The 72,089-nt window shown below is 45.3% G+C and overlaps 1 protein-coding gene across 1 annotated transcript; it reads right to left on the minus strand.

The window, feature by feature from the left end:
- Positions 1-3,403: 3,403 nt before the first annotated feature.
- Positions 3,404-44,388, minus strand: RXYLT1 (ribitol xylosyltransferase 1). Its single transcript, XM_073620146.1, has 7 exons — positions 44,091-44,388; positions 40,402-40,763; positions 31,724-31,894; positions 24,967-25,069; positions 10,184-10,498; positions 9,925-10,095; positions 3,404-6,477 (listed from the first exon to the last, which is right to left on the minus strand). The coding sequence occupies exons 2-7, from the start codon at positions 40,544-40,546 to the stop codon at positions 6,063-6,065; spliced, it is 1,320 nt and encodes a 439-aa protein (XP_073476247.1). The 5' UTR covers positions 40,547-40,763; positions 44,091-44,388; the 3' UTR covers positions 3,404-6,062.
- Positions 44,389-72,089: the final 27,701 nt, after the last annotated feature.

Below are 72,089 nucleotides of genomic sequence, written 5' to 3' on the forward strand. Positions count from 1 at the left end.
ATTTTATAATATTGCCACATGTCATGTTTTTTGCTGTTTAGTAAATACATATATTTTTTTTATATCCATGTGTATTTCCTTGGTCTCACCATACGCGCCTCAAAGTCCCACCCTTTCCTCATTTTTTGTATTCATATAAGGATAGAGGTACACCTATACGTATGTCTCATTTAAAGTCCCAATTTATGCCCCCCTTCTTTATGCATATATGTGCCGTTAAGGAGTAAAAATTAAAATAAATATGTCACATTCCTTTTATATCCACAACTTGTTGTTTACACTAATGTCCCATGAGCTGTAGATATAATTATAAGCAGGGGTTCCCCCGAGACCTGAAAGTTATTTCAAGGATTCCACTGTGTTGAAAAAGCTGAGTAAGGCTGCTTCAAGTTCAAGGTAATGTAGCTGTTCAGAAGAGACCATTAAAGTGGTCTGCAGTAATTAAATGTTAAAAACACCCTAAAAAGATTTTGTGAACATATGCATTGATTAATATATTTCACATCCACTTCTGCTAAAAAATGGCATGTAGTCAGTTCTTCCTGTGCCAGGCTTTTGGACCCGTTCCCTCTTGGACTGCAGCGTTCTTACCGGCATGTTTGGGGCTAGTTACCATGATTTCTCCCTGCACAGTGCATCAGAGCCAAGGGTACTCCAAAATCAATGTAAATCTCTCACACTATGCATAGTAAAGGGTTCTTGGAACGAGTTTTTATTTCCTGATATGAAGGTCTGCACAAAGGCGGTAATGCAAATCAGTCTTTGCTGCCATCTGTAAAGCAAAACCTACAATAAAACTGTCCACTTGCTGTGTAATAAGAAATGTTATGGCCCCAAATCAGCACCAATGTTATTTGTTCTTTTACATGTGCTCACCCCTCAGCAATAGAACAAAAAGTCCACACTAGCCGAATTCCTTTCATTCTGCTGTACCAAGCTGAACTTTGGCATGTGTTTTTACAAATAAATACAGGCAACATATTTTTTTAAAAATGTGCAAAAATCACTAAGATCAGGAAAGCTCCAGCTTATGTCTGTGGGTGCCATCACAAAGATTTTTTTTACTTGCCTTTGGGTATCAGTAATAGAAAACAGTAATCATGAAGTGTGTGTGCAATGTGTTATTTTACAATGGCCTGGTTCTAGTTTGCTGTTTAAATGATGAGACTCTTCTGGCTTTATTAGAATTTTTAGGAAAGGCCATGTATTCTGGTATACATATGGCCTTTGATGTTCAGACATATTGTAAATGACTTGTGAAATGTTATAAAAGGGGGATTTCTCATGCACAATAGATTTAGTATGCTGTTGTGTCTCTGCCTTTGGGCTAGATTACAAGCTTGTAGAGCAATCATACCTGCAAAACTAGATTGTACTGCCAAGTGTTACAGCCAGGCTCAGAATCAAGATGTCCTCTAAAGATTAATAAAGCCAACTTGTTAAATTCAGACATCCCAACCTGTAAAAACTAATTTCAGGGAGGTGGCGCTTCACGCCCGCAACAAAATATTTTTGAAATCACCTTTTTAATATTTTTCCACAGTGCTTCTGGGGAAGGGGGTGGGTGGTATGTGGCAGTGGACGGTGTCAATAGTTTTCTTTATTTTTAATAATTGATTTTTTTACAATTTAATTTGTTTCTTAAATTTTTTTTCACAATGCTTTTTAGGGGAAGGGGGGTTGGGACAGTGTCCAAAATGGCTGCCAGTCGGAGCCCTAATTACAAGGACAGATTATTTAGTGTTGATGGGGATGCTAGGAGCAGAAGCTGTCTGCAGGGACAGAGTCAGTCTCCACAGCTGTTCCCGGCAGATCGGGAGGCACTTGCGGGTGTGTGGGAGGAATTATGTCCCACTCCTCTTTGCAGATCCTCTCCAAGTCATTAAGGTTTTGAGGCTGACGTTTGGTAACTTAAACCCTTAGCTCACTCCTTTGTTGCCTTGGCTGTGTGTTTTGGGTCATTGTCATGCTGGAATACACATCCACAACCCTTTTTCAATGCCCTGGCTGAGGGAAGGAGGTTCTTATCCAAGATTTGATGGTACATGGCCCCATACATCGTCGCCTTGATGTGGTGAAGTTGTCCCGTCCACCTAGCAGAAAAACACCCCCAATGCATAATGTTTCAACCTACATGTGGGGATGGTGTTTTTGGGGTCATAGGCAGCATTCCTCCTCCTCCAAACAGGGCGTGTTGAGTTGATGCCAAAGAGCTCCATTTTGGTCTCATCTGACTACAACACTTTCAACCAGTTCTCCTCTGAATCATTCAGATGTTCATTAGCAAACTTTAGATGGGCCTATACATGTGCTTTCTTGAGCAGGGGGACCTTGCGGTCACTGCAGGATTTCAGTCCTTCACGGCATAGTGTGTTACTAATTGTTTTCTTGGTGACTATGGTCCCAGCTGCCTTGAAATCATTGACAAGATTCTCCCGTGTAGTTCTGGGCTGATTCCTCACCGTTCTCATGATCATTGAAAACTCCATGAGGCGAGATCTTGCATGGAGCTCCAGGCCGAGGGAGATTAACAGTTTTTTTGTGTTTCTTCCATTTGCGAATAATCACACCAACTGTTGTCACCCTCTTACCAAGCTGCTTGGCGATAGTCTCGTAGCCCATTGTAGCCTCGTGAAGGTCTATAATCTTGTCCCTTCGACAGCTCTTTGGTCTTGGCCATGGTGGAGAGATTGAAATCTGATTGATTGCTCCTGTGGACAGGTGTCTTATACAGGTAACAAGCTGAGATTAGGAGCACTCCCTTTAAGAGAGAGAGTGCTCCTAATCTCAGCTCGTTACCTGTATAGAAGACACCTCGGAGCCAAAAATCTTGCCAATTGATAGGGGATCAAATACTTATTTCACGCATTAAAATGAAAATCAATTTACAGCTTTTCTGAAATGCGTTTTTCTGGATGTTTTTGTTATTTTGTCTCTCACTGTTAAGTGCTTGCCACCATTGCACAACGATATACGTCGGCACAATGGCACAGCTGTGCAAAAAGTAAAAAATATTGCTTTTTTTTTCAAAATTGTCGCTCTTTTGTTTATATTGCAAAAAATAAAAACCGCAGAGGTGACCAAAAGAAAGCTCTATTTGTGGGGGGAAAAAAAGGATGTCAATTTTGTTTGGGTGCAACGGCACATGACCACGCAATTGTCAGTTAAAGCGACGCAGTGCCATATCGCAAAAAGTGCTCTGGTCAGGAAGGGGGTAAATTCTTCCAGGGCTGAAGTGGTTATAATAAACCTACCATTAAAATTATAGACTGATCATTTCTTTGTCAGTGGGCAATCATACAAAATCAGCAGGGGATCAAATACTGTTTTTTCCCTCCCACCAGCCATGATTTGCGTGTAATAGCACAGAAACCCAGTGATGACATCAAAAAGAAAAAAAGTATGTAATAAAAACAAAAAGGTTTTAATCAGAATTATTATTAGCATGTTGAAGATGGGAAGGGATGAACTAGTGAAGGCAAAATAGAGAAACAGATTTAACATCAGCTTTAGCTTGTAGATTTAGCTGAAATCGGTGTCGACTTACCAAAGGAGTATAAACTCTTCACTTACAATACTCATCACGTGCAAAGGAAGATTTAAAAAGCTAGAGTTTTGTTTGCACATTATTGGATAATTGAAGTTAACACATCTTCAGCAAATGTATTTTATACAGTAAATGCTCAGTGAAGTCTCTTTTCAATTTACCAACCCCAGTAAGCGGCAGTATAATGCAGTTAAAGTGTTTGTTACTCCAACATTTCATATTCCCAATATGTGTCTGTTTTACCATGTACTTGTGTTAAAAAGTATCCTGTTCTCTTTGTAGGGCTTCCTTCATGCGAAATACCTGGTGATCCTGCCAGCCCCCCTGCTTTCTTATTTCAAACTGACCACGCTAGTCATAAAAGCACATCCTTCCCAATATGGTCAATTTTTGGCTGTGCTGGCAGCCTGCTTGTCCACCAGTGGTCAGACTTGTGCTGACACGCACAATCCCCCGACTCCTCTTCCTCTCCCCACCTCCTCTCACCCCTCCATTCACACCCGAGTGTAGCATTTTCAGGCAGAAAGTCGCGTGATTTTGTACAGGGCAAAAGGTCACCAATGTAAAAAGCAGAAAAACGCTTGTAATCTGCCTAAAAAAGAAAAAAACAACTTGTTTGAGCTTCAGACGTTTTGGAGTGGAGCTGTGAACCATCTCCATAGAGAATACTGTATTTATTGGCGTATAACACTCACAGGCGTAGAACACGCACATTCATTTTAAGAGGGAAGTTTCAGGAAAAAAACAAAAAATTTAAATAAGGAACTTTGGAGCAAAATAAGGGTCAGTGCCCATCTGCAGCCTCATCAATCCACATCAATGCAGCCTCACGATTGCCTTCAATGCAGCAGCCTCACCATTGCCATCAGCGCAGCCTGATTGACGTCCACCTTGCAGCCTAGAGGGGACAGGGAGGGGGCGGGACGAGCGCCGACAGATTACATACAAAGAGAATCTCCTATGATAGACAGAACAGTGGTCCAATGGCGGCGCTCATCAGGCCCCCCTCCTTGTCCCCTCCAAGGCAGCTAAAATTGAAGTATTGGCGTATAACACGCACACACTATTTGCACCCGATTTTCATGGTAAAAAAGTGAGTGTTATATGCCAATAAATACAGTAATTGATTTTTTTTCCCCTCCAGCGTTTTGTAGTTTCAGGCTGCAAGCTACAAAACGCTCAGGTGTGAATGGGGCCTAACCACCACCAGATGCTAGATTTAAGCTTTCGCTTGCCTGCCCAGACCTTACCAGGAAAGCAGGCAGCCATCACCAGTGTTATCTTCCTTGACCAGTCATCAGTCCCGTGTGGTATTTGGGGTTTTTCTTTGATATTTTTTGTCTTTTTCTCTAATACAGTAAAAAAAAAAAATAATAAAAAAAAAATAACCCATTGCTTATCAAACACCACCAAAAGAAAAGATGTATGATAAATGGTAGAAACTGCCAACCCACGCAAATGGAAGCTGGTTAAACCAATGTAAAATTGATTAAGGAGCAGCACGTTAGAACGATAAAAATAAAAAAGGACAATAATTAACTAATTAATTACAAACTGCGCTCCCTATAAAGTGCAGATATCACACACTAATGTAAAACAAAATATAATAAAATATAGTGTATAATGTCAATAGTGATGCTAATAAATAGCTTTCGACTAAGTGAAATCAGCAGATCAAACATCAAAAATTTAAATAAAATAAAAAAAAACAAACAAAAACAAGTGAAAGAAACGGTTCAAAATTCAAAAAATATTCAAAAAATGTATGTGTTCAAAAAAAGTGTTCAAATAATGTTGAAATCGGATTTCTGGATAAATCCTCCTGGGGCAAGGCATGAGACAACATTAATCCACCACCATCACCGGCCACACAGCCTACTCACCAGATTGCGGTGACTCCCATGACAGGAGTCAAAAATGCTTCAAGAACAGCCAAAGAAGCTTCACACGATCACGGCTTTGTTCAGGTGCTGGAACTCAGGTAACTCACTTGCACTTTATAGGGAGCACGGTTTGTAATGAATTCATTCATTACCACCAAAAGAAAGCTCAAAAGAAAGCTCTGTCTCAAAAAATTATAGAAAATGAATTTGGGTACATTATCGCATGACTAAGTAATTGTCAAACTATCGCAGCACTGAAAAATGGCCAGGTAATAACAGGATATATACAAGCTGGTATTCCAGTGGTTAACACACATCAAACCATTTTACAATGCAGAGGTATTTAATAGTTTATTACTATTTACATCTTGAAAACGTTCCCAGAGTTATGTAGAGAATTTATAAATAAACACATTTACCTGATCCCAGCTGCAGTCCTAGGTTTATAGTGAGATTAAGAAATGTGCAGTTTAAAAGCGCAGAACCAATAGCACTGTAAACTGTTACTGAAACACACTGGTGGCACTTTTTCCAAGGATTCTGAAATAAACCACTAGAGGGCATTAGTGCAAGTACAATGTCCACCATAAACATAATTCAAAGTCAAATCATCCTTTTGACCAAATAATCCTTCACGTATCATTATGCAGAAAAGTCTTCTCAAGTGTATCAGTAAACTTTTGCTGCAGTTTTAATTTAAATTGCCTGTACCATTCCAGAAGATGTTTCCTCCTCTGGATTTTCTCTTGTAAACTCATGTTCTTTTCTTTATTTATAATGCTAGGAAGCTCTTTCCAAGACTTTACGAAAATAAACGGTGCTCCATATAACTTCAGTAACCGCAAAGGTGCATTGTTGTACACGGAAGAGTTTCCACAATTCCCGGGTGTCATCACATCTTCTACTACAGGAACAGAGCCATAAGCGCAAGCTTCATAAATTCTATAGCACTCTGTATTTATTCCTACTGGGCTTAATGTAAGGTCACTTTGTAGTAGTGCATCATTGTAACTTTTAAAACTCTCATTTGTCTCCTGCGGCTGCCACCTGTTACGAAACACAAACACAAATATTCATGACTTACTCATGTAAAATGAATCCAATTCATCCACTGCAAACAGCAGGAAAAATAACACATCTTATTAGAAAGCAAGTTTATGGTCAACTCATCTTTCCTTTTACACCATCTTATTCAATACAGTTTGAGCCAAGTTATACTGTCTACCAGTGTTCAGATGTGATTGTGCATGGAGCAATTACCTGTGGTTAGGGACACTTGATCGCCTCTGGGTGCAAACACACTGTGTACAGAGGAGATCATCTCTCCTTAACAGCAGGTAATCACTCCATAGGCAATTACATGGGAACATCTGCTGACAGATGCGGCCATTGTCAACCCAGCATTGCTTTGTATGGGCTGAGCATGAGACGGATGGGAAGGCGTTGGTCCTTGGCCTAAGACTCCCAGCCAATCGGGTCTCAGGACACGCATCCCGATTGTTTGGGAGGAGATTCAGAAAGACAATAGCTAATATTAATTCGCTATTGTCACACAACTGGGTGGGCTCGGGGCACAGTGTTCTGTGCCCCGAGCCCACCCTTTTTTAAGCCAATTAGAGCCCGAGGCTCCAATTATGTGCTAAAAAAACAAAAAACAAACAAACAAACACAAAAACAAAAAACACACACCTCATTGAAATCCATGTGTCCGGCGCCCTGCATGTAGATTAGGGGCCCGGTGTATGGATTGTGGAGGAGGTCGCCCCAGCACCCTGTATGAACGGGCTGCCACTGCTTTTCAGTAAGATATAGATTACACATTTTCATGACCGTTGCTTCAAAAGGACTTACAACAACAGGACATATTAAAGTGATACTAAAGTCTTATTTTTTTTGTTGTTTAAAAATAACAAAACATGTTATACTTACCTGCTCTGTGTAATGGTTTTGCACAGAGCAGCTCGGATCCTCCCCTTCCCGTGTCCCTCGCTGGCGCTCCTGGCCCCTTGCCTCCCTACCGAGTACCCCCACAGCAAACAGCTTGCTATGGGGGCACCTGAGCCAAGCCGCTGCTCTGTGTGTCCATTCAGACAGGGAGCCGTGGCTCGGCCCCACCTCCTCTCTCATTGGATCACTGACTTTGATTGACAGCAGCAGGAGCCAATGGTGCCCAATGCGGCATCTCAGGCAATCAGGAGGGAGAGTCCCTAAGTTTTGTGGCTCTTGTGCAACATTGCTGGATCGAGATGGGGCTCAAGTATTAGGGGGGCTGAGGGGGACTGCTGCACACAGATGGTTTTTTATCTTCATGCAAAGAATAACTATGATCAGCAAGTGACAAGCCACTGATAAATGCATTCAAAATGTGATAGCCCCCACCCAAATGGAAAAGTTCCAGTGTGGGCGGCTTTAGACAGTGGGAAGGATCCTTCAGGCACCCACCCTGCCACTGCATATATGTGAATTGCTGTCCTAAAGGGGCAAGTACTTTGATGTCCATAGTCTAAGGACAGCTGGACTAAAAAAAAAAAAAAAAAACTAAGCTGCACATGTGAACAGAAAATGGACTCTTGTGCTGGCATTACAGGAGATAAACTTATTTTCAATACTTTTGTTAATAATGCCCAAGTTATTTCTGGAAAGCTCTAAACATACATTAACTGCTCTTAAAGCTTATCTAAATGCACAAACAAAAATGTATTATATTGTAGCTTACCAGTTCTTAGATTCTTAGAAATCATTTATGCCTGTGGCCATCAAATTATATAATTCTCTGCGAGTGCTGGATGTGGAGGATTTAATCTGGTTTGTGATCTGGATCTTTATGTAATTTATTGTATTTTGGTTTTGTCATTTATTATTCTGGCCCCTTTCACACTGGGGCGCTATTTTCAGCGGCGCTTTACCGTTGTTTATGCGGGGGGTTTTTGGCTGTTAGCGGGGCAGTTTTAACCCCCACTAGGGGTTCGAAAAAGGGTTAAAATGACCTGCAATGCGCCGCTGTAGCGGCGCGTTGCTGGCGGTTAAGGCAGCGGTGTCCATTCATTTCAATGGGCAGGAGTGGTGTATACACTGCTCCTTCACCGCTCCAAAGACGCTGCTTGCAGGAGTTTTTTTTAACTTCCTGCAAGCGCACCACTCCAATATGAAGGCCCTCGGTGCTTTACAGGTGCGATTTTTAGCGCTGTAGCGCCTGTAAAGCGCCTCAGTGTGAAAGGGGTCTTAGGGTAATGCTAGAGAAGATGGTGTACGATTTGCATTTTAGTAGTTTGATTTCCTGTTATTTTTCATATATATTCTATGTTGTATTTATAGATGGTGCGATAGGGTGAGCCCGTCTCTGGGAAAATGAGTGTAAAATTGACACAGGACTCTCAAACAGGCAGTTTGAGAAGTTCCAGCAGAAGATTTGTGAGCAGAGAAAACTATGTTTTAAGTTTTCTCTGGATTTTGTCTGGATTGGGGCTGGAAACTTGAAGACTTCAAAGAGCATTGGGAGGGATGGAGTCTTCAGTCATGTCTGGGCGTTCTGCAGGTTGTGTGTGTCCAGGTGCACACCCTCGTTATAAGGCAGATCTGAGCATAGCTCAGAGGAGGTGGGATAGGAGTTGGTGTTGGAGCAGCTGCTGCAGCCATGAGGGAGGTGTGCTACTGTTTAAGAACCCAATCAATATCCTTGAGACAGCACTCCATGTGGGAGAGGTTCCAGGTCAGTGGACTGAGATTCGAGCCAGCTGATACCATAGCTGAGACAACTGGAAGAGAGAGAGTCCAGAGGACCAGAGGGGACTGTGAGTTTGAGGAATGTGAAAGCCTTGAGTGTCAGGAGAGCCCCTTCCTAGAGGCTAGGAGTGGGCCTGCGCAGGTTTGTACTGCGACTGAGGCTGAGTGAGCCTTGAGAGCCAGGTGACTTGGCATTTTTGTTTTGTTTTTTTTTGGAGAAGAACCCCTGTGTGGGTAACCCAAGCATATATAATCTTTCATTTCTGTTACTTTTAATAAAAGTGGGCTATCACGCCCTAAAACCTGAAGTTTCTGTTGGCTGTGAACTCACTGAAAACGCATCTACCATTGAGCTTGACATACTCATTATTACAATGGATTATTAGAGTAGTTTTAATGTAGTTTTACTTGGTACTAATTGCTGTTATTAGTAATTCTTGTGCCCACTGGGTCTTGTTCCATTCGTTTTTGTGATCTTGTGCTGTCTTTGTTGAACATAACTGTATTTTAATAATTTCCCTTTGGGATTAATAAAGTATTCTGAATCTTAGATGTGATGGCTGCATTACTTTTTCTTATTATTATATTATTTTTTTGCTTGCCAGCAACACTTCCTGTTCTAGGGTGAAAACACTTGCCTTGTATGTCACTCTAAGCTGGGTTACAGGATGTTTATATGCACTTTAAATATGTGTGTACCTCTACAAATAACATGACAACAGTTGTGAGGAAATTAATGTAAATTAGTAAAGCATAAATTTGCCAGCTTACTGATTTCTGGGCGAGATCCAACAAAGCTGATCAAATCCCTCTTTCTTTATAACCTCCATAAGAACCTCTCTAGATGAGTTGTTGTATACAGTTCCCAGAAAGTTGCATAAGTATGGCCTGGAATCATGAACCAATGACCAAGTTGGATCAACAATTGGAAAATGTCGATACCTGTAAAAATGTTGATATGATATAAAGAAGGCAGAACTTACATCAGAAAACAATTTTGTAAGCTGTGTTGGAGCATTGACATACTTACGTAGCAACTCCTAGTGGCCACTGAAAAATACTCTCTTTATTGATCCAAGTACTGTCATAGACAAGAAATAGAATTTCCACAAACCCTCCATTCTGCTTCAAATAAGGAAGGATCCAGTCATTATTGCACTGTTCGTTTCCTAGCATTACTACAGCAACATGGTGGAGCTTGTGGTTTTCAACCAATGTCTGTGCATACTGCAGCCACTGAGTAGCAAAAGAAATCTTCACTTCCTCTCTGCCATTCAGAACAAGAACAACATGCAATGTTTCCACTGAGAAATATCCAGGAGCAACTGCAGACCCAGTGATAAAGCTATGTAAAAAAAAAAAAGAAAAAAAAAAAAAAAAAAGTGGTTACAAAAGTATTGCTAAATTAATGTTCCACATTCCTATATTATCTATAGAAGAATGGGATGACATTAACTCAAAATAAAAAGGGGCTTCTAAGTTCATAAAACAAGAAAACCTTTATTACTTTATCTGCTAAAGTGGATACATGGGTACATTACCTTAAAATATATGAGCCCTGGAAGCAATGATATGCAAAATTCTGACAATTCCTGGCAAGGTCAAGAGCTGGCCCACCCACTCACTGTCCCATTCTGGGCCACTACAAAGGTACATTAGTTGGGGAGACAGCTCTCCCTCCCACAACAAACTGCCATAGCTTTCATATTCAAGAGTTCTATGCTTGAAGGTATGTACAAACACCTCTAGGGGTCTGCATTTTTTTCATCAAGAAGCTTTTCTTTTCCAATATTTTTTTAAACAAGGTACAAAGAGGAAAGTTGTACAGGTAGACATAAATACACATCCATATGTAGTTGGGAAGACAAAAAGCAAGACAGTGCCTATTGCAAGTTACAGTAGGTGTAAAACCAAAACATATAACACAAATGGGGGAACGGGTGTTGGAAGTCGAAAGTGCACTACTACAAAGCTTTTATTGGAGAGTAACTACATTCTTCAATTATCTCATTTTGTGGTTACAGAAAAAAACAAAAAAACAAAACAAAAACAAAAAACGCAGAGTAAGACAGAACATGGCTTACAGAGTCAAAGGGAGTTAAAAGTGCAACCTACTCGCTACTAATCACAGAGAAGCATACAAGAGATTCAAACACAACCAGAAAGTATGACATAATAATGTGAATAGTGTTAACAGATCATTAATCTACCCTGGGGACTGTTCTCGCCCGAAAGTCTGTTAAGGATTAAAGCAGGTGATGCTAGGTTGGGAGTCAGTAAGCCATTCCCACCAAATCTGTTCCAACTTGTGAGAACTATCCCTGGGTTAAGCTTTGCAAGTGTAAGACGGAGCTCAGCTTTTCTATCAAAGGGCATGTTGTGGGAGGTAGCCATTGTTGTTCAAGTATGTTTCTGGTCCTGCCTATTGCTGATAAGGTTTGTCACAGGAAAGCGTCAAAATTCCCAGTATACCAATTTTTGACTCAGGAGAGCAATGTAATAATGATATCAAACACATCTTGCGAGTACTAGACCATTTTTTTATGTTTTAAAGGATTAAAGTGTATTAACAAGGTATAACAGAGAAAGGGCGATGCATGCTTTGTTCCACAACTCAGTGTTCTGGGTCAATTAGCTCTGTGAGGTATCTGTTGTGCCACAGAGGAGTACACATTAGCCCTGGTAGCTGAGGATTACTTTCATTTGGGATTAGGTCACATATTATGGGTTTGAAAGGCACCAGCCTTCAGAGCGGAGTTGGTTCTTTCTTAAGGAGTGATGTCAACATCTGGATAAGATCATCCTGTAGAATCCTGTGCTGCTAGACAATGCAGCTGAGGGTTAGGGACTGACAAACCCTCTTTCCAGGACAGGTATAAACGTTTCACAGTAGGGGGCCGGAGGTCTAAAATAAGTTCACTAAAATAGTGTACCTATTTTGCGGAACCATTTTTTACACATAAAATAGAGGTATTGTAAATCATAAAAATGTTGGGGTAGCTGTATCATTTTATAAGGTTCAACCTTCCAACTATAGTTAGGAGCAAAAAGGTCTTAAACCTCAGCACCTGTTTGGAGCAGAGGAACGCTGTGGAGACACCCCTGCTGGGCCTTTTGATGGGGCTTCATTTCTTTATTAGCCTGAATTTACCCCTGGCTATTCTGCTTGGAGCTGTATGCCCTTTCTCTATTTGGAAGCTTCAATGCTGTGAATATAATTATTATTTTTTTATATATCTGTAAGATGCTGCAATCTCTTTTGGGCATTGTCCGGATATTGATATAAGGAGCGATTTCGTCTTCTTTGGTACCACCCTGCGATCCCCATTGTTGGACTTGATGTTCTTCGCTGCCCCCCTTTTCTGAACAAACAGGATTCTGAGCAATCTGTTTATCATATACATGATAGCCAATATATTGCCTTACAGCTCCCGAAGAAGCAATTAGCGAAACATGTTGAGCCAACAGGCATCTATATAGCTTTATCAGCTCTATATCGTTTGTTATCAAGCTGAGATAATTTTATATGTTTGTCTGTATATGAAAGACAACATTTGTTTACTCCTTTTTATATTTTTCTATTAATAAAATATTTCATATTTTTTTTTTATTAAATTGTTGTTATATCTGTGGCACCATAAAATAGAATTTTTATTACATCTTACCTGTAAAATCCTTTTCTTGGAGTACATCATGGGACACAGAGCCTAAGTAATAACTTAATGGGTATATAGGCACCTTCAGGTGATGGACACTGGTAGACAATCCGGGAAGTTCACTCCCTATATAACCCCTCCTCCTACCAGGAGTACCTCAGTTTTTGTAGCAAAGCAATATACTTAAACCCCAAAAAGAGGGGAGGGACCTCTGTGTCCCATGATGTACTCCAAGAAAATGATTTTACAGGTAAGCTGTTATAAAAATCCTATTTTCTTTATTGTACATCATGGAACACAGCGCCTAAGTAATACAGTAACTTAATGGGACGTCCCATAGCAATGCTACTTGAGGGGAGGGAGACACAACCCGCAGGCTACCCCCAGACTTGAGGACCTATACTGCTGCCTGCAGCACACTGTGCCCGAAGGCCATATCCTCATACCTCCACCTGATAAATTTTGAGAATGTATGTACTGAAGACCAAGTTGCGGCCTTACAGATCTGAGCCATGGAGGCCTGGTGACGCACTGCCCGAGAAGCACTAACCGAACTGGTAGAGTGTGCTTTGACTTGAAAAGGGGGAACCTTATTCCTTAAATCATGAGTCTGAATTATAACCTGCCGAATCCACTTAGTGAATCCCCGCTTCATTATTGGGCCGCTCCGCATCCATGGGAGGCTCCCGCTGTGCGACACTTCTCTTCTTCTGACACTTCTTATATAACAGAGGGCGGGGTCAACCGGTGACCACACCCCCCCCCGACACATGGGGACTTCCCTATGGCTTTCCCCGTGACGTCAGAGGGGCGGGGTCACCTGGCTACATAACCAGGTGACCCCGCCCCCTCTGACGTCACAGGGAAAGCCATAGGGAAGTCCTAGTCAAGTCCTCGTGAGTCAGAGGGGGGCAGGGTCACCGGGTGGCCTCACCCACCGTATTATAAGACGAGAAGAGTCACACAGCGGGAGCCTCCCATGGATGCGGAGCAGCCCAAGAACGAAGTGGGGAAGAAGACGCAGCGGAAGAAGACGCGGCGGAGGAAGATGCCGGACGAGAACACCGGCGCAAGAAGCAGAGGATCGGAGGAAGAACCAAAGGAAGAAGAAGATGGAGGAAGAAACCGAAGAAAGAAGGAAGAAGACCCGAAGAAGATGGAAAGAAGAAGACTTTAAATATAGGAATTGTCAAAAACTGTCATTTTTAACATTTTTGACACTTTTTGTGAAATGGTAGGGGTACCTTCGTACCCCATTACCATTTCACACAGGGGGGGCCCCTTGTTAAAGGGGGCTTCCAGATTCCGATAAGCCCCCCGCCCGCAGACCCCCACAACCACCGGCCAAAGGTTGTGGGGATGAGGCCCTTGTCCCCATCAACATGGGGGACAAGGTGCTTTGGGGGGCCACCCCAAAGCACCCTCCCAATGTTGAGGGCATGTGGCCTGGTATGGTTCAGGAGGGGGGGGGTGCTCTCTCGTCCCCCCCCTCTTTTCCTATGGCCTGCCAGGTTGCGTGCTTGGATATGGGTTTGGTATGGATTTTGAGGGGGACCCCCACGCCATTTTTTTTTTATTTTGGCGCGGGATTCCCCTTAATATCCATACCAGACCTGAAGGGCCTGATATGGAATTTCGGGGGACCCCCATGCATTTTTTTCTCTTAATTTTGGTTCGGGGTTCCCCTGTGGGGGAATCCCATGCTGTTTTTATCAATGAACTTTTAGGTTTATTGTCGGACCGACAATTCATTATAGCCGCGAGTAGTTTTAAATATACTTTTATTCCTTTAGAAATGTCATTTTGCTGTCAGACTGTTGTAAACACGGGAAACATGTGCCATTTTACAGGCATACTTTAGACACCCCCCAGGTACGAAATTTAAAGGGATATTACACTTTTATTGTTTCACTTTAAGCATTATTAAAATCACTGCTCCCGAAAAAATTATTTTTCGGACGAAAACGAAATTCCGAAACAAAATATTTCAGTGTGCACATGTCTATCAGCAACTATATTATTAAACCCAGCACTAGTGTCAGCAAACGCATTATTAACCCCCAGCATTACCCCCCCACACTGCACAAATACCCCTCCCCCACACACACCATAAATTACCCCTCACACTCCATAAAATACCCCCCCCACACACACACTCCATAAAATACCCCCCCCCCCCCCACACACACACTCCATAAAATACCTCCTCCCCCACACTCCATAAAATACCTCCTCCCCCACACTCCATAAAATACCTCCTCCCCCACACTCCATAAAATACCTCCTCCCCCACACTGCACAAATTTCTACCCAAGTCAACCCACTAAGGACTTTGCCTCAGTGTGATGGCTCACTCATCTCTCCTGGCAGTCAGGATCATCTGCCTCCCGAGTCCTCTCCTCCTGGCTTCCACACAGGCCTAGTGCCAGGGGACCCGCAGAACACAATCTCCCACCCCGAGGTGGCAGCAGGACCCTGGATCAGGGCTCTGGTCGATCGTCAGTGCCTAGGTGGGCAGGGCGATGGGCGGATCCTTCCGCCGCTCTGTCCTCTCTCTGGGCTGCAGCAGGGAGGACAGAAGAGATGGAGAGGTAAAGCTCTTCGGCGCCTCCCCCTCTGCGGTGCCTTGGTGCAGTGCAAAAAAGATGTCCTGGATCGGCCCTGCCTGCGGGCCATTTTTAACCGGTCCGCAAATGGCCTGCGGGGCGGTACTTTGAGACCCCTGGATTAAGGGAATATGTTGTATCGGTTCAAATGGCTGTTTTTGTAACACTGACAAAACTAAGTTCAAGTCCAAGGGTTCAAAGGAGGTTTGACTGGAGGATTAAGCCGCATCACCCCTTGCATAAAACCCCGAGCTAAGGAATGTGAAGCAAGCGGTCTTTGAAATAAGACCGATAAAGCTGAGACTTGGCCTTTAATTGTACTCAAGGTCAATTTCATCTCTACCCCCTAATTGTAGAAAGGCAAGAATTCTGCCTATGATATATCTATCTACGAGGGTGCCAACCCTTGGATTCACACCAGGAAACATAAGCCCTCCAGACCCTATAATATATTAGTTCTGGAAGCTGGCTTCCTTGCATTCATCCGGATAGAGAAAACTGACCCGGAAAGCCCACGTTTCTTCATAATGTGGGTTTCAATAGCAAAGCCGTTAAATTTAGACATCGTAAGGTAGGATGGAATATCGGCCCCTGTGAAAGTAGGTCTGGCCATAGTGGAAGGGACCATGGATCCTCTACTGCCATCTTTACCATTTCTGCATACCATGACCTTCTGGGCCATGCTGGTGCTACCAGAATTACCGGCTTTATTTCCAGCTTGATCCTGTAAAGAAGTCGTGGCAGCAACTGAATAAGGGGGGAATGCATAAATCAGTGAGAACTGATCCCATGGGGTCACCAACGCATCTGAACCGCATGCAAGTGGATCCCGTGTCCTGCACACAAAGTTGACCAACTTCATGTTGAATCTGGACGCTAGATCTACTTCCAGAGTCCCCCATCTTTGGCAAATAGTCTGAAAAATGTCGGGGTGAAGAGACCATTCCCCTGGGAATAACTGCTGGTGACTCAGATAGTCCGCCTGCCAATTTTCTACTCCCAGAATGAAGACTGCTGATAGGCATGGAACATTCCTTTCTGCTCAAGTTAGAATATGATTCACCTCCGTCTGCGCTGCGAGACTCTTGGTGCCCCCTTGGTGATTTTGCTCCAAAACGAGCCACCGACTGGTCTATTAGCAATAGATCATCTAGGTACGCCAAGACTGTTATGCTCTGTGCCCTTAACCTGGCTAGAGGTGGGGCCAGGACTTTTGTAAACACTCGGGGTGCTGTAGCTAGCCAGAAGGGCAAGGCTACGAACTGGAAATGCTGCTGTTCTACCTCAAACCGCAGAAGCCTTTGGTGAGCGGGAAATATAGGGACATACAGATATGCATCCCTGATGTAGATAGATGTAAGAAGTTCTCCTCCCTGTAGGATAGAAACCACTGACCTGATCTACTGCATGCGAAAGGATCGGATATTCAGGAACTGATTTAGATTTTTTAGATCTAGAATGGGTCTGACATCTCCATTCGGTTTTGGTACCATAAAGAGGTTTGAATAAAACCCCAAACCCTGCTCTTCTGTGGGGATTTGTATGACCACCCCCTGAGTCATTAATCGGTCTAGTGCCCGAAACAGAGATTTTCTTTTCCCTGGAACTTTGGGAACGTTTGACCTCAGAAAACGAGACGGTGGAAAGTCCTGAAATTCCAGTTTGTACCCTAGAGATACTGTGGAGATGACCATCTGTCCTGAATTTCCTCTTGCCAGACTTCAGAGAAATGCAGAAGTCTTCCCCCCACTTTGGCAAGGGGGGGTGCCTCTTCATAATGAGGCCTTAGAATTCTGCTTTGAAGGCTTCCGGCCCCAGGACTTCTTCAGCCTGGGCCTGACCCTGAGGTTTTCCTCTATAGTCTGACGGTGGAGGCCGTCGCCACTGCCTAGAGGCGGATGCCCCTGGCGTAGGGGAAAGAGCCCGTTTAAATGAAGGGCGTTTATACTTTCTTTTGACTGGCAAAAGAGTACTTTCCCACATCGTTTGGATGTATTTGTCCAAATCAACCTCAAATAGCAGATCCCCATGAAAAGGGAACCCAGTCAGGAGTTTTTTTGCATGGTGTTTCGGCTGACCAACTTTTCAACCACAGGACTCTACCCATGTGTACTAGCACAAGGCGAGACACCTGGTGAATAGAATCTTTAATGGCGTCTATGGTAAAACATAATGCTTTTGGTAGCTGCGTCAAATCCTGGGCTTGTTGTGCAGGTACCTCTTTAAGGGCCTGTCTAAACTGATCCTTTAGGGATTGACAGATGCCTATTGCAGCAACTGCAGGCTGAGTAACGGCACCTGCCAAAGAAAAAGAGGACTTTAACAGGAACTCCAACCTTTTTTCTGTTGGATCCTTAAGCATTTGTGCATTGTCTACTGGGCAAGTTAGACTTTTGTTCACACTGGAAATCGCAGCATCAACTGCTGGTACATTCCATTTTTTGGTGAATTTCTCCTCCATGAGATAGAGAACTGAGAATCTCTTAGGAGGGAGAAAATGCTTACCTGGGTGATCCCAATCAGCATAGATAAACTTTTCTAGTAATGCATGGACAGGAAACGCATGCAAAGGCTGTGAGGGTTTTAAGGAACCCAAGGAAGAAATTGAACTTTTAGCAGAGTCCGTTAGAGGCAGCATGAAAGTAGAACGAACTATCTCTGTAAGAGATGGTATCAGCAACTTCTCAGATTGTGAGGCTGAAAAAGGTACATCTACTGTTGTTTCCTCGGCAGAGGAATCATCGGTTTGTCTTTCCTCCTGATCGACTGAGGGTAACACCTCATCCTGTACCCACTGTTCCCTTGCTGAAGGGTCTAAGGTGGGAGAGAGGGGTCTGACACGCTTCCTATCCTGTTGGATGGAGGATGCGATTAAAGCCCATAATCTTCCTGTCAGACCCTGCAGGGTGGAGGAAAAGACATCTTCAGTCATGTATACAGGGGCCGGGATGCGAGAAGCAGCTGCACCACCAATTTGTTCCAATGGCTCACCCTGGCTTGCCATAATTGGTATTTCAGGCTAGGATGACAGTGTGGAGGTACGACTGGGTTCCTAGCGCCTGGGGGTGAAACCTTTGGTAATTTTCTGGGCTTTGTGGTGTCTTTTTTGGTACGCATAGTCCTAAGCACAAAAGCAGAGGCACTATTAAATTGCACTAATCGCTGAACATACTCATGACAGTGATGCCACTATTAACTTCAGCCTAGTGCTGAAAAAAAATGTCCTTCCTGTATCAGGAATGCTACTTGCAACCCTTACGTGCCCCACCGCTCCTGTGTCCCAGTGTAGGCTGCTTGCTTCCTCCTCGCTGCCAAGGAGAGACTGCTCCAGCTGATCCTTAAGCCTCTGTGCTCCGTGGACGTTGCACGGAGCCGCACCTAGGCTCCGCCCCCTTTGTAAACCCGCCCCTTCCTTTTCATTTGAAAATTATTCCTGCGCTGGTGGCTTTCAGGTCCGCAGACCCAATAGGGGGGGGGGGGGGGGGGGTGAGAGGCAGAGCCCATGACACAGCAGACAGAGGAAAACAACTATTGAGGCAGAAAAACGGGACCTCCGCACCCCCCGAGGAGGGGGGGGGGGGGGTATTACAAGGGGGGTACAACCACTGCTGTTTCCCTAACCCTTCTGGTCCCTTCAAGGGGGAAGAAAAGAATGGCAGATCTCTTACCTTAAGAGGAATCCCCCTGCACAAACTGCTGCGGCCACACACAGACTGACACGGAGCTGAAGTGAAGACAACAGATTAAGGTATGTGCATATACTCCCTCTAGTGGAGCTTTTAAGGCATGACAACATTTTTTCCCTTAAAGAAGAAAGCATCACGGTGGGCTGCATTTAGCAAACCTTCAAGAACCGGGTCCCTTTTTATCGGGGGTTCCACTCCCTTGGACCTGTAAAAAGCACCCCGCCAGGAAAAGCTTTTAGGTAATGTAACATGACCAAAGACCTGGGTTCCGGGGTCCAGCCCTGCAAAGAGGCATTACAGGCAAAACCTCGTGCTTCGGATACGAGGCCCGGGTACCATCCACTTTGGCCTCAGTGGCACTTTGGATGGATCTGGTCTGTGGCGGCTATTTAAATCCAGCATGGATCCCTCCTGCAGCTCCTCAGAGCATATCCTCACTCGTGACCAACACCTTAGACACTGGCGAAAAAAACTGGAGGTACTCCTGATAGGAGGAGGGGTTATATGGGGAGTGAACTTCCTGCAGTGGGTATACCAGTGTCCATCACCTGAAGGTGCCTATATACCCATTAAGTTATTACTTAGGCTCTGTGTCCCATGATGTACGATAATCTCAATACATTTCTAATTCGGGATGAGGGTGTCTGATCTCCTGAACTAGTGTGACTATTTTAATACAGGTCTTAAACTTAGCCAACAATGAAAGTATATTAAGTGGCATATATTGTACAGAAATTATTACACCTAGAAAGTTAACCAACAATCCTAAATTTGCTGTGCAATATGAGGTAGCAGAGTGGATTTATCCAAGTTTATTGTAAAGCCTGAAAATCTGTCAAACGCAAGGCTCCTTTCACACTGTCTGTTTTTCAGGTGGACCCGATCAGACCATCCAAGCTCTCTATGGAGCGGTGGATACATTGACACCCGCCAACATCCAATCCTGTCCGCTGAAAACAGACCGATGGGGATCCACTACCCATCCGTCTGGTGGATCAGATTGGATGACAGTCAGGTGGAAATGGACAGGCAGTCTGTTACCATTTGACAGCCCATTGGGGACAGCGGGGGCTGCGTCTGTGTCCGCTCTGCATCAGCAGAGCGGACACCTACCTGTCATCCCCCTATTCAGCGGAGAGATCCCCTGCTGAGTGGCCAGATCCGTTGGCGGACTCCACCAGTGTGAAAGGAGTGTAATACCGTGGCTATGACATGTTCAGGGAGATTGTTGTAGCTTCTAGAAATAGAAGATAGTTTTATCCTCCCTATCATTTCTAATAAATCCAGTTATACGAAAAAGTCCAACTGCTGTTGCTAGAGGTTTAATAGTAATGAGAGAGAGGACAGCCCTGCCTAGTGTCTCTTCCTAATGGGAAGAGAGTTGAAAGGTAATCGTTACTAGATACTCTCTAGCCTTTGGAGAGGAATACATTTAAAAAAAATGTTGGGTCTACCCTCATCACATGTAGCATCTCCTATATGCAGTCACAATAAATGCTATAAAAAGCTTTGAAAGTGTCAGGAGAGGGTATGGCCCTGTTGCCGATGTTGTACAAATTAGATCGTATATTAACCTCCCTGGCAGTATGATTATTTCAGATTTTAGGTGCTGAAAGCGGTACAATTATTTTGCACAGAAATTTGGCGTTTTATATTATAGGCCTGTAATTCTTAGGAATAATTCACTTAAATCTGTCCAAACAAGAGTCTAGTAGACATCCCGGGTGTGATAAAGTTTGAAAAATGAAATAAAAAATTATAATATAATAACTATAAATAATTATACCAAATAATATTATAATAATAAAAATTATTCAATAATGTAATCAAATCAAAAACACTGAAATTTGCTCAGTTGCAGAATTGTCGCTTTTGTTACTTTTAGTGTTTGGCGACGGATTTCCCCACAAATCACTATCGCTCAATTCTGCAAGTGATTCTAATTTATTATCGCTGTTTTCTAGCTGGTCTAAAGCCACTTTTGATGTAAGGGGACAGTTTTGGTTGCTATGGACAATCTCCAGTTTCCAAGCAGAAAGAACAGTTTTTATAATATAAAACTGCATGCACGACACTGGACAGACCACTAGGGACAAAGGGGATGTGTGATTATTTGATACAGTACTGTAATCTTACAGATTATAGTATACTGTATCTATACTGTGTTTCACTTTTTGAATTTGCCGACGAACTCCGTCCCCGTGCGTCGCAACACTTGCAGGGAACGGAGCTCGGCACTGTGAATTGAGCGAGACACGGCAGCTCGCCGATCACAGCGGGGAGACATCGCAGGATCCAGGGGACAAGGTAAGTATCTTCTACATGGATCCTGCGATGCGATCCCGAGTCTGGCTCGGGGATACCGCTTTGGGTATTGAAAATCCACCCCGAGCCAGACTCGGGAATACCACCAGGGGGGTTAAGGAAAACATCCTATAAATTTATTACAGTCAACAATTAATGGATAAATCTAAGCCGATAATCAAATTTAAAAGATTTAAGGGCCGTACATCGTGTGGCATCAATAGAAACCGACTGACATTCATCCCGTGTGTATGGCAGTGCTTCAGCCGACTTCTGTTGAAGGAGCAGGACCGAAAAATTTCTGCCAATGGCTAAGACTGCTGACTGGTGTGTTCTGGCAGAGGGGCCATCCCCTTGTCAGAACACAATAGCACAGCAGGGGAGATCGCTGTGCTAACATTGGATTGTTAGTACAGTGGCTCCTCCTGAGCGTTTCAGTTTTTTTTCTTTCAGCCTGCCGGGTTAAAAAAACAAAAAAAAAACAAAAAGACAAAAAACAAACACACACCACTACTAGTGTGTACCAGGCTTTAGCCAAAAGTTTGATATCTGTACTGGACAGCAAGATGGGGTGTTAAGCGTCTGTCTTGCAGAGATTCTTGTTAGACAGGGATAGCTAATAAAATAGTTTCAAATGGGTGAGGAGGTAAAGCCAGACACAGATGGATGGAATCTCTGTTCAGCAGGGACTGACTAAGATTCAATCCATCTATGGGCAGGCCGATTGTACCCAAGTTGATCCAACGAATGGATTTGGGTACAACCAGCCTGACGGATTTTTAGCATGGAATTATCGCCACCGGCTATAGCCGCTAGCAGTAATCACTGTGTTCTCCCAGCTGTGATGGCTCTCCCCCACCAGAAGAACACAAAAGCTCTAAGAGCGGTTACAGGAAAGGAGATTACATAATCAATGGCCTGCCTAACCAGTGCAAAAACTTTCCTGTGTGCAGGAATTGTATGGGTAGAAACATTTTTATAGACCTCCGCAGGTAGGCCATCTACAGTCCAAGAGGTCTCTGTTTTCAGGGGTTAGTTTAGGAAACAAAAATATCTAAGAATGATACTAAAAAGAAAGGAATGCTGCAAGGATTCAGTAGTGCTCCTCAAAATGTTGTTTAACCACTTCCCACCCGGCCTATAACAGAATGATGGCCGGGAAGTGGTTCTGTTATCTTGACTTGGCGTCATATGACGTCCAGCAGGATAACATGCTGGCGCGCTCCCAAGCTCCCTCGATTCACCAACAACACTATGTTGATGGGGAAATCAAGTGTTTTCTTTTCTGCAACCCATGGATGAAGGAAGAGAAAATGCCTCTAATCGCATTCCTAAAAATCCAGGATGCTGGTTCTACTTGATCGATGGATCGACTTGGATACAAATCAGTATGCCCACACATGGTTCAAACAGTCTATGGCTTAACTTAACTTCAGCTCCCATGGTTGCGAAAAGTGTTCAAAGCGGTATTAAAAAAAAAAAAAAAAAAACCCTCTAATTGTTATAATACAGCTTACCAATTCCAAGATGTTGTAGCTGTATTTGTTTACATGGGGCAGATTCCGTTCTGGTAAGCAGGGGATCTGTGAGCGGATTCCCTGCTGATTGGAGCAGCGCAGGTGGATGACACCTGTGTCCGCTCAGTTTCTGGATGCCCTGCTCTATGGGCAATTGGGAGTAAATGAACTCCTGTGCCCATTTAACCCCGGCTAGCTTTGATCTGCTCCACCTAAACAGACGAAGGCGGAGTCCTCTCCTAATTTTTTTTAGTGTGCCTTACTGACTAGGCAGGTGTAAATGGAGTCAGTGGTCCCAATATAATAATGTATGTATGTATGTATGTATGTATGTATGTATGTATGTATGTATGTATGTATGTATATATATATATATATATATATATATACATATATATATATATATATATATATATATATATATATACACACACACACACATATATATATATACACACACACACACACATATACACACGTACATTCATACGTTCATTTTTTTCCAAATTATTGTACACACAGCACCCCATATTGACAGAAAAACACAGAATTGTTGACATTTTTGCAGATTTATTAAAAAAGAAAAACTGAAATATCACATGGTCCTAAGTATTCAGACCCTTTGCTCAGTATTTAGTAGAAGCTCCCTTTTGATCTAATACAGCCATGAGTCTTTTTGGGAAAGATGCAACAAGTTTTTCACACCTGGATTTGGGGATCCTCTGCCATTCCTCCTTGCAGATCCTCTCCAGTTCTGTCAGGTTGGATGGTAAACGTTAGTGGACAGCCATTTTTAGGTCTCTCCAGAGATGCTCAATTGGGTTTAAGTCAGGGCTCTGGCTGGGCCATTCAAGAACAGTCACGGAGTTGTTGTGAAGCCACTCCTTCGTTATTTTAGCTGTGTGCTTAGGGTCATTGTCTTGTTGGAAGGTAAACCTTTGGCCCAGTCTGAGGTCCTGAGCACTCTGGAGAAGGTTTTCGTCCAGGATATCCCTGTACTTGGCTGCATTCATCTTTCCCTCGGTTGCAGCCAGTCGTCCTGTCCCTGCAGCTGAAAAACACCCCCACAGCATGATGCTGCCACCACTATGCTTCGCTGTTGGGACTGTATTGGACAGGTGATGAGCAGTGCCTGGTTTTCTCCTCACATACCTCTTAGAATTAAGGCCAAAAAGTTCTATCTTGGTCTCATCAGACCAGAGAATCTTATTTCTCACCATCTTGGAGTCCTTCAGGTGTTTTTTTCCAAACTCCATGTGGGCTTTTATGTGTCTTGCACTGAGGAGAGGCTTCCGTCAGGCCACTCTGCCATAAAGCCCCGACTGGTGGAGGGCTGCAGTGATGGTTGACTTTCTACAACTTTCTTCCATCTCCCGACTGCATCTCTGGAGCTCAGCCACAGTGATCTTTGTGTTCTTCACCTCTTTCACCAAGGCTCTTCTCCCCCGATAGCTCAGTTTGGCCGGTTGGCCAGCTCTAGGAAGGGTTCTGGTCATCCCGTCTTCCATTTAAGGATTATGGAGGCCACTGTGCTCTTAGGAACCTTAAGTGCAGCAGAAATGTTTTTGTAACCTTGGCCAGATCTGTGCCTTGCCACAATTCTGTCTCTGAGCTCTTCAGGCAGTTCCTTTGACCTCATGATTCTCATTTGCTCTGACATGCACTGTGAGCTGTAAGGTCTTATATAGACAGGTGTGTGGCTTTCCTGATCAAGTCCAATCAGTATAATCCAACACACCTGGACTCAAATGAAGGTGTAGAACCATCTCAAGGATGACCAGAAGAAATGGACAGCACCTGAGTTAAATATAAGAGTGTCACAGCAAAGGGTCTGAATACTTAGGACCATGTGATATTTCAGTTTTTCTTTTTTAAAATGAACTTAAATGATTTTAGCAAATGGCTGCAATATAACAAAGAGTGAAAAATGTAAGGGGGTCTGAATACTTTCTGTCCCCACTGTATATACATACACACACATACACAATTTTTGAGAATGGGTTTAGAAAGTCACATGTAAAATTAGTAGTATGACGTCATGTACCTGAATTCTGTTGTTCCTGTCCTCAGTTTGCCTTCTCTCCACTGAGCATTGACATTAGTGGGTTCAAGTGGTCCTTCTAAAACATGCTGCCATAAGTAATGTCCTACAGAGAACAGAATACATGATAACTGATTATTTTAGAACACTGTATTTTCTGCCATACTCATATACTAAGCTCTGCTACACACATTAACACGTGAACCTAATCACATCCACAGTGATTGCACACCAAATATATAAATATACACAGATCATTTCACCATGTGTTAAATGTTAAAAAATATATATATACACACACCATTGGTGTACTATAATAGTCCATATAGTGTAAAAAATCAGTCCAAAACAATGTGACAACAATTGTGATAAAAAAAAATGTGACAAAAAAAAAAATGTGACAAAAAAAAATTCTTGTTTGAAAGCTGAAATCTTGATAAGTGAATGACCTCCACATGTCTTCCACCTCACCACCGTGAAACGTGAATCCACTCCCAATAGAAACACACTCACCGATTCCTATTGCCAGCACTCTCATGCACGGCAAAAATCGCTTGTTTACCACACTCCAGGGTAATCAGATAAATATGATATCCCACAGTGTTTGATAAATCGGTCCACATGAAAAATAATAAAGTGCTCCAATAGTGTAAACCAGCACGGCAAGTTTATTAAAACCACTACAATCTTCTAGAAAATCACTCACATTTTAAAAGATTCAAAACAGCAGCAAATACAGTGCAGCTCACAGCAACTTTAAAAATCAGTGGATGAACAAAAGACACTAATGGTCACGGCGGACCCGAGGTGTGTTAGTGCTTGGACTTCCGATCTCACCCCCTTCCTCGATGGTACGCCGTGCAATCAAATCACCCCTCCTACGGTGCGGCTTTCAGCGTTGCTCATCACAGCCACGCCCCCGACATGTTTCGTCATAGATTTGACTTAATCATCCCATAGCTCACCAATTCTCCTTGCTGATGTTATTGCAACCAAAAACAAGGTTTGAAAAAGTAAAATTCCTTAGAGAGATTTCTTGTAGTGGTTCAAAAGGTTGTGAGGCCTTGCAAGACCACTGATAGGTCCCAATTGGGAAAGTGCTTAGCCGGAGCTGGTCTGGATCTGGTAAGCGCCTTGAAAAATCTTATAAACCAAGGGCTCAGAAGAGATTGGTCTTTCTAGAAATACTCCCAAAGCAGCCATTTGTACCTTAAGGGTGCTGATTGACAAGACTTTGTCTGCCCCATTTTGAAGGAATTCTAAAATCGGCACTAAATTTTTTACCTTTTTGTCGAATGACAGAAAGAGTTGTAGACTTTCCAATATTTAGCATAGATTTTTCTGGTCACTATTTTCCTACTGGAAAGTAAGGTAGTTACCAAAGGTTGTGACAGATCTTTGTTTCTTAACAACTGCTCCTCAGATACCAGGCCGTGAGGCTTAGACTGGCCACTTCCGGATGCTGTATCGGATCTTGAATGAGCAAGTCTTGCCGGTGAGGCAGCTGCCACGATGGTTTGACTGCCATCTGTAGAATGGTGGTAAATCATGCCCTTTTTGGCCAAAATGGAGTAATTAAGATTACTGCCACTTTCTCCCTCTGTATCTTCCTTAATACCAACGGGATCAATTGGAAAGGAGGAAAGGCGTAACCCAGATGAAAGTTCCAGGGCTGAATTAACGAATCCGTCCCCTGGGCCCTGTCGTTTCTGTGAATCGAGAAGAATACTGGGAGTTGCGTATTTTCTTCTGACGCAAATAGGTCTATTTGTGGTTGACCCCAGGCCCTGGTAATCATAGCAAAAATTTCCGGATTCAAGCTCCATTCTGACTCCTGAATTCGCCTTCTGCTTAGATAATCTGCCACTACATTTAAGGTGCCTTTGGAGGTGGACTGCTGATAAGGACCGTACATGATTTTCTGCCCAAATCAGGATCTCTGAAGCTAACAACTGCAGTGTTTTGCTTCTTGTGCCCCCCTGCTTGTTTAGGTAGGCTATGGTAGCGGCGTTGTCTGAGAGGACCTGGACATGGGAACCTTGAAGGATTGGAGAGAAGGCATCTAATGCTAAGGCGACTGCCCTTAGTTCCCTCCAATTTGAGGACCTCTTTGCTTCTGTCTGAGACCACACTCCTTGCGTGAATTTTTGACGTAAGTGAGCTCCCCAACCCCATACGCTGGCATCTGTCGTTACCACCTTCTCTATTGGAAACGACCAGAGCAGGCCCTTTGACAGACTTTCCTGTCTTCTCCACCACCAAAGCGATCTTTTGACTTTGGTGGGGATTTTTACCTTTGCTTCCAGAGATTCTGTCCTGCGATTCCATATTCTCAGGAGAAAAGTCTGGAGAGGTCTGAAATGTAACCTTGCCCATTGAATGGCTGGCATGGTTGAGGTTAGGGTTCCTAGAGATGACATGACTTGTCTGACTGATAATTCCTAGTTTGTCTGTAAGGACGCTACCACATTTTGGACTTTTACCTTTTTCTCTTCTGGGAGAAAAACTGTTCCCTTGAACAGATCTGATACCCCAGGAATAGTACTTCCTGGGCCGGATTGAAATTTGATTTTTGCATATTTATGATCAAACCCAAGGCTTCTAGATGACCTTGGGCTTTTCCGAGGTCGTCCAACAATTTTTCCCTGGAAGGGGCAAAGAAGAGTAGGTCGTCCAAGTACGGAATTACCACAATGCCCTGCATGCGAAGAGGTGCAAGTGCTTCTGCCATTATTTTTGTAAATATTCGTGGGGCAGAAGAAAGGCCAAAGGGGAGGGCCTTGATTTGCAGGTGCAGAACCTCTTTTCCCAAATTTGTCACCAACCTTAGGAATTTTTGAGACTCCGGGACTATGGGGATATGCAGATAGGCATCTCGAAGGTCTATTGATGCCATAAAGCATTCCTTTGTCAATAAGTTTCTGACCGTGAAGATGGAGTCCATACGAAATCTTTTGTATAGGACTGATCTGTTCAGCGGTTTCAGGTTTAGGATTAACCGAAAATCTCCGGATGGCTTTTTTAATCAGGAATATATGGGAATAAAATCCCTGATAAAGCTCCCCCTGTGGGACTTGAGAGTCACAACCCCTTGATCTATCAGATCCTTTAACAGGTTCTTCATTGCTAGGGATTTGGTTACATCTCTTGGAAGATTTGTCACCAAGTACCTTTCTAGGGGGAGATCTGAAAATTCTATACTGTAACCCTGGGCTAGCATATTCAGAATGTACTGTTTTTTTGTTAGCTTGCCCAATAGGGGAGAAAGCCCTGAAGTCTTCCCCCCACCTGTAACCGGCTGTCATTGCATCTTGCTCGTTGACGCAGGAGGATGGAAAAGGACATTTCCTTTGCCTTTTCCCCTCTGCCCTGACCAATTTTTCTTTTTCTCTTGAGGCTTGTTTTGTTCCTGAGCCCTTTGAGGACGAAAAAAACGTTTGACTGGTTGTTTCTTTTTCTTGACAGGAAAAGATTTCTTTTTATCTGCAGTCCTGTCCAGAACTGAATCCAAATCAGGGCCAAACAATAAATCCCCTAGGAAAGGGACTCTGCATAATTTATTTTTAGATGATGCGTCCCCCTGCCAGGTCTTTAGCCATAATGCCCGTCCAACAGAATTAGTAAGGGCTGCAGCTTTAGCTGTCATTCTGATAGATTCTGCTGATGCATCAGAGACATAGGCTACGGCTGCTGAGAGAGTAGAAAAGGAGTCAAGGATTTCTTGCTTAGGGGAATCTGCTATTATATGAGCTTTAAGCTGATTTACCCAATACTCCAAGTTTCTGGAGACGCAAGTAGTTGCCATTGCTGGCTTAAGGTTGCCCATAATGGATTGCCAAGTCCTCTTGAGTTGCCGATCCATTTTTTTATCCATGGGGTCTTTTAAGATCCCCATGCCATCAAATGCCAGATCAGTAGATCTTGACACCTGAGAAAAGGCTGCATCAAGTTTTGGAACCTTATTCCAGAGAGCCGCTGGGTCTTCATCAAAAGGGAACCTTCTCTTATGAGCCCTAGAGAAGAATGGTTTCCTATCAGGGTCAGCCCATTCTTTTTTGATCGTTTCAGAAATCACTGCGTGGACTGGAAATGTACGAGATTTGGACTCGCTAAGCCCTGCATACATTTTGTCGTGTAAAGACATTTCCTTATGCTCTTCCTCCAGGCCTAGAGTAGCATAAATAGCCTTCAAAAGGCCGTCCACTTGATCCAAAGATAATTTATATTTGGAAGACATATTCTCCAGCTCATCCCCATTCTCATCTGATTCATTAGAATGAGAGGGGTAAAGCCCTTCCTGGTTCAGAGGACCCATTTCTGCCTCCACTGCCGGGACTAACAGTGAGCCTTGAGAGGACTGAGGTAGTGGGCTGACTTGCGGATGGATTTGTGAGTGAGGATTTGAAGGACTGAATGGTAGCTTCCAATTCCTTTTTGGCAGATGCGATTAGATCACTGCATGCGGATGCGGTTTCTTCCCACACCAAGGAGTCAATGCATGTTTGACATAAAGTCTTTTTCCAGCCTTCATTTAACTTAGTTTTGCATGAAGGACATGTCTTTAATCCCAGGGTCAGAGCTCTTGGCCTGCCATGTTAAGGGAACAAAAAGAGAAAAAAAGACAAACCATCCTTTAGAGCAGGGGTCTCAAACTGGTGGCCCTCCAGCTGTTGCAGAACTACAAATCCCATCATGCCTCTGCCTGAGGGAGTCATGCTTGTAACAGTTCAGCCTTGCAATGCCTCATGGGACTTGTAGTTTTGCAACAGCTGGAGGGCCGCCAGTTTGAGACCCCTGCTTTAGAGTCAGCCTGATTACTCAAGATGCTCACCACAGGTGCACAGTGAGAAAAAACACCAGACTCATGTGCCCTGACAGGCCCCTCCGCCACCAGGGGGAAAAAATACCCTCAAGCCTCACTAAACATTTAGGGAGAAGAGGGCTAGAGAGAGACCCCACAGTAAAGCTGAGCAGAAACTACAGTCTGCTCCTTACTTGGGCCTTGCTGGTGCCTGTGCCTGTTCCACTTGCTGCGGTTCCTGAGTCCATGCTGAGGCAGCAGCGTGATGCTTGTGGCGAAAACGCTGATTCCGGACTCCAATAGCACCTGTGCGCCGGACCGGAACTATGTAGGCACCAGACCTATTCCTCCCTCCCCCTGCGCTTCCGGCGGAAATGACGCCTAGCGCCTGCTCGTCAGATGCCGCCCCACTTCCGGATACCTCACATCCCGCGGATGCAGTCCTCTGACTGCCCTTCCCAAGATGGCGGCGGTGTCAGGAAAAATACATGTGCTGGCCAAAACTAAAGTGCCTGCCATGCCTGACGCTCCCGCCCGGGAGCAGCAATTCCAGAAGCAGTCCTGGCTCTCCCCGAGCACTGATGAGGGAGAAGGAGCCCATCCACCCGGCACCCGTAAGCCTGTGGAAAATGGGAGGAACCGGCTCTCATGAGGTAGGGGAAAAAAAAAAAAAAAAAGTGGGGTAGGGAGCCTGTTCAAACTCCAAACTCTCACGTGTTTCCGCCGGAGGAAACACAAAAACTGATAAGTGGGAAGGAGCCTCCTTTTAAAGTTTGGTGGAGGTGTGTTTCCTGTCAAGTGGGTGGAGCCACGCTCTCAAGGTGCTGTCTTGAAAGACGTTAAGGGAAACAGGGGTTTAGTTAGCACGCATTTGCAAACGCATGCATAAGCTGCAAGACCTCTTCACGGCACCCTGTGTATGCTTGCAGTCCTAACGCTACTGAATTAATAAGCGTCTCCACAATGGAAGCACACGCATTAAATGGATAGATGAGGGGCAGTAGCATTAGGACTGCAAGCATACACAGGGTGGCCTTGCAGCTTATGCATGCGTTTGCAAATATGTGCTAACTAAACCCCTGTTTTTAACGCAGACTGTTGGATAGGTTAATTTGGCCAGTTGGCAGACTAGTTGGTGAGTTGAGCTGAGCTATGGAATGTTCTGTTTTTGTCTTTCATGTGATAGCCCTTCCTTCCTTGCTGTGAAGGCCAGTTATAGGTGGGGGCAGGGGCTATTTGTTTGTTACTGGTGTAAATATGGTCTGGGGACACACTGTACACCTTTGTTGCCATTGTGCTCTTGCTGGGTGTCCGGTGTGCTCCTGTTCCTTTAAGGGTGATTGGGCTGCCTCCAGGCCCACTTGCCCCTTATCTATCCATTTAATGCATGTGCTTCCATTGTGGAGACGCTTATTAATTCAGCAGTGTTAGGGCTGCAAGCATACACAGGGTGCCGTGAAGAGGCCTTGCAGCTTATGCATGCGTTTGCAAATGTGTACTAAACCCCTGTTTTTAACGCAGACTGTTGGACAGGTTAATTTGTCAGACTGGTTGGTGAGTCGAGCTATGGATGTTCTGTTTTTGTCTTTCAAAGATAAAACCCTGGCAACTTCTAACTTAAAGTCATTGTAAAGGCTGTTTGTTATTTAAAAAAAAATACATGTTATACTTACCTCCTCTGTGCAATTGGTTTTGCACAGAGCAGCCTGGATCCTCCTCTTCTCGGGTTCCTCTTTGCTGCTCCTAGTCCCTCCCTCGAGTGCCCCTCAGCCAGCAGCTTGCTACAGGGGTCACCCAAGCCGAGTCAGAGCTCCGTGTATCCATTCAGACACGGAGTGAACTTGTTGCTTTGCTTAAGGACAGGATCACTTTAAGCTTATGCAAATATAAACTTTCAACTACAGCTTCTTGCGACTCATTTTCCACTTTGAAACATATTTTGATATAGGTCTCACCCACCAATGGCAGCCTTGCTCCATATCTGTACTTTGAGCTTAGCAGGTTCTTGTTGGGATTTGCGGTTTAATAAGCTTTTCCATTTCTCTTTTGCCTTCTTTACATGGAGCGCTTTGATGCCCTTTTCACTTTCTTCCCAAGGATTCCATTGTTCGTTTTTCAAGTAGAGGGAGCCTAAAACAAAATAATAGACAGAAAATTCAGTTAGACTTATTGCAAATTATTTTTGTAGGAGTCTTCTAAGACAGCAACCTGAGAGAAGATTGGTTCCTCCCTCTACAGAAAACAGAACAGTGAAAAGACCCTTCTCACCCCCTTGTCCCTTAGTTGAGATAAAGACGACTGCCTCCAGCAATGCATAAGGGAAACATTACAAAACAAACAATCACCTGACAACAGGGTGGAAATTAGGCTTACTGTCCTGGAAGACTCCATTAGCAGCAAGTCTGCCTGGGAATTTCCCCAACTGACTTCCAGGACAGCAACAAGTAAACAAGACTATAACAGGGCAGAACCATTGTCTGCTGAATCTTCCTGCCAATACCAGATCTTGTTGCGAGAGTACCTCCACCCTTTAACACAAGGAAGGTATCTCGATTAGACCAAAACTGCTGAGTTGCAGATTTATTACAACAAAGCTCCTGCTTTCTCTGACCAAAATGTGGTCAAAGATCTGGTTGAATGTACTTTTAATTAAGGAGGTACTTGTGAACCTTCGGTTTGATAAACTAATGAAATAGCTTGTTTAATTCATCCAGCAACTATCGCCTTGGAAGTCTGCTAAACAGAACAAGAGGACAAGATCTCCCAAAATCCGGGTAGCCCCACAGGTTGCAGAGAAGACATCTAACATTCAAAGAGCAGATGCTTTCTTCTTATTAGTAGCACTAGCGATAACCAGCAGAAAAGTCATCTTAAGCGTCAATTAAATTGAAGCACCTTGTAATGGTTCAGGTCGATTAGTCAGTCCTTTAAAAGGACTTTTGACAAATTCCATGGTGGATACATTTTGTTTTTTCAGCTTCAATTCAAGAAGGCTACATAAAGCAAGTCTCTATCACATCTTGAGGAAAGTCCAAGATAACCAGAACAGAGGGAAAGGAAATCTCACTCCTATTGCACAATGTGAAAAAAAAAAAAAAACCCAAAAAACACTTTCCCTAGCTTCGCCCAAGAGAGTGTCAATAAGTCTCTCGGAACACCCGTTTCAGGATTTTCGTTTCAAGATCCGGGCCCTTAAATGAAAAAAAATCTGGCCTGGGGTGCCAAAGTGGTCCTTGGAGAAGATTGGCCTAGTTGGTAGAGGTCGAAGAAGTTGCAACGACATACGCTGAAGGTTTAAAAACCACGTTCCCTGGGCCCCCAGTGGGCAATCAGAACCAGTCTGCATTCTGACTGACTCAGTTTCTGTGGAACTCAAGAGATAAAGAAAGAGGGGAAGGAATGCATATCACAGTTTGAAATTCCCATTAAGACAGATACTTTGGGATCCAATGCCCTATTTCCTTTATGCAAGAAAAAAAAAAAAAAAAAGGAAAGGGAAGAAAGGAAGGAAGAAAGGAAGAAAGGAAGAAAGGAAGAAAGGAAGAAAGGAAGAAAGGAAGAAAGGAAGAAAGGAAGAAAGGAAGAAAGGAAGAAAGAAAGAAAAGGGAGGGAGGGAAGAAAAGGGAGGGAAGGAAGGATTTGACATTCCCGTTGGCTCAGTTTGCAAAGAGGTCCACCATCGGCATACCCTGAGGTAGCGATGCCGCTCCAAGCGTGTTGGATGTCTCTAATAGCCGCCCTCCCCACTCACAACTTCAGGTGCAGGCTCTGCAATCGTGTAGAAAATTGAAGAAAAACAACTGAACGGCTGCACTCCGAATCACCCTTTTAGTCGTGGCAAAACAGTGTAGAAGATCCAAAATCTCTTAATCCCATTGGCATACCATGGGCTATCATGAGAAAAACATCCCAATTTATTTCCTATTTGCTGTGGCGAATCAACCATCAATTTAGGAAGTCTGCAACCAGATTTAAACAGCACTTAAATGTGAACTGTAAAGATAGGGGTGATATTTATTTCTGCCCAACCCAGAATCGCCTGGGCTACCGGCATCAGAGTGGGTGACCTGGTACCACCTTGGTGATTTAGGTATGCTACCATAGTTCACATCCATTGACTATTGACTGGATGGCTAGCAAGGACTTCTTTTACCAGTGAGTTCCGCAGGTTAGAAAAGTCCTGAACTATATATGGAGAGAAAGGGGGTTATTTACGAAAGGCAAATCCACTTTGCACTACAAGTGAACTGCAAGTGCACTTATAAGTGCAGTCGCTGTAGATCTGAGGGGAAGATCTGAAATGAGGGGGAAGCCCTGCTGATTTTATCATCCAATCACGTGCAAACTAAAATGCTGTTTTTTTTTTCATTTTCCTTGCATGTCCCCTTTAGATCTACAGTGACTGCACTTGAAAGTGCACTTGCAGTGCAAAGTGGATTTGCCTTTGATAAATAACCCCCAAAGTCCCTTGAGCTTGAGATTCCTGAACAGGAGCGTCCTAACTCCATGAACAGGATTCCGTTGTAATTTTCATTGAGCACAGCTGGGACCACCTCAATGAAAAAATAAATAAATAAAAAGAAGAAAACCACTCTTAAAGTGGTAGTAAACTCAGATAATGTTACCCCAAATCAGCAATATGCAATTTCATGTTGCTGTTTAGTAGCTATGTGCCGCATACATTATGCAAACAGAACGTTCTTACTTGATAAAATGAACTTTTTATGATCACCCCTGCTTCTACTCAGCCGCTGCCATTATAACTCCTGTCTTTCGCGTCTCAGTAGTATTTTATTTCCGCCCTCACTCTTCTTCTGTGGCCATAATCCCGCATGTGCGCATTCGTGCACGAGCCAAGCCTCATTTTCGTTTCAGACAGACAGGCTCTGTCCTCGGCTCTGCGCTCCAACCCCTGTGACGTAGCGAGTCACATGGGGTAATTTGCTTCTCAGCGGGGGAGTGTCGCGGGATCTCGGGGCTGATGTCAGGCAAAGGAAATGACGCAGCCCCGACATGTACACAGCAATTATCCGGCAGGCCAGAAATATAGGACTAATCGCGCATGCGCCGGTGACGTCATTGAAAAGATAACAAAGAATTACACACAAACCAAACAGGTAGGAAGCCACACACACACACACACACAGCGCAAACAGGACTTTAGGTTACAATGATTCATTTTACAGAAACTTGATTTGATGGGTATACAACCGCTTTAAATCCAAGGAATTCTCTTTCGATCCAAACTGGATACATTTCAGGTAATACTGGGTAATTCTTTCCCAACAATGAAAAAATAGGGACAGCTTTCCTAGCGTCACTTAGTGTCTTTGCCGGAGAATTCTGAAGGAGTACTGTAAAGGGAAGTCCTCCTTTAAGCTTGGCCTTACTGAAGGGCAACTCCTTTGTTTGCTTCTAAGTCTTCCTTTCCTGTTAGGTTTTGTAGGCCATAAATAAAACTTACAGTTGAAAACCCATTTATTCTTATCAGTAAAATTGTTGCACTTCTACCTGTTCCAATCTGGCCTGAAGAAAAGTCTGCCATCAAATTAATGCTGCACAGTCTAGCCTTGGAAGGTCTCCATTTTAGGATTTTCAGCCAAATGGCTCTTCTGGCTGTATTTAATAATCCCAAAGACCTAGCCTCTACTGCTGTAATGAAACAAAAGTGCAGCCCTAACTATATATACACACAATATCCAGAAAGGAACTTTCTGACAAGAAGTCGCACACAATAATCAATTGTGCAAAAGGAAATAATAAAATAAACTAAACTAAACTGCACTAATCAAGTGTTAGTATAGGTACCATAAGGTCAGTGCATTTAAACAATCAGATGGCTATGGTGAAAAAAAACAAGAAATGTATAATATAAATGATAGATAGATAGATAGATAGATAGATAGCGGAAAGTATTCAGACCCCCTTAAAATTTTCACTCTTTGTTATATTGCAGCCATTTGCTAAAATCATTTAAGTTCATTTTTTTCCTCATTAATGTACACACGGCACCCCATATTGACAGAAAAACACAGAATTGTTGACATTTTTGCAGAGTTATTAAAAAAGAAAAACTGAAATATTACATGGTCCTAAGTATTCAGACCCTTTGCTCAGTATTTAGTAGAAGCACCCTTTTGATCTAATACAGCCATGAGTCTTTTTTGGGAAAGATGCAACAGTTCACACCTCGATTTGGGGATCCTCTGCCATTCCTCCTTGCAGATCCTCTCCAGTTCTCTCACGTTGGATGCTAAAGGTTGGTGGACAGCCATTTTTAGGTCTCTCCAGAGATGCTCAATTGGGTTTAAGTCAGGGCTCTGGCTGGGCCATTCAAGAACAGTCACGGAGTTGTTGTGAAGCCACTCCATTATTTTTGCTGTGTGCTTAGGGTCATTGTCTTGTTGGAAGGTAACCTTTGGCCCAGTCTGAGGTCCTAAGCACTTTGGAGAAGGTTTTCGTCCAGGATGTCCCTGTACTTGGCTGCATTCATCTTTCCCTCGATTGCAACCAGTCGTCTTGTCCCTGCAGCTGAAAAACACCCCCACAGCATGATGCTGCCACCACCATGCTTCACTGTTGGGACTGTATTGGACAGGTGATGAGCAGTGCCTGGTTTTCTCCACACATACCACTTAGAATTAAGGCCAAAAAGTTCTATCTTGGTCTCATCAGACCAGAGAATCTTATTTCTCACCATCTTGGAGTCCTTCAGGTGTTTTTTAACAAACTCCATGCAGGCTTTCATGTGTCTTGCACTGAGGAGAGGCTTCTGTCGGGCCACTCTGCCATAAAAGCCCTGACTGGTGGAGGGCTGCAGTGATGGTTGACTTTCTACAACTTTCTCCCATCTCCCGACTCCATCTCTGGAGCTCAGCCACAGTGATCTTTGGGTTCTTCTGTACCTCTCTCACCAAGGCTCTTCTCCCCCGATAGCTCAGTTTGGCCAGACGGACAGCTCTAGGAAGGGTCCTGGTCGTCCTAAATGTCTTCCATTTAAAGGATTATGGAGGCCACTGTGCTCTTAGGAACCTTAAGTGCAGCAGAAATTTTTTGTAACCTTGGCCAGATTTGTGCCTTGCCACAATTTTGTCTCTGAGCTCTTCAGGCAGTTCCTTTTGACTCATGATTTTCATTTGCTCTGACATGCATTGTGAGCTGTAAGGTCTTATATAGACAGGTGTGTGGCTTTCCTAATCAAGTCCAATCAGTATAATCAAACACAGCTGGACTCAAATGAAGGTGTAGAACCATCTCAAGGATGATCAGAAGAAATGGACAGTACCTGAGTTAAATATATATGTGTCACAGCAAAGGGTCTGAATACTTAGGACCATGTGATATTTCAGTTTTTTCTTTTTTAATAAAGCTGCAAAAATGTCAACAATTCTGTGTTTTTCTGTCAATACGGGGTGTGTTGTGTGTACATTAATGAGGGGGAAAAAAATTAACTTAAATGATTTTAGCAAATGGCTGCAATATATATACACATACACACACACACACACACACAATGTATCAGCATAATATTTGTGAAAAAAATGCCATGTCATGTGTGGACACACACGCCAGCGGCGGGGAGTCAAACAGGCATGCAAGGACACCCAAGTCCAAAATCGCGATCTCCAATGGTGGTGGTGGAAAGATGCAGGCACAAGATCTCAGCAGTGGAATGGGTGGAACGTATCACAGGCCGGGAGGCAACCACAATCTCCTGATCTAGTGTGGTGTCATCTTCCCTGCACAAAAAGGAACGTCCTTTCACAGTGTCATGTCATCTATCTGCTCAGGAAATGGCCATAAGGCCAAACAACGCTTTAATATCCCAAAGAATGTCTGCTGGGCTCCACATTATCTCCAAAGGATCAGCTCAATGCTCAAACAACCACGACTCACGGTCCACAAGCACTGTCTGATGGCATCCTGGAGGTTGATGTGGAGCTCCTCTGATGAGTCTATGGTTAAGATCCTCTTGGATGGTCCTTCTTGGCTCCTTTGATGAGTCTTCTATAGTCGGGGGACTTCTGACTCTTCTCAACATGGTGACTGGACATAAAGGGGGAAATCTCTCCCAACTCTCGGCTTCTCTTCCTCCTTGCTTGCCAGTAGGTAGGCAACCACCAATTCAGCAGCTTCTCAGCTGTGCTGCGAGATGCGTTCAAGGCACAAATTAACATTTCCAGACGCAACAATTGGTCACCAAAGTGGGGGTCATGGCGGAGGAATTGGCACTTCAAGGGTGCATGATACAGTATTTCAACCTATCTGCAAAACTTTCAGCTGAACCCCATAACCTCCAAATCGTTGCCATGTAATCCCAGTCAATGGAATCAAATGCTTTTTTTTTTTTTTTTTGGAGTTAGGGAGCTGCAAGTGTGTTAATTCTCTACGCAAATTAATGTCTGTGGTTTTGCCCAGTATGAACACGGTCTGGTCTATGCTAACCAAGGTAGGGAGAATGTTCACAAGCATAATGACCAACACTTTAGCAAGAATTTTGACATCATAGTTGAGAAAGGCGATGGACCTACTGTATAGGATGCATATAAGTGAGGTCCTTGCCGGGTTTAGGTAAAAGCACTATGTGAGCTTGAGATAGGGAGGAGCAAGGAACGTGCATCAAAACACTTGGTAGACACTTTATAAACTCTGGGAGCAAGTTCTTTAAATATAAGGTTTGTACCAGTCACCCGGCAGGAAATCAGGTCCGGTGTTTTATTGGAAGGAAAGCCTTCTGAGGCTTTGGCTGCAGAGAGGCTCATGGGCGACAGTTTTTCTAATGTATTTATTACTATCAAATGTGGTGAAGGAGGAATGGGACTATACAATATTGTAAATTAACTTAATTTCCCTAAGGATCTGGGATTCTGTTTTTATGTAGATTTTACACAGTTTCCCAATTTTTTATTGGAATTGGGGTTGTAGTCTATGCATTTCCCGACTACCCATCATATTTCTTGAGTTCCTGTAGTGCCAAGACAGGCGAAACACTGACAAAATTACCCCATTTTTGAAAACAAACACTCCAAAGTATTTTCTGACAGGCATATTGAGTCTTTCGAAAATGTCATTTTTTGACGCTAGTTTTTGGAAAATGTGGAGAGGAAATTAAAATGTATTTTTACATGCAAAGTTGTCAATGAATAAGATATTTTGCACACATCATAAGCATACTTAGTCCTCATGCACACTGGACGTTTTTACAGCTGCTGTTTTTGGCTTTAGACAATTTTTTCTGCAGTCAAACTCCCCAGCATGTTATCCTATGTGTCCATGCACACATAGGCTGTTAGCAGTTTTTAGCAGGGGAGTTTTCCAGCTGAACACCCCCCCCCCAGAACTAGTCACCAAACATGCCCAAAACGAAACCTCGACTCCTGCCACTATAGAGGCTAAGGGCCAGCACCCAATTAGCTTTGACAAAGGAGCCGTGGGTGGCTCTGAAACACGTTAGCCACGCCCCTCTTTCCTGCCTCCAGTGCTGACATTACCCACGGCTGCTGGGGTTTGGCGTCCCACAACCACCAGCGCCAAGCGAACACAGTGCACCATCTGGTGGACTTCTTCCCCCATTCGAGCAGTGGATGCTCTGGATTTTACAGATCCTTCCTTGCGTTGTGAACCACCCGACCCCTGGTTGGTCTGACAAGCGCTACTTTCTTCTTTATTTGTAAGTTGCCAATTGTCAAATAAACTTGATTGGTTATGTATAATTCTGCACTTAGAGTGGCGTCTTTTGTTTGTTTGTTTTCATTCGCGAAATCTTTTCACAGCCCAACCACACAGAGAGGCCCAAGATCCAAGAAGCACCTTCAGGCTTTCTAGGGGCATAAAAGTACATCTAACTTGACTACCATCCTGACTACCTATTACGTTTGGAAACCCTGTAGACAGTAGAAACATCCACAAAATGGCCACATTATGGAGAGTAAACACCCCAAGGTCTTTTCAAGGCTGTTTTTTTTGTCACAAATATTTGAAAAAAAAAAAAAAACAAAACAAAAAAAACTTAGAATTACATGCCAATGCACATTCTGCTTTGCGTCCCAAGCATTCCAATGAGAACCCCAGAGAGCTGATCAAATAAACCAGAAATGGCTGCACAGAAATCCCCTCTTGACGCCAAACAAAAACAGAGGATTGTGCCCCTGAAACAGTGGAAGTCCCAGTTTAGGGCAGGGATTTAAACATAATTTGACCCTTCATGGAGCCACTGCAAGGCAAATTGTGCAAGTCTTCTCTAGCTGATTGAGGGATTTGGGAGCACACTCAGTCTTTCCTACCCTTTAATTCTGTGACTGCAGATCTTAGGGCATTTATATATGCTACAATCTCATTGTACAATTTCCTTTAAATTTACCAAAACTACATGGAGGAAAAACCTAAGCAATCCATTCAATTTGTATCCAATCAAAAACCCTTGCACTACATAGTTATACGGGCGAAGAGAAATTGTACACATTGTTAAAATAATGTATACATTATACAATCTAGGTCAACCTGTTACTGTTAAGACTGCAAAATACAAACTGATCTCTATCATGAAGCACAGTCTGTAAATAATACTGATGCCTTATTATATAGCAGGTCCTCAGCAAGAGCAGTGCAGAACTGCTGATGCTATAGACTGCACATACCTCTGCTATTCTCCTTTTTGCTCACCACTCTGTGAACCCGGGACATGTGCAGCGATTTGAAGAAGACATTGTAGGCAGCATAGAAAGAGAAGACACAGTACAGGAAGACTATGCTATAACACAATTTCTTTCGAGTGATTCTCATGCTGTCTTGAACTCCATGTCCTCCTGAGTCTGCAGCAACACAATGTCCTTCCCCATGTAACAAGTGTCCCGATTGGCTTATGGTTACTGGCTTGGAAAAGATTTTTGTTGCACTTTCTGTGATGGGACCATATGGAGTGGCAGTCAAGTCGGTTTTGGCAATCAAGTCGGTTTTGTTCCGTGAAAGACTGAGGGCCTGTTTCTTAAAGATGAACTTTCTGTAGAAAATGGAAGAATCAATAAAAAGAGAAGGGTCAGGGTGTCTTGATTGATAACAATAATAATAATAATAATAATAATAATAAATACCACCATGCAATGCCAATCTGAAACTCCTAAGGCAAGCAAATTGCTAACTTTCTTCAACTGAAAGAAACATACAGGCCGATTTACTAAAAGAGCAGACTAGCTTAATTAAGCATAGTAAATAAAGCAACTATGTATTCACTTCAATACCCAATCATGAACAAGGGAAATAAGAAAAAAAAATCCTGTAGTAAATCAGTACCTTACCCCTATAGAAAGTGCTAAGAACTCATTTTGAAAAAACTAAACTGTATGTCAAAACAAAACTTTTTGAGTGAGGAATTATAGGAACTCTGGTCGGGTTTAAACTGCTATGTGGGGCTCTGTTGTAGAGATTTACCCTCACTTCCTGTTTTGCAAACAATGGTTTCAATCAGACAGAAAGTGAGGAAATATTTGCAACAGGAATATATACAAAAATCAATATCTGATACAGGTTTTAGTCTTCTACTCTACTACAGAAAACTATTTTATTTCTGTCTCTATGGCTGTCTCCCTAATGGAGCCCTGGAAAGCAGTAAACAGGATTGACAAATCCTTCTACATTCAAAAACTAAAAGAAAAAAAAAAAAAAAAAAAAAAAACACTAAAGTTTTGCACATTCCTGCTTAAAACAAATTAAAGGTTTATGTACACCGCTGCAAAAAAAAATGTGTTTGTTTTGTTTTGTTTTTTTAACAGTAAGCTTTTTTCAAATCTGAACACAGCCATGCCCACAGCTGAATAAAGATAAATAAACTTGTGCGGTTTTTATATCCATTAAAAAAAAAAAAAAAAAAAAAAAAAAAAATCTGAATCTGAGGTCCTCCACAAGTTACGTATGCAAACATTTACTCTAAGATTAATTTCTTGTTAAAAAAAAAAAAAAAAAAAAAAAAAAAACCTAAAGTTTACATGTGTACAGCTTATAGCACAATTCATTGTACTCTACTGGAGTACAAGATCCTCCTGCTTTCTAGGAACAGAGGATGCTTGGTGGAAATAGCCACATCCATCAGGCTCCGTAGGTTGCTGTTTAGGTTACTTGTCTCTGGTTTCTGATACTTAAAAAAAAAAAAAAATGCACCAAATACTAAAATGAGGACCTCAGCAATGAGGAAAATGCATTAAACTGAATTTATTCCCTTCTAAAGAACAATGCAGGGGGATATTAATACATAAAGCAAATTTTCTATAAAAAAAATAAATGAATAAATATTGGAGCAAAAAAAAAAAAAAAAACATACAAGGACACTGGAGGACCTGGTTAAGATGCCACATATGTAAAATATGTTTTACAGAAAAAGCTTTAAAATGTAGAATAGTCTTCCTTAGGAACTAGATATAGCTTAGTAGATTGCTTCAAACAGGTGTGAATATCTTATTCATCTGAGAACTCTGGCCACTAGTATGGGCTTCATTTGAGTAGATCTAAACCCCAAGTTCACACTACTGCAAACACAGACATCGCATGCGATTTGCACTGCATTGCTGTGCAGCTCACATGTGATGTCTGGGCAATGCAGTGTGTATGGCTGAACTCACATTGCAATCGCACAAAACTTTTTTTTCCAGCACTGGAATCGGATCGCCTGGGTGTTCAAACCCAGGTGATCCGATTCCTGTCCGAATTCACAGTTTGCACTGCGATCTGCAAACCGATCTGGGGGTGTCATTAACTTTGTATTGACACCTGCAGCGGTTTGCAGAGGGCAGTGTGAACTGCCTGCGAGGGAGATGCGATGCGAGAACCCGCACTGGTTCCCACATCGCAATAGTTTGAACCGGACTAAAGGCCCGTTCACATGAAAATACCGCTTTCGAAGCGGCTGAAATAATCTGTTTTACAATAAATTTTTTATTAGAGTTCCAAGAAACAATTTTTACCCCCGTAATGTACCCTCCTACCCCCTGTACTGTGCCCATCTAACCCCCCTGTAAGTGCCCTCCTAGCCCCCTTACTGTGCCCTCCTACCCGCCCTATACTGAGTCCTCCTAACCCCCCTGCCCGCCATATACTGTGCCCTCCAACCCCCTGTACTGTGCCTTCCCAAAACCCTGTACTGTGCCCTCCTAACCCCCCTGTACTGTGCCCTCCTAACCCCCCTGTACTGTGCCTTCCTAACCCCCCTGTACTGTGCCTTCCTAACCCCCCTGTACTGTGCCCTCCTGCCCACCTTATACTGTGCCCTCCTAACCCCCTGTACTGTGCCCTCCTGCCTGCCATATACTGTGCCCTCCTAACCCCCTGTACTGTGCCCTCCTGCCTGCCATTTACTGTGCCCTCCTAACCCCCTGTACTGTGCCCTCCTGCGCGCCATATACTGTGCCCTCCTGCGCGCCATATACTGTGCCCTCCTAACCCCCTGTACTGTGCCCTCCTGCCCGCCATATACTGTGCCCTCCTAACCCCCTGTACTGTGCCCTCCTGCCCGCCATATACTGTGCCCTCCTAACCCCCTGTACTGTGCCCTCCTGCCCGCCATATACTGTGCCCTCCTAACCCCCTGTACTGTGCCGTCCTGCCCGCCATATACTGTGCCCTCCTAACCCCCTGTACTGTGCCGTCCTGCCCGCCATATACTGTGCCCTCCTAACCCCCTGTACTGTGCCGTCCTGCCCGCCATATACTGTGCCCTCCTAACCCTCTGTACTGTGCCCTCCTGCCCACCATATACTGTGCCCTCCTAACCCACCATATACTGTGCCCTCCTAACCCCCTGTACTGTGCCCTCCTGCCCACCATATACTGTGCCCTCCTAACCCCCTGTACTGTGCTCTCCCTGTGTTGTGTCCTCCTTCCCTCTACCAGCTGTCACCTCTGCACCCATGTCTCCCAATACCCATCCTATCCCCATCCTTTTCCTCCCAGTGATCACAGCCCAGTGATTTCTATCCCAATTCGTCAACTACCCTGCCCTCACTTACCTCTTTACTCCCCCCCTCTGATCCTGCCCTCACCCCAGCCGCACCTAACTCCTTAACAACACCCCCCCACCTCTCCAACCACCACTCTACCTACTCTTCCTAGGCGATAGGTATCAGTAATTGTTATCGGCGAGTACTTGGATTAAAAAAACAAAAAAAAACAACTATAATAATAATAATGGAGAATCCAACACTCCTACTACTGTATACATAGAGAAAAACTGTGATCCCCTCCTATTTGCAACACACCACTATGTAAACAGATTTGTTATATTAGGATACAACAGTAAGCACTTTCTTTCTGAAGTCATTATATATAGATATTCTCTTACTATAAGTGACTCCTGCCATCCGATCACAAAGATACAAAGTCACCACTCGAACATGAATCAGTGGAAGCTCGGCTCTCCCAGCTCCCGCCTCTCCTGTCTATCCTCTCAGTCTCCTCCCAACTCTTTCCGGGTTGTTTCTCCGTACAGACACGTACACCCTTTCCTCTCCACATATCTGTGCCAGGATTCCCCCTGATTCTCCTCCAGGTTCTCTCTATAGAGGAGGAAGGCGCTCAGCCTCATCGTGTAAAGACAATATCAAGCTTTATTTAGAAATACACTGACCGGAAGTGTTCATATCAACCTTCCACACTGGATAAAGACGATACCCTTCGTATCCACTGCTTCCAGCATGCGCAATGTTAGCCCAGACCCCAACGTTTCTTCCCATAGGATGGAGCTCGGTACAATAGTCAGTGTGTAGCCATAGCAGAAAATTCGTTTGTTTCATAAATTGGGTGTTCTGGTCAACTGTTCCCATAGTTCCATTAACCACTTCAGCCCCGGTACATTTACTCCCCTTCATGACCAGGCCAATTTTTGCAATTAATAGTGGCGGCCCGTCCACTAGGGGCACCCGGGCACTGCCCCCCCTATCCAAGCGTGCGGCCCATGATCTACATGCAGGGGTTAGGGTTGCCACCTCATCCCTTTAAAGCTGAACACATATAAATTACACAGGTTCTGAGACTAATTTAATTCAGATAAAGCACCAAGTGAGTATAATTACCATCTTAACCACTTCAATACCAGGCACTTATACACCTTCCTGCCCAGGCCAATTTTCAGCTTTCAGCGCTGTCGCATTTTGAATGACAATTGCGCAGTCATGCTACACTGTACTCAATTTTTTTATCATTTTGTTCCCACAAATAGAGCTTTCTTTTGGTGGTATTTGATCACCTCTACGGGTTTTATTTTTTGCGCAACAAATAAAAAAAGACCGAAAATTTTGAAAAAAAACCCCAAGTTTTTCTTTGTTTCTGTTAAAAATTTTTTGTAAATAAGTACGTTTTCTTCTTCAATGACGGGCACTGATACGGCGGCACCATTGAGGTGGCACTGATGATGGGCACTGATAGGTGGCACGGATGGGCACTGATGGACACTCATAGGTGGCACCGATGGGCACTCATAGGTGGCATTGATGGGTACTTATGGGTGGCACGGATGGGCACTGATAGGTGGCACCGATGGACACTGATGGGTGGCACTGATGACACTGATTGGTGGCACTGATGCCCCTAAGGGTGGCATTGCTGGGCATCACTACAATATACTGGTGCCAATCAGTGCCCATTTGTGGGCACTGATTGGGCACATGTGGATGGCCATGGGGTACATACCTGGCCATCCACATGTTGCCCCTCTCCCTGGTGGTCCTAGTGGCGGTCCCTGGTGGTCCAGTGTGGTCATCTGAGAGGGGGCTGCACTGATAAACAATCAGCGCACACACTCCTGTCAGGAGAGCCGCCGATCGGCTCTCCTCTACTCGCATCTGTCAGACGCGAGTGAGGAAAAGCCGATCAACAGCTTTTCCTATTGACATCGTGTTCAGCCGTGATTGGACAAGGCTGATCACGTGGTAAAGAGCCTGCGCCGGAGGCTCTTTACCAAGATCGGTGTAGCGGTGTGTCAGACTAATCGATCGCCGCAAAGCGCGCCCCCGAGACGGCATGTTATCCTGCAGCCAGGATAACTGAACCACCGCCCGACCGTCATCTGCTATGGGCCGGGCGGGAAGTGGTTAATCAGCCACAGAACCTGTGTAATCATTATGTGTTCTGTTTTAAAGGGATGAAGTGGCAACCCTAGCAGGGGTGCTGGATGCATGGATTCCAATGGGATGGGGGGGGGTTTGAAGCACGTGATTAGAGCCAGAGGCTCTAAGGCTGCTTTTACACTGGGGCGGCGGGTCCATGAGCTTTAAAGCGCCGCTAGTTTTAACTGGGCTTTACAGCTGTTTGAGTGGCGCTTCTCGGCCATTAGCAAGGCGCTTTTAACCCCCAAGAAGGGGTTAAAAGCACTCGTGTTGTCGCGCTTCAGAAGCGCTTTTCAGGTACTTCAGAAGTGCTGCCTATTCATTCCAATGGGCAGGAGTGGTGTAGTAGTGCTGTATACACCGCTCCCAAACCACCCCAAAGACGCTACTTTTTTTTCCACACCGCTCCAGTGTGAAAGCACTCAGGGGAGGCATGAGAGGCAGTTTTTAGGCACTTTACAGGCGCTCAGGTTAGTACAAAAAAAAAAAATTTTAATAAAAATTTAAAGCACCCCTGTCCCACCATGTTTACACACAAATGCAAACACATACGTTACTCCCGCGCGCATATGTAAATGGTGATCACATCACACATGTGAAGTATTGTCGTGAGCGACAGCAATAATTCTAGCACTAGACGTCCTGTGCAACTCTAAACTGGTGACCAGTAAAGGCGTTTAAAGCATCGCCTATGGAGAATTTTAAGCACTGACAAGGTCTCAGGTATGAATGGAGAGCAGGTGTGTTAAATTTGGTGTTATCGCTCTCACTCTCTCATACTGGTCACTGGAAGTTCAACGTGGCAGCTCATGGCAAAGAACTCTCTGAGGATCTGAAAAAAAGCATTGTCGCTCTACATAAAGATGGCCTAGGCTATAAGAAGATTGCCAAGACCCTGAAACTGAGCTGCAGCACGGTGGCCAAGACTATACAGCGGTTTAACAGGACAGGTTCCACTCAGAACAGGTCTCACCATGGTCGACCAAAGAAGTTGAGTGCACGTACTCAGCGTCATATCCAGAGGTTGTCTTTGGGAAATAGACATACACAAACAAAATGTATGTCCTTTTTTCCCCACTAATAGAACTTTCTTTTGGTGGTATTTGATCACCTCTGCGGTTTTTATTTTTTTTGCTATAAACAAAAAAAGCGACAATTTTGAAAAAAAAAAACAATATTTTTAACTTTTTGCTATAATAAATATCCAAAAAAAAAAAAACACATTTTTTCATCAGTTTTGGCCAATATGTATTCTACATATTTTTGGTAAAAAAAATCACAATAAGCGTATATTAATTGGTTTGCGCAAAATGTATAGCATCTACAAAATGGGGGATATATTTATGGCATTTTTATTATTCTTTTTTTTTTTTTACTAGTAATGGCAGTGATCTGCGATTTTTAGCGGAAATGCGACATTGCGGAGGACAGATCGGACACTTTTGACACTTTTTGGGACCATTGACATTTATACAGCGATCAGAGCTTAAAATAAGCCACTGACTACTGTATAAATGTCACTGGCAGGGAAGGGGTTAACACTAGGGGGACGATCAAGGGGTTAAGTGTTCCCTAGGGAGGTGTTTCTAACTGTGGGGGAGTGGACTGACTGGGAGTAGAGAGAGATTGCTGTTCCTGATCTCTAGGAACAGCAGATGACAGAACAGGGATCTGTCTGTTTACATTGACAGATGCCTGTTCTGGCTCTCTGGGGAGCGATCGCAGGTCGTGCATCGGCTCTGGTGTTGTCTTCGGCGCGTCCCCTGTAGCTCTTAAAGCGGCCACGGTACAGCTACGGCGATTTGCCCAACCATGCCAACCTGCCGCTGTATAATGACTGCGGTTGGTCAGCAAGCAGTTAAAAAAGTCAACTTGTTAATTTAAAGTGATTGCTATAAACATTGCTAATGACAATATAAACCTTCCTACCTGCACCTTTTCTCACCTGCACAAGGTGTCATTTGTTGTTCTGTACGCACGGCTTATAGTAGAGTAAATCAAAACATTCCTGTATGATAAGATTCTCTTTAGAGAAGGAACTGACACTTCCTGTGAAGAAACCATGTATCCCGGAATCCCTGGGTCTCTCAGTCGAAGCTCTGCAGGTGGAAGCTACACAGTAATCAAATCTGACACTGACACAAACAGGCAGAGCAATTAAGAGAACCATTTTTTCAGAATCATACTTACCTAGGTGGATGCAGCATCGATACGATGCTGCATCTGTTCCCTGGTGCCTACACACTGAAAACCGAGCGATCGAACACCACCTATGGCACGGTTCTCTCAGCTCACCGCTCTGCCCCGCCCTCACTGGAGCACTGAGCTGTGGAGGGGCGTCTCAGCCTCTCAGTGGTTCGCTGAAAGGCTGAGATGGGTATCACTCCAGGCACCTGCAGATCCAGACTTTATTGTCGTGATGACGCGTTGCCTGGACTGATTCCAGTGACATCAGCAGAGAGCGGACTTCAGCCCACTCTCTGCTGAAAATGGGTAACAGGAGTGCAAAACGAATTGCACTCCTGTGATCCATAGGAGAAGTTCAGTCAATCAAGCTTTGGCTGGACTTCTCCTTTAACCTTTCACCATGCTGAAAGAGATATGTTTTTATCACATTAGCACTCGTACATGGCAGGCCTTGCCATTTCCTCACATGCAACACAGAGGAAATGGCAAGGCCTGCCTGGACTCTGTAGGGTTGATTTAACTCACACAGGAATCGGATCGCATAGGTGTGTACACCCATGCGATCTGATTGTAGTGCAGGGAAAGTCCCTGCACTTTTTTTCTGTGTGAATCTAATGCGAGTTCAGCCGTACAACTGTGTGGCTGAACTTACATCTCACAGAAATCACATGTGATCGGCACCGCAAGTGCGGGTGCGAATCACATGCGATGTCTATGATCTCAGTAGTGTGAATCTGGGCTCAAGGTTTTTTTGTCAAAGCTTAATTGAACAAGCTGAAATTAGAACCTGATTGGCTACCATGCAGAGCTGCACCAAATTTTGCAATCTCCAGTTTTTGAAATCAACCTCTGTGTGACCTGGAACAAGAAGTTGCCTGACCCTAGATACAAGCTAGGTGAATGAATACACAGTGAAACATTGCACCCCAAAGCTCAAACACACATGCATATATATTATATTGTCAAAAGTATTGGGATGTCTGTTGCACACACAATAACTTTAATGGCATCCCAATCTTTGCCCCATTGGGAATATGTTCCTTTACTGCATGTTCTGTGTGACCCAACAGGAAGTGAGAAGAAGTCTGCCTAAAGTGCTTAGCCAGAACAAATGTCCTTATTGGACGAATTCTTTCTTTTTTTTTTTGGCTGACATTTTTTGATTCTGCTGTCAGCACTCTAAGTTTGAATTGACTCTTGTTTTCAGCCATGCTGACATTGGCCATCAACACAAATAGAGAGTGTGAATATCCAGAAAGCAAAACAAACCTAACAGCGGTTGTTACCTTTCAGTACTCTAAAAAAAGAGTATATCAAGAGTATATCAAATATTCTTTAACTTTATTCTTCTACATCCTACAGTGAGCAGCCAATAGATTATCTACTTTATACCCCCATGTAACAGAAGAAATGTATCTCTCTACTCCAACAGCTTGATTGTGAATAACAGTAAGACCCTCCTCTCGTTTACACTATTGGAGCAACTGTGATTGCCCTTGTATGTTTAAACACCATGGGCTAGTTTGGGCTATATGTCACTGATAGGTAGCACTAATGGGCCCTGATTGTCACTTATAGGCGGCACTAATATGCAGCACTGATTGTTACTAATAGTTGGCACTGATTGGCAGCACTGATTGGCACTGATAGGCGGCATTGATAGGCAGCACTGATGGGCACTGATAGGCGGCACTGATTGGTAGCACTGATGGGCACTGATAGGCATCACTGATGGGCACTGATAGGCAACACTGGGCACTGATAGGCGCCACTGATTGGTAGCACTGATGGGCAGCACTGGTAGGCGGCACTGATTGGCATTGATAGGCGGCACTGATTGGCACTGATAGGAAACACTGATGGGCACTGGTAGGCGGCACTGATTGGTAGCACTGATTGGCACTAATAGGTGGCACTGATTGGCAGCACTGATTGACACTGAAAGGCAGCACTGATTAGCAGTGATAGGTACTGATTGGCAGCACTGAGGGGCACTGATAGCTGGCACTGATTAGCACTGATTGGCAGCACTCATGGACACTGACAGGGGTAGTTTCACATTGAGCAGATAGTGATGTCGGGGGTGGGCGGGACCAAGCAGCTATCAAACACCAGCCAAGGATTGGGCTGCTTAAGAAAGGGGGCGGAGCCACATAAATATAGCGGCCCGCCCAGACCCCATCCCATTGGCTGGAGTTTGATAGCTGTTTGGTCCCGCCCACCCCCAACATCACTGCTGAGTTTTGACAGCTGGCCTTTCTCATTGCAAGCAGTTACATTACCTGACAGTTTCACACACTGAGCGGTTCTTACAAGCCTCACGATCTGCTCAATGTGAAAGCATTTTACGGGCAGCGCGGGCTACACATTGCTTTGGATGCAGCATTTACAGCAGCACTACCCTCAGCACCAAAGATGGAGATCACGGAAGGTAGCCGACACTCGGCTACACTAACACACGTGGGATGACTAGGGTGTGCCCAGGCCACCCCGTGTGCACACCTAGGAATTAATAAATAAATAATGAATAAATATAATGGAATCAATCAGCTATGACACTATGAGCCCATTATTACAAGGTAAGGCAAATAAACAACATGGGGAACATAATTAACCAAATGCCTAGTTTAAACAACAAAAACATTTGAAAGGCTTGCAGGTCATGAGGTTGATTTACTACAACTGGAGAGTGCAAAATCTGGTGCAGCTGTGCATGGTAGCCAATCACCTTTTCAACTTCAGCCTGTTCAATTACATACCTCCCAACTTTTGAACCCGAGAATGAGGGACATTTCAGCGAGATAGTGACCGCTATGCGTGCCGCTGCTGAAGTCCGCTCTCTGCTGATGTCACAGGAATCAGTCCAGGCACCATGTCATCACAACAATAATGTCTGGATCTGCCAGGTGCCTGGACTGATACTTGTCTCAGGCTCAGCGAGGCGCTGAAATCCTGAGGCAGCCGCTCCCCGCCCCTCCACAGCTCAGCGCGTGGGGGGGGGGGGCAGAGCAGAGAGCTGTTGACTGACAGGCAGCAGCTCTTTGCTCGGGGAGCTGTGAGAACCGAGCTATCGGCAGTGTTTGTTCGCTCGGTTCTCAGTGCAGAGGCGCCAGGGGGACAGATGCAGCATCGGACCTAATTTTAGATTTTTATGGCAAATAGAATACAAAAAAATATTGCTGCCTAAATGATAATAAAAAACAGAAACTAGGTTTGCAATTAATAAGAAAATAGCAAGATTATTATTTATTACTACGATTTATTTAATGCTTAATGCTTTCGTATTATCCAGCACTGTACAGTGCGCACAGTGGTATTCACATCCCTGCCTCCAAAAGAGATCTTAAGGTTTATTATTCTTTAATCTCTATTCGGAAAAGATGCAGTATTGGGAGCATGAGTGGTCACACCAGAGGGCTCCAAGGGCCACAGGTTGGCCACCCCTGCACAATGTGTGCATCAATAGAAACACAAAGCCCCATAGCCTAAGCTGGCATGGCACTCCTCTGCTTCTTCCTCCCCACTCCCCCTCCTCTGTACGACAAACGCTCCGACGTTGGGAGCTCATATCGTATGACGTATGCAAATCAATGTTTCCCTATGAGAACCATCTTAACTGGTCTGACACAAGTCGATCCGACTTTGAAAAAAGTTCCTGCACTACTTTGGTCTGACTTTGATCCTACTTCAGCCCATTGAATATCATTGAAGTTGGATCCAAGTCGGATAATCGTCTTAACTGATCGGACTTTGGATCTTGAAGGGGTACTCCACACCAAATTAAAAAAAAAACGGCATGGGGTTCCCCCTCCAAGAGCATACCAGACCCTTCGGTCTGGTATGGATTTTAAGGGGAACCCCCCAAATCCATACCAGACCCTTATGCGAGCACGCACGTAGCCCACCAGATCAAGAAAGGGGGTGGGGACGAGCAAGGGCCCCCCTCCTGAACCATACCAGGCCACATGCCCTCAACATGGGAGGGTGGGTGCTTTGGGGCAGGGAGGGCCCTGCGCCCCCACCCCAAAGCACCTTGCCCCCATGTTGATGAGGACAAGGGCCTCTTCCCGACAACCCTGACTGCTGGTTGTCGGGGTGTGCAGGTGGGGGGCTTATCAGAATCTGGAAGCTCCCTTTAAAAATGGGGGCCCCCAGTTCCCAGCCCCCCACCCTATGTAAATGAGTATGGGGTACTCATTCACCTAAAAAAAAGGGTCAAAAATAAACACAGTACACAGGTTTTTAAAGTATTTTATTAAGGCAGCTCCGGCATCTCTCTTCCGATTTCTTCTCCCCTCTCCGGCTCTTCTCCCTCTTCTGGCAATGTCTTCTCCCTCTGCCAGTTCTCCTCCACTCTCCGCTGATGTCTTCTAGCCCTCTCTGGTTCTTCTCTACTGTCCGCTATCTTCTGCCTCTGCTGGGCCTCCACTCTCCACTGTCTTCTCCCTCTGTTGTTCCTCTGTTCTTCCTCCGATGTTGACTCAACGCTCTCTCCTGCTCTAATTAAATTCCAGTTAAAAGTGGTAAAAGCGGTCAATCATCAAGAGGGACCCCAGGAACTCTAGGAATGTGGGGTGGGGGGGAACCACCTTCCGCAGAAAGAATACACTAAGGTAAGGTGGGGTGGGTTACTGATATAAGGGAGAAACCTTTATATCAGTGCCTCCTTACATTATTGTATGTATTCACTCCCCCCCTTACATCAGCGACCCACCCTCAGACTGGCCTGGCGGCGCTGTCACTGACCTCCTCTCAGGTGCACCACGCAGGGATCAGTCAGTCGGCTTCAGCTTGGTGGCTCTGGTTTTATCCCATAGTCTTCTCTCCACAAACCACAGACGTCTGACTTCTCCCATGACCCCCATCCTGGCGGCACTCTCACTCTTGACTCCTCTCAAGACTCCCTCAGAGGTTGCAGACATGATACAAGAGATGGTCAGAGACTGCAGACATGGTACAAAATATCAATGCAGCCTCACCAGTGCCCATCAAAATGCAGCCTCACTGTGTCCATGAATGCAGCCTCACTGTGCTCATCAAATGCAGCCTCACTGCCCATGAATGCAGCCTCACTGTGCCCATGAATGCAGCATCACAATGCCCATGAATGCAGCCTCAATGTCCATCAAATGCAGCCTCACTGTGCCCATGAATGCAGCCTCACTGTCCATCAAATGCAGTCTCACTGCCTATGAATGCAGCTTCACTGTGCCCATGAATGCAGCTTCACTGTGCCCATGAATGCAGCCTAACTGTCCATCAAATGTAGCTTTACTGTGCCTGTGAATGCAGCCTCACTGTGTCCATGAAAGCAGCTTCACTGCCCATGAATGCAGCCTCACTGTGCCCATAAATGCAGCCTCACTGTGCCCATGAATGCAGCCTCACTGTGTCCATGAATGCAGCCTCACTGTCCATCAAATGCAGCCACTGTGCCCGTGAATGCAGCCCCACTGTGCCCGTGAATGCAGCCTCGCTGTGCCCGTGAATGCAGCCTCAATGTCCATCAAATGCAGCTTCACTGCCCATAAATGCAGCCTCACTGCCCATCAATACATATTACTCATCATTGCCTGGATCACACACACATACACAGCAGGCATGTCCCGCTGTGTGTCACAGAGCTGGGTCTGTGTTTGGGGCACTGTAACAAGAGCCTGGCCCCCTAGTTTGGCTCATGTAATAGTAGATGGAACTTTCATCTACTATCAAACAAGCTGGTCTAGGGGGCTGGGATCTTGTTACAGCGCAGTCGAATCATGACCAAGAGATGGTTAGAGGTTGTGGAAATGATACAAGAGATGGTCAGAGACTGTAGACATCATACAAAAGATGGTCAGAGACTGCAGACTTGGTACAAAATATCAATGCAGCCTCACCAGTGCCCATCAATCGCAGCCTCACTGTGCCCATGAATGCAGCCTCGCTGTGCCCATCAAATGTAGCTTCACTGCCTCTGAATGCAGCCTCACTGTGGCCATGAATACAGCCTCACTGTGACCATGAATGCAGCATCACTGTGCCCATGAATGCAGCCTCACTGCCCATGAATGCAGCCTCACTGCCCATGAATGCAGCCTCACTGCATCCATCAAATGCAGCTATACTGTGCCCATGAATGCAGCCTCACTATCCATCAGATGCAGCCTCACTGCCCATGATTGCAGCCTCACTGTGCCCATGAATGCAGCCTCACTGTGCCCATAAAGGCAGCATCACTGTGCTCGTGAATGCAGCCTCATTGTGCCCGTGAATGCAGCCTCAATGTCCATCAAATGCAGCCTCACTGTGCCCATAAATGCAGCCTCACTGTCCATCAAATGCAGTCTCACTGCCCATGAATGCAGCCTCACTGCCCATGAATGCAGCCTCAGTAGGCTCATGAATGCAGCCTCAGTAGGCCCATGATTGCAGCTTCACTGTGCCCATGAATGCAGCCTAACTGTCCACCAAATGTAGCTTTACTGTGCCTGTGAATGCAGCCTCACTGTGTCCATGAATGCAGCCTCACTGTCCATCAAATGCAGCCTCACTGCCCATGAATGCAGCCTCACTGTGGCCGTAAAATCCAGCCTCACTGTGCCCATGAATGCAGCCTCACTGTGTCCATGAATGCAGCCTCACTGTCCATCAAATGCAGCCACTGTGCCCGTGCATGCAGCCTCACTGTGCCCGTGAATGCAGCCTCACTGTGTCCATGAATGCAGCCTCAATGTCCATCAAATGCAGCTTCACTGCCCATAAATGCAGCCTCACTGCCGATCAATACATTTTACTCATCACTGCCTGGATCACACACACATACACAGCAGGCATGTCCCACTGTGTGTCACAGAGCTGGGTCTGTGTTTGGCGGCACTGTAACAAGAGCCTGGCCCCCTAGTTCGGCTCATGTGATAGTAGATGGAACTTTCATCTACTATCACACAAGCTGGTCTAGGGGGCTGGGATCTTGTTACAGCGCAGTCGAACCATGACCCCCATCCTGGCAGCACTCTCACTCTTGACTCCTCTCAAGACTCCCTCAGAGACTGCAGACATGATATAAGACAAGAGATGGTTAGAGGTTGCGGACATGATACAAGATATGGTCAGAGACTGCAGACATCATACAAAAGATGGTCAGAGACTGCAGACATGGTACAAAATATCAATGCAGCCTCACCAGTGCCCAAGAATGCAGCCTCACTGTGCCCATCAAATGCAGCCTCACTGGCCATGAATGCAGCCTCACTGTGCCCATGAATACAGCCTCACTGAGACCATGAATGCAGCATCACTGTGCCCATGAATGCAGCCTTACTGTCCATGAATGCAGCCTCAGCCCATGAAAGCAGCCTCACTGTGTCCATCAAATGCAGCCTCACTATCGATCAGATGCAGCCTCACTGCCCATGAATGCAGCCTCACTACCCATGATTGCAGCCTCACTGTGCCCATGAATGCAGCCTCACTGTGCCCATGAATGCAGCATCACTGTGCCCGTGAATGCAGCCTCACTGTGCCCATGAATGCAGCCTCACTGTCCATCAAATGCAGTCTCACTGCCCATGAATGCAGCCTCACTGCCAATGAATGTAGCCTCAGTAGGCCCATGATTGCAGCTTCACTGTGCCCATGAATGCAGCCTAACTGTCCATCAAATGAAGCTATAATGTGCCTGTGAATGCAGCCTCACTGTGTCCATAAATGCAGCCTCACTGTGCCCATGAATGCAGCCTCACTGTGTCCATGAATGCGGCCTCACTGTGTCCATGAATGCGGCCTCACTGTCCATCAAATGCAGCCACTGTGCACGTGAATGCAGCCTCAATGTCCATCAAATGCAGCTTCACTGCCTATAAATGCAGCCTCACTGCCCATCAATACATATTACTCATCATTGCCTGGATCACACACGCATACACAGCAGGCATGTCCCATTGTGTGTCACAGAGCTGGGTCTGTGTTTGGCGGCACTGTAACAAGAGCCAGGCCCCCTAGTTCGGCTCATGTGATAGTAGATGGAACTTTCATCTACTATCACACAAGCTGGTCTAGGGGGCTGGGATCTTGTTACAGCGCAGCCGAACACAGACCCTGCTCCGTGACACACAGCGGGAGATGCCCACTGTGTGTGACACTAAGAGGAGAGAGAGGGAGGGGAGCGCTGCAGCCAGCCACGGCTCAAAGCAGCCCCAGGGCAGGCAGCCTACCGGGAAATTTCCCGGTATCCCAGTAGGCCAGTCCAGCCCTGTCTAACAGTGGCGGCCCCTGCACTGTGGGCGCACAGCTCCCCGCCAATCAGGAAGCAGGATGTCAGACCTGCTTCCTGAGTGGCCAAAGCGCCAGGCCACCCTATTGGATGCCTGGTGCTTAGGAATAGGAGCGAGGAGAGCGTCAGTCCCCTCGGCTATATCCCCCCACCAGAGCCACGATCCGTACACGAGGGGGTGGGGGGTGGGAGGATGCAGCCAGAGCCGCAAACCCCACAAGTGTGTGTGGGGGGGGGGGTCAGTGGGCACAGGAGGCTGAATTTGATGGGCACAGGTGGCTGAAAAATTTGATGGGCACAGGTGGCTGAATTTGATGGACAAGTGGCTGTATTTGATGGGCAGAGGTGGCTGCATTTGATGGACAAATAGCTGCATTTAATGGGCACATGTGGCTGCATTTGATGGGCACAGGTGGCTACATATGATGGACACAGGTGGCTGCATATGTTGGGCACAAGTGGCTGCATTTGATGGGCACAGGTAGCTGCATTTGATGGGCACAAGTGGCTGCATTTGATGGGCAAATGGCTGCAAATGATGGGCACAGTGGCTGCATTTGATGGGTAAGTGGCTGCATATGATGGGCACAGGTGGCTGCATTTGATGGGCACAAGTGGCTGCATTTGATGGGTACAAGTGGCTGCATTTGATGGGCACAGTGAGGCTGCAATTGATTGGGGAGGGTTCAGTATTTTTCAGTTTGTTTGCACCCCCCAAAAATTTTGAGCACTAACTGTCACTGCGGTCTAATATATAAGAGTCGTAGCAATATATAGAGGGTTAGTGTTGTCATCTGGCTAGATCCCTGTCTCTCCTTAGCAAAGGAAGACGCACCAACACAGCAACACCTGAAAGAGAGAAATAAGAACAATGCAAAATGCATCCTATCCTATAAACGTAGTGCAATATCTACACAGTGATTTGAATGCAATATCTACAGAGCAAGAGACATGAGACCATCTTATGCATGTCTACATTATTTACATTTTTTGAAAGTAGGCCCATTATCTTTAAGAATGCCACCCCCTTTCCTAATCAGTATAAAACTATAAACCTCACTAATACTCTGATCCAAACAGTCCTGACAGATGTATACGAGTCTATTATTTGACAAAGCGGGCAATCATTTCTCTATTACAGCCTATTCTAACTAACTACAGGCTCAATGTCCACGACCGGTTAGTGTCCATTTTGGCTTCACTTTGAATGGACTACATTTCCCAGTAATTCCCTTTCTTCTTCAAAAGGAACTCCGGGCACAGGGCATGACTGCATTTCAAGCAACAAGCAGTCAGGCCAGATTGCAAGGGACCATTTTTCGGGACACTGGTCCCCTTGCAAGAGTATCTTCAGTCTGCCTACATGGCAGCCAAAGACAGAAACTTTCTTCATTCTTTTGCAACCAACAACCTACTGAAGTTCACAGAAAGCTCTTCAGGATGAAACACCCCAACAACTTTAATCTTTTAGCCTACATGGCTTAAATGATCGCTTCCTGTAACTGCTGGCAGCATTCAGTCCAGCACAGTTCTGGCGTTACAGCTTTCTGGGATTTTCCCATTAGATGGGTGTGCAAGGTAACTGTCAGCAGAGTGTACTTTGCATCACACAACCCATATTTGTAATCCACAAGGTATCATTTTGATAAGATTTTACCAGTAATATCTGGGATCCGGCAGTGTCACATCTTCTCCTTTAGCATTCACAGTGACAAGATGTGAATCATCAATGTAACATTTCGTTTGTCTGGCCTACAGAGGATAACACTGTCCAGCATAGGCGTGCGCACAGGGTGTGCCAGGTGTGCCTGGGCACACCCTAATCACCCTGTGTGGTGCAGATTCTCCCTGTTTAAACCCCTGATATGAATAAAAATAAAATAATAATACTAATAAAACCTACTGACACCATCCACTGCCTTACTGACACCAATCTCTGCCTTACTGACACCGGCCACTGCTCTACTGACACCCTCAGTATGTATACACATATATGTATTTGCGCTTTGAGGTGCACACCCTAATGCAATAGGCTGTGCACACCTATGCTGTCCAGATTGATTTTGCGGCCGTAGCCCCAGGTGTCCAACACTGAAAGGTATTTCCTGGATGTTTTAGGTTATAATTTCAGAAAGTCCACCTTGAGGGGTATTTGGAGGAATTCCCGGATGGCCTCATCCACCCACTGCATTTCCTTCTCCAGTATCTCTTCTTCTAGGTGAGGAGGAATGCAGGGGTAAAAATACCTGTAATTTTCTGCTACTTCCCTAATGATGATGCATTGGATCTTGGACAGCCGAGGCAGGGTTTTAGGGTCTCCGTACCCAGATAGAACCCGAGCATCTGGGGCATGCTGAACTGGATACCCAGCAACCACCTCTGGCTTACGATCCGCTTTGGAGCTTGGCATAGGCGTAATAGGCTGGGCTGTGGGAGCCCATGGATTCCCTTCATCCTCCTCGAAGGACCTGGCAATGCTGATCAGCAGAGCTGCACTGGCTGACAGCATAATCTGCACACTTGCGGTAGTAGTAGCAGGTGTCTCGTCTTCCTGCATATTGCTGATTAACTTCTCGTCACTCTCTCCCCACTTCCCGGAGTAAGGCAGAATGTCCAAATAGAGTTCCGATGATTTATCGTACAAATCGTCCGAATCCGAGTTGGTCGAGCACTCTTCGGGCCGGAGATAATTTCTCTTAGCTTTCACCTTGGCTGGCACCTTTGTATCAAACTCCCTTCACAGCCACCGGCATTACTTCCCCCACAGACACACCACGCTCACTGCTTGCTGACTTACTCGGCCCCGGTACTCTTCTCTCAGGCAACTCGGTCATCAACGCAAGTAACCTGGCCCAACCTCGGCCCTTTGAAGCGGTCGGTGAGCTGGGTCCTGGAGTAGTCGCTGTGGTAGAGGTAGCAGCTTCTGGCAAAACCTGGGAGACAACCAACAGGCTTTGGACATCACGTTCCAAAGGGACAGCAACGTTCTTGTCCCAATCCACTTGTAGGATTCTTGGAGGTAGGGTTGGAGAGGAAACCTCGAACAGACGCTCCCCGCAGCGTCCACAGACGATCCAAGGCCTCAACTGCATGGTCAGGCCAAAACATTTTCCACAAATAAATCCCAGAGACTGGTAGCCTCTGGCTGTGTATAAGGCAAGCTGACCATTCGTAGTAGTGTACCGCACTCCGGTATCGGTCACAACAGGTTTTCTGCCGCTCGGGTCAACGTAGATGCCCGGAGCGTACTTCTTCCAATCCGCCATTTCGCTCACGAACTGCTCCATCTCCTTCACTAACCCACAATCAGACACACATGTGGCACTTTCTTATCCTCCTCTGCAGAACGGAAGCTCCTCCCCCTGCCAACGGATTGGTGCAAATGTTTCTTGAGAGCCTCCCTGTTGCTGCCGTGCGCCAAAACTGTAATGGAGTCCATTTTGGGGCCTGTTTTAACCCTTACAGCACTGGCGGGAAGTGTCAAAAGACCAGCCCGATTTTCTTCCATGAGCAATGAGACTTGTTGGTTTTTCCACACACTGATGGTACACACAACAACACAGTCTATAAGAAGGTTAAATGTTACTTGCCACCTTCCCACGGAGCCAGGTGAAGTCCCAATGGAGCTGAAGGCGGTTGCTATGGGCGACTGCTGCAAAGACCTTAGCCCCACGTTGGGCGCCAAATGTAGTAGAATCTCTTACCTCTCCCAGTCTAATGAGAACCTTCAAGGCCAAAGACAGCTGACATCCTTCAATATGTAGTGGGTTATGAGGCATAGTGGGTGCAAAGATGGTGAAAGTCATTGGGCGCCAGACACTTCTTGGATGCAAAAGAGGTTTTATTTCTTTTAACAGTCCTTTTTATATTTTGAAAGGGAAAGAGGGTTAAGGCCAGGACACCCTTGAGTAGTTACAATTTTAATTGGCAGACTCTGAGACTTCAATAGGAGGACAGCCATACGGGGAAAGGCCCCAGCAAGGTGCCACTTTTGCACGTGCAGGTTTGCTGTCTCCTGTGGCAACACAAAGTTCAACAGTTCTCTCAGCTTCACTACAATGTCCACTTGTAGCTCTTCAGCCCCTTGAGCGCCTAGTCTCTCTCTGGACTCTCTGATTCACTGACTCTGAATCCCGTGAGCTCCTCAAGGCTTTTGCAGTGGTATCTCCCTCAAGTGTTACCCACACTTCCCTGCTGGGTCCCTAGCTTGGCACTCCATATACCTTTCAAGCTTCAACCCTCCTAACCGGCTCGGTCCCTGGCTTGACACACAAGGCTGCTCTGCAAGCGTCACCTCTGCTGGCTGGGTCCCTGACTTGATCACCGCCTGAAGTTTCCTGATTCTCCACCGTGCCCATTCAGTGAGAATACTGCTCCGGTACTTGCTTCAGTTACTCTCTGTGGTCCCTGGTAAAGGTGGTTGGTCCCTTAGTTGCAACAGCTTCTCTTCTACCTCCGACCACGACAGGTTCTCTGGCTGGCAGAACCATCACTCTTGGTTGGACTGCGAGCCACAGTCCCAACCCTGCGTTGCCCTCTTACTTCTGGATAGGCCCTCACACAGCCTGGCAGCCAGATGCCCCCGGGATAGACCCAATCTCCGGCCTAGCAGCCCGGGACGTACAACACACGTCCACCCAGAGAGCGGTCCAGGTGGCACAGAACATAGATCACCTGACTCACCCGAATATATAGGTTCTCCCAGCAAGCTAAGGGATTCAAGAAAAACCTGGCCTATTGGCTGAGATATCGCATATACCCATATCTTAACCTCGAAATGTCCTTCTCACATCTTACAAGTACATATTTGGGGGGCACACCATACAATGCATTTAAATTCAAGATGGTGCTGCTGTAAGACCTATAAACAGTACAAAATATTTTACAGCGCACACATACAAGAATGACATTTCCTGCAGGGCTAGTTAAAAACACCTGAACACCTGAACATATTCAAAAAATACGGGGGTTTTGTCACACTATATGGTCATATAGTGCTAAGCCCACTTACTGCGACAAAGTACCCCGAATTACCCACTAATTCGGGGTACTTTGTCGCAGTAAGTGGGCTTAGCACTATATGACCATATAGTGTGACCAAACCCCTGTATTTTTTTGAATATGTTCAGGTGTTCAGGTGTTTTTAACTAGCCCTGCAGGAAATGTCATTCTTGTATGTGTGCGCTGTAAAATATTTTGTACTGTTTATAGGTCTTACAGCAGCACCATCTTGAATTTAAATGCATTGTATGGTGTGCCCCCCAAATATGTACTTGTATGTTGTAATAGGCCCTGACCAGGTTTTTGGGCTGGAGCACCCCTCCCCCTCCTCATTACCTCCTATTTAGTGGCCACCAGTGATTAGGATGTATCCCTTTCAGTTCTCCCACATAGAGGAGTTCAGCTTCCATGGTTGAGACAGAGGATCTTCCATTCTATTACTAGTGTGACCAAACCCCCGTATTTTTTGAATATGTTCAGGTGTTCAGGTGTTTTTAACTAGCCCTGCAGGAAATGTCATTCTTGTATGTGTGCGCTGTAAAATATTTTGTACTTCTCACATCTTATGCCACCAAGTGCCTGGCCACCTTGTGGCAGAAGAGAAAAGTACAACTAGGCCAAACTTAGGGAGAAATCAGTGGATCTCTAACAACTATCTACAGTTGCTACTCCTGACAAGAAATTTGGTGAGGAGCTCCCTGACTAAACACCAGGGTGCTACATCTATAACCTTTATACAGCACTGACCTGTAGCATCAATATCTAAATTGCTTAAGGGGCAAACATGTCTCCAGACCTAATGTATCTTCTCACTTATATATACCACTGCAAAAAATGGTACGTTACCAAAATATCCAGTGATGTGCAAATATACAACGTGTTCCCAATCTTCCAACAAAGTGCTCCAGTGCTACATCACCTTTTCCACACCAGAGAACTTGCCAAATCTCCATGACCACCCACTACAGGTAAGTCATGTATAGCATGTTGTTATGAGAGGGTTCCCAATAGTTATGATGTTCCTCCACTCTCACCTCAGAGTTGTCCCTCCTCTATGTACTTTAAAACGGAGTTCCAGTCGTTTTTAAGTTTATCAAAAGTCAGCAGCTACAAAAAGTGTAGCTGCTGACTTTTAATAAACAGACACCTAGAGGAGGAGTTGCCTAGGCGGCGAGAAGATGGAAGGAGGAAGTGGAACAAGAATTACCTGTCAAAACCAGGTACCCACTCCCCCCCCCCAAAAAAAATGACATGCCAAATGTGGCATGTAAGGGGATGAGGAGTGCTTAAAGCAGAAGTTCCACTTTTGGGTGGAACTTCGCTTTAACCAGAAATACTCTCACATAGCTCATTCAGACGTCACATGAAAAAACAAATGGGGATTGGCATTTTGTAAAACCATAAACGTTTATTTATGTTAAAAAGATTAATGCTCCTACTCACATGCACCAAGGGGTATTTACAATGAAAATACTTTAAAATCCACTACAGTGCAATCCATGGTACATCAACTTTGTGTTATGTCATTAGCACTTTTGCTAGCTCCTTCCTGGTCTGCCCCTGGTATACCAGACGTCACTTGTAGTTTGCGTGATGGTGTCACTTTTGCAGACATCCCAAGTCTCCCGCGAGGTGCTGGAGCCTCCCGCATTTTGGCTGCGGCTCCCACACACCTGAGAGTGCCCCGTGATATCCCAGCTGCCAGCCCCAGCCGCACAAGAAGAATGGCCACAGCCGCAGCCACAGTCAAAGAGGAATAAATGCCGATGAAACTAATTCCACTTCCTACTTTCTCTTCCTACTTTCTCCCCCCTCCGTGTCTGATCAGCGCTTTCTGATTGGGAACTCACTCCTACTGAGTACACCCCTGAGGTGGAGCCTGCTCCTAGGCTCACATTTTGATTGGATGGGACTCGGGGAAGAGGTGTGGCCAGCCTCGGAGGTGGTCACACCCAGCCCACCTTCTCTGCTGCAGGTAAGAGCAACACGGAGAGAGGTAAGTGTGCTGTGGCAGCCACATTCTCTGACTGTACTAAGAACACATCTTACACCATAGATTACATCGCAGTACAGGTCATATACCCTGACAACAGGAGAGTGTCCTATGTCATAAGGAAAGTGGGGAGCTACAGGAATGAATAAGATGATGAAAAGGTTGTTGGGGATGAGGATGATGTTTTATTATGGAGAAAGGGAAGGATAGAGGCTGCTTGAGGCATGAGGATGAAGATGGATCATGTGGTGATAGAATAAATATAGGAAAGAGCACATAGAGCATACAAGGATGAGGATGATGGGTTACAAAGAAGGGAGGGATGGGGATGATTATAGAGAGTAAAGTTGGGGATGAAGATGGTTATGGAGAAAGATGAGAATGATGGAGTTACAATTGTGGAGAGAGATGAGGACCATTCTGGAGAGGGATGAAGATGATGGGGACGATTATAAGAGGAATGAGGAAGATCAATAAGGATGACTATGGAGATTGAAGTGGATGATGAGGTTACAATGTGGAGAGGAATGAGGATGACTGTGGAGAGAGACAAGGATGATGATTATGGAGGGGGTGTTGGGGTTGAGGATGGTGAGGTTACACTGTGGAGAGGAATGAGGACAGATATTTATTAAGAATTCAGGGATGAGGAAGACTTGGATACAGTGTGAAATAGAATGAGGATGATACTGGAGATGGAAGTTAGGAATGAAGATTGTCATGGCGGCTAGTGTTCCTTTAATATCTCTCAGGAGAAGTAAACCTCTGTATACTGATTCCATTTCATTTGATCATCTTTTTAAATTGGGGGGGGTTGGGGGCGGCGCAGCCAAGAGCGCCACCTCCCTGAAAAGAGTTTTTGAAGGTTGGCATGCCTGCTTTTGGTAAAACTGGTTTCAGGCTTTAACCTTTGTTTGGACCTTCATCATTAAGGGGTTAAGAAATGTATTTGAAGTTTTAAAACATAATGCCAACAGCACTGTAAACTAGTACTGAAATAACAACGCACTGAGTATTTGGTGGCACTTTTTCTAAGGATTCTGAAATAAACCACTAGAGGGCGGCAGTGCTAGTACAATGTCCACCATAAACACAATACAAAGTTAAATCATCCTTTCTGACAAAAAATCCTTCACTATGCAGAAAGGCCTTCTCAAGAGTTTCAATACATTTCTACTGCAGTAATCTAAAGTGTCTGTACCATTTCAAAATTTGTTTCCTCATCTGGATTTTCTCTTGTAAACTCTTTTCTTTATAACACTGCAAAGCTCTTTCCAAGATTAAGGTCTGGTTAACACAGTTAACCAGCCCGGGGGTGCTAAAATGAGACGGTGGAGCTAGGGTTTTACTGCTCCCTGACCACCCATCTAAACTGAACATGCAGCCACTCAGTGGTGTATAAATGCAATGGCCACAAATGCTTTGCTTCACAGTCATAGTTACATAGTTACATAGTAGGTAAGGTTGAACAAAGACAGTAGTCCATCCAGTTCAACCTGTGTAGGTGCATGTGTGTCAGTGTCTATAATTATTTCCCATATCCCTGTATGTTGTGTTCTTTAAGATGCGCATGCAAGAGTCTCTTAAAATATCCATACTCCCCGCCGACACCACCAACTGTGGAAGAGAGTTCCACATCCCTATTGCCCTGATAGTGAAACGCCCACTGCACAGTTTAAGGTTAAACCGCTTCTCTCCAATCTCATTGTGTTGCCCCATGTCCTCTTACACTTCTTGAGACTGAATAGTTTTTTTTTCCTATGCTGGGATCACCATTGAGATATTTGTAAATCGCTATCATATCTCCTCTCAAGCATTGTTACTCCAGCGAGAATAAATTTATTGCTTGCAGGCGTTCCTCATAATTGAGGTACTCCAGTCTTCTTATTTGTTTTGTTGCCCTTCTTTGGACTCTCTCCAGTTCCAGCACATCCCTTCTGAGGACTGGTGACCAGAACTGGACAGAGTACTTTAGATGTGGTAGGATTATCGTATTATCTCTGGAGTATATCTTTTTTTTTATCCCCCAGATCTTTCCCCACCCTTGATTCCCTCAGCAGTTCTCCCCTAGTGAGTAGTTTGCATTTATGTTTTTGCCCCCAAGTGCATTACTTTACATTTCTCCACATTAAACCTCATTTGCCATGTATTTGCCCATTACATTATTTTATTCAGGTCTTTCTGTAAAATGTCTATATCCTGCTGTGAAGTTAACGATGGGAAAGATCCTGCGAGCAACACAAAACTTGGTAAAGCACTACTCAGCTGCATGCGTTAAACAAGTCTCATACGCGTGCAAAATGACAAATGTAAAAAGGATTACGCTGCGCTAGAATGTGTTAGACATGCTACTAAATTATAGCATGATAGAACAACTGCGTCTAAATAAACGCACGTGGATGTGGGAAACACAATACCTCTACAAGGTAAGTGGACCTAATAATAGATAAATACTTTGAATACAAATGTGAAAATTGACAAATGCATATAAACGCATCAAAGTATAAATGCAAATTCAAATGTGAAATAAGACAGATTAACGCATCAAAGTGCACAGGTACCCATAAGCATAACTGAATCACAGCAATCACAGCATTACTAGTGCAATGAATATAAACGCATCAAAGTGCAAATGTGCTAATATGCATAACTAAATGATAATATTACTCAAATGTGCAAAATATAAACTCATAAAGTGCAAATGTGCAAATAAACATACTTATTACAATATAAATATATATATGAGCATGTAAAAGTGCTAAGTGCAAAAAACACAAAACAAAAAGTAATTTGGTGTCACACAGTTCATGTGTAAAAAAGTTCTCAATGGAACCAAAAAATATAGTTGACCATGAAGTCCCAAAAAAGGTATAAAGGTGCCTAAACGTGTTGTCCACTGGTGATACAATCAACTTGCTAGTAACTCTCAAAGTGCCACAGACCATGCAATGGTGCGATTCAGTGACCCCAAAGGTCATGCGCTCACCTCACAGTGTGTGACCAAGTCGCTAGATAAAGTCAAACCACGCTTGTGAACCACCCCGGGTTCTAAGTAGATCACAGGATCCCAGGCTCCAATGCAGTAAAGAGTATATAGGTGGGAAGAAAAAACTACATAGTATAATACCGTTTTAAAATGTATTAAAAGATATAGATACTCTCCCCAAAAGAGGTACTCACAATATATAGGTGCGACAGTGCACCACTCTAAACATGGCAAGTATGATATTTTTCGTGAGGGTATGGTGTACGTCTCCTCAATAGTCAGCTCAGCTGTCTCTCACTCCGTTCTGGTCCCTCCCCTATGCGTGTTCGACACAGGGATCACGTGTCATCACCCTGATGATGACACGTGATAGCTATGAGTTAGCATCAGTTGATGTGAAACGCATTAGCGATTTTTCCTGTACCATCCAACTCTGATGTGACTGTATTTTGGATTTTATCTATTTTTGTTCAATAAAGATGCCTTTTTTCATTGGGTGCGGCTGTCCAGGATACTTTTCCTCTTCTAGACACTCACTTGTGGACACCAGTACTGCGGCCCAAAGACCTGACAGCGCCACCAGCAGGTGAAACCTTTCCTGACAGTACCCCCCCCGAAGGAGCGACCTCCGGATGCTCCAACTAGTCGCAGCTGTAAAAAGTCCGTGGCATCAAGCCAGGCAGTGGGCAGAGGCGCATCGAGCTGCGCAGCAGGCAGAGGCGCATCGATCTGCACAGCGGGCAGAGGCACATCGAGCTGGGCAGCGGGCAGAGGCACATCAAGCTGGGCAGCGGGCATAGCCACATCGAGCTGGGCAGCTGGCAGAGGCACATCAAGCTGGGCAGCCGGCAGAGGCACATCAAGCTGGACTTTGGGCATCGGATCATCCGACTGGAGAGCAGGCGCTGGAACACCAGGCTGAACAGTGGCACTGGAACATCAGGCAGGGTGTCAGGAACTGGATCATTAGGCCGGACATCGGGCATCGATCATCAGTCTGGACAGCAGACACTGGAACAGCAGGCCGGACAATGGGCACTGGAACAGCAGGCCGGACAGCGCACACTGGAACATCAGGCCGGGCGTCAGGAACTGGATCCTCAAGCCGGACATCGGGCATCAGATCATCACACTGGACAGCAGGCACTGGAACATCAGACCGAGCAGAGGGCACTGGAACATTGGGCTGGGCATCAGGAACTGGGTCATCAAGCACCGGATCATCAGACTGGAGAGCAGGCACTGGAACATCAGGCCGAGCAGTGGGCACTGGAACATTAGGCCGGGCGTCAGGAACTGGATCATCAAGCCGGACATTGGGCATTGGATCATCAGGCCGGCAGGGCCGTTTTTAAGGCAGGGCAAAGGGGGAAGCTGCCCTGGGCCCCATCATTGTTGTGGGGCCCACAGCAGCTGCCTCATACTTGCCAACTATCCCAGTTTAAATTCCCTTGTCCCTTGAAAGTTTTAGTACCATGCTGTGTCCAGGTATCATAGTGTGAACTTCTGTTTCTAATAGTGTCCAACTCTGAGCAATTGCAGTGTACAGATGACTCACCTGCAGCCCCTGTGTTTACATGTAAATAACCTGCACTGATATGTAAATAGCGGCGGCATTAATATGTAAACAGCCACTGAGCAGCTGCATTGATATGTACATAGAGGTGGAATTCATATGTATATCATGCCCCCCTGAGGTCATATCCACCATCACTTCTGCTGAATGCTGCCCACTGAGAAGTAAAGGGGCATGCTTGAAAGTTCTGCCTACAACTTTGGTCATTAAGCCTAACATCAGCCTGTTCTGCAAAAGGTAAGCAAATTGGAGGTGGAACCCTTTTTCAAAATAACATGGTGCCACAGCACCGTGAATTTTTGGTGCATGTGAATATGCACATCTCAGTAGATGTATGAGGGTGTCAAACAATTAATAGCACTGCTATGTATCTGCTAAAGAGCAGCACATTTCTGTGGTGTCAGGAAAGCAATTTTGCACACACACAAATGTGAAGGCAGGCTAAATGTCTCGGTTACATTGGCGGTCAGTGTAAATCTTCTCATTACATTGGGGCTTGGTGTACAATCCTTTCATTCACACTAGTGGCCAGTGTGAATCCCCACTTACTATGGGGCTTACTGTAAATGCTCATATTACATTAGTGGTCAGTGTAAATCCCCATTACATTGGTGGCCAGTGTAGAAATTCCTTTTTATACTGGTAATTGGTAAAAAAATTCAAACTTGCATTTGTGGATAGTTTCAAATCCTCCCTTAATTTGGTGGTCCACGTAGAAGCCCCTTTAAATTGGTGATGCATGTAAATCCCCCCTTACATTGGTGGCCAGTGTAGAAATCCCCCTTTATTGGTTCTTGATGTAAACTCTTCATTACATTGGGGATCAGTGTACATTTCCCTTTACATTGGTGGTAAGTGCAGAATTACCCTTACATTGGTGGTCAGTGTAAATCCCCCTTAACATTAGTGGTCCGTATAGAAGTGTCAACTTACATGGATGTCATTGTATATTCCCCCTTACACTGGTGGTTGGTCTATATGCTCCTATTACATTGGTGTCAGTGTAGAAATCCCTCTTTATATTGGTGGGTGGCGTAAAATCCCCTGTTACATGGTGGTCAGTGCAAATTCCTGCTCACATTGATGGCCATTGTAAATTCCCCATTACATTGGCGGTCATTGTAAATCCCCCACTATATACTTGCCAAAGATTTCCAGCTTTGCTCTACATGATTTAGAATTTGCCACAGTGTACTGACTCCCCCATCCCCTCACCACTAATCCCATCAAACCCCCAGCATTGCCACTGGTCACCCCCCCCCCCCAGCATTGTCCCTGATCCCAGGAGTTCTATAATCCCTAGGAGTTTTCTGTTTATTGATGGGTTCCCTCACCTCCCCAGTTCATGGGGGGCATTCAGTGAGGAGATGATGTGCTATAACCTTTAGCAACCAATCAGTGAGCAGTGATGATGTGCACTAATCTCTTGCAACCAATCATTGAACGATAAGGATATGGAGTACCTCTAGCAACCAATCAGTGAGCAGTAATACCGTGCAAGAACCTCTAGCAACCAATTAATGAGTGGTAAGGATGTTCAGTAACCTCTAGCAACCAAGCAGTGAGCAGTATTGATGTACAGTAATTTCTAGCAACCAATCAACAAGCAGAAGTCATGTGCTATAACCTCTAGAAAATAATCAGTGAGCCATAATGTGTGCTGTAACCTCTGGCAACCAATAACAATCGCTGCCTGATCTGATTCAGTAAACTGATTTTGAGTCTAGCAGCTATTTATTGTATATCTCAGAGCAGGTGAAATTGCATGGAGGGGGGCCCCCAAGAAAATGTTTGCCCAGGGTCTAATCAATATTAAAGACGGGCAGGCCGGACAACGGGTACTGGAACATCAGGCCGGGCATCGGGAACTGGATCATCAAGCTGGGCATCAGGCATCGGGTCATTAAACTGGAAAGCAGACACTGGAACATCAGGCCGGGCAGCAGGCACTGGAGCGACAGGCGGAACAGCCGGCACTGCAACAAAAGGCTGAACAGTGGCAGCAGCGAGCTGGACAATGGGTACTGGAACATCAGGCCGGGCATCGGGAACTGGATCATCGGGCTGGGCATCAGGTCATCAAACTGGAAAGCAGACACTGGAACATCAGGCCAGGCAGCGGGCACTGGAGCGACAGGCGGAACAGCCGGCACTGCAACAAAAGGCTGAACAGCGGCAGCAGCGAGCTGGGCGTCAGGAACCGATTCAGCAAGCACCGTGTCAGCAGGCTGGGTAACGGCCACTGGCCCAGTAGGCTGGGAAACAGGCGCTGGCTCAGCAAGCTGGGTGACGGGCACCGGCCCAGAAGGCTGGGTAACGGGCACTGGCCCAGAAGGCTGGGTGACGGGCACCGGCCCAGCAGGCTGGATGACAGGCACCGGCTCAGCAGGCCAGGTGACGGGCATCAGCACATCAGGCTGTGAAACAGGCACCGATTCAGCAGGCTGGAAAACAGGCACCAGAACTTCAGGCTGGGCCGTGGGCACTGGAACATCAGGCTGGATCATGGGCAATGGAAAATCAGGCTGAAGCCTGGGCACTGGAACATCAGGCAGGACTGTGGGCACTGGAACATCAAGCTGAACAGCAAATACTGGAGCATCAGGCCGGACAGCAGGCAGAAGGTTGTCAGAGTTAGATGGGTCATAAGGTTCAGGACCATTAGAGGCTAGCCTGACCCCATTGGCAACCATGGAGGCAGGTTGGAGTGGATCGCCTGGCGTGGAGGCAGACTGGAGCGGATTGGTTGGCGTGGAGGCAGACTGGAGCGGATCGGCTGGTGTGGAGGCAGACTGGAGCGGATCGGCTGGCGTGGAGGCAGACTGGAGCGGATCGGCTGGTGTGGAGGCAGGCTGGAGCAGAGCGGCTGGTGTGGAGGCAGGCTGGATTGGCTGGTGTGGAACCAGGCTGGAGCAGATCAGCTGGCGTGGAGGCAGGCTGGAGCAGATCGGCTGGTGTGGAAGCAGGCTGGAGCAGATCGGCTGGTGTGGAAGCAGGCTGGAGCAGATCGGCTGGTGTGGAAGCAGGCTGGAGCAGATCGGCTGGTGTGGAAGCAGGCTGGAGCAGAGCGGCTGGTGTGGAGGCAGGCTGGATTGGCTGGTGTGGAACCAGGCTGGAGCAGATCGGCTGGCGTGGAGGCAGGCTGGAGCAGATCGGCTGGTGTGGAAGCAGGCTGGAGCAGATCGGCTGGTGTGGAAGCAGGCTGGAGCAGATCGGCTGGTGTGGAAGCAGGCTGGAGCAGATCGGCTGGTGTGGAACCAGGCTGGAGCAGATCGGCTGGCGTGGAGGCAGGCTGGAGCAGATTGGCTGGTGTGGAAGCAGGCTGGAGCAGATCGGCTGGTGTGGAAGCAGGCTGGAGTGGATTGGCTGGTGTGGAGACAGGATTAGATAATGGTAGGAATGTACGGGTTGGAAAAAACATTTGTTTCTTTTTGGGTTTAGCCACTGAAGCCTTGTAGGTGACTGCAGGGCTGTAAATAAGGGGTGCAGCTGATGGAAGAGAAGAGTTTGAGCATGGTAAGAAAGAGGAAGCAGTTACTAAGGGGAATCTTTGTGGAATTGCTGCAGGCAGTAGAGAGGAGGCAGATGGGTTAAAGGCAGGATAGGTGCAGCAAGTGGAAACAGGATACTGATATTTAGTTGGTAGCAGGGTATATTGGGCTGTGACTGTGGTTGCCGTAGATGATGGAGAAAGAGACCACTGAGCAGGCGGGGCTCTGGCAGCAGGAATGGGCTGTTGCAATCATGACTGAGGTTGAGTGTAATAGATCGGACCATGCCTGTAGTAAAGGTTGAACAAAATTCGGCTTACATACTGCCTGTCAAACCAGGGACTGCACTGTGTTAATACAAACTGATAACACCTGCTGAGAACATGAGGAATAATGCTCAAAGAAAGAAACCGAGTCATCCTCTAATAACAACACCAGAAGGGGAGAGAAAAACCATCACTGCCTATTGGAGTACTGGACAAGGCTAGTTCTGCACACACCAGAATCAGAGTCTGAACATCCTCAAACAGCATATGGCCCTGATCAGCTAGGGAATGAGCCAGTCAGATACACTCTTGTAGCTGGTCACTGGCCCACTCTTTCAATATCTGGTGGCAGTATTCCCCATCCTCTGTCACCAGCAGAGAATAATAAGTAACTTCCCCTGGATGCATGTTAGCCAAAACAGAACCACAATGGCTTCCCTAAGCAGCCACTTCTGGTCAGGATTGGCCTTGGTATTATGTTAT

Source organism: Aquarana catesbeiana, linkage group LG03 (assembly GCF_042186555.1).
Source record: "Aquarana catesbeiana isolate 2022-GZ linkage group LG03, ASM4218655v1, whole genome shotgun sequence".
NCBI classification, from domain to species: domain Eukaryota; kingdom Metazoa; phylum Chordata; class Amphibia; order Anura; family Ranidae; genus Aquarana; species Aquarana catesbeiana.

Excerpts from the sequence above, each read along its gene's own strand:
- RXYLT1 (XM_073620146.1), bottom strand. The coding sequence starts at position 40,546 with ATGAGAATCACTCGAAAGAAATTGTGTTATAGCATAGTCTTCCTGTAC. Across the intron at positions 31,895-40,401 it reads CAAAAAGGAGAATAGCAGAG|GCTCCCTCTACTTGAAAAAC; the intron begins GTATGTGCAGTC and ends ATTTTGTTTTAG. Across the intron at positions 10,096-10,183 it reads TGGCCACTAGGAGTTGCTAC|GTATCGACATTTTCCAATTG; the intron begins GTAAGTATGTCA and ends ACATTTTTACAG.